At 39.7% G+C, this 72,089-nt stretch overlaps 1 non-coding gene across 1 annotated transcript; it reads left to right on the top strand.

Annotated features, from left to right (window-relative positions):
- Positions 1-45,784: 45,784 nt before the first annotated feature.
- Positions 45,785-45,914, top strand: LOC120100445 (small nucleolar RNA SNORA17). Its single transcript, XR_005500198.1, has one exon. It is a non-coding gene; the product is annotated as a small nucleolar RNA SNORA17 (small nucleolar RNA).
- The last annotated feature ends 26,175 nt before the right edge of the window (positions 45,915-72,089 follow it).

A 72,089-nucleotide genomic window follows, 5' to 3' on the forward strand; every position in this document is an offset into this window, starting at 1 on the left:
TTTGTGGGACTCCAAATTGTGGGTTCAGGTGTATCTCTGACTCTTCCTGCCCTTGAGACTCTTATTGTTGGGTTGCCTTGTTCAGTGCCATAGTGTGAGGGCACTTGCCTGGCCTTTTGTTTTTTCATACATTCTGGTGTCTCTTGAAGGCCTGATGCTTTCTGATGGGAGATGGAGGGAGATTGGATCTGGGGGAGAAGTGAAGTGGGGAGGAGGTAGGAAGAGTGGAGGGAGGAAAAACTGTGGTCTGGATGGATTGTATGAGAGAAGAATTTTTATTTTTAATAATAAAAATTTAAATATAAATATTTTCCAGTGGGAAAAGGGTGAGTAGGTAAAGACATGTTATATATTATTTAATGCATATTATTCAGAACAATTTTAAAAAGGAAACCTAGCCATTTCTAACGACAGGATGACACTTGTTACTGTGGATAGTGAAATAAGCCAGGGAGAAGATGACAACTACTATTTGGCAGTACTTGGAAATAGAACACATAGAAACAGCGAGCAGAATGATGGTTTCAGGTCTTGAGACAGATGGAGAGAACGAATATACTGGTACAGGTGCATGAACTTTCTTCTGTAAAAGGAATCCGTCAACTTACAGCACGCTGACTGTAATTAATAACATACTTGCATCTTTATAAGAAAGCAGATCTTGTAAAATTAAATAACAAAATAATTTCAACAGGCGATGATGTGTTAACTTGACTGTGATATTCTGTGATGTTTATGTATATCAGATGGCATCCTTTAAATTTAAGCAATTTTGTCTATCAGTTATTCTGGCTAGCTCAATAAAACGATAATGTACGATACAAGTATTTGATTGATTTCGGTCTCAAAGGTGTGAAGAAAACTCATGACAGTTCCTTTCTATAAATACTTACAATCCAGCTGATAATTCATTGTCTACAAGAGAAAATGGATGAAGAAAACCTGGAGGAAAATGCTATGGTGGGGCCTCTTTGACAAAGGGATTTTGACAGTCCCTTGGGAAGCTAACATTTCCTTTCTTGACTGGTAGAGCTTCTTTCTCCAATGAGGAGGTTGAACGGTGGAAGAACACAACTTCTGAACAAATATTTGTCAGAGGAGTAGCATTCCTTGTATGCCCATGATGTGCTCGGGTAGGACATGGTTGTCATAGCATCTGCTCACATCCTGGCCCAGGGTTCTTCACTGTGGGATGTGGGTGATTCTTACTGCTCCTTCAACTCTTTCCCTATCTATATCTTTCCTTGAAAGGGGTTCTGGCGTTTTCCCTCAGAGAACTGTTTGTTGTTACTATGAGCCCTATATAGAGAGCACATCCTTAGGACATTTCTGTGCAAAATTAGGTTTCCTATGTGTAAGAGAAACAAGTGTTTAAGGGGGACCTCAATGATCAATTTGTCTGCTTTTTCTCTTTCCATTTTTATTTACGGTGGGGTCTACTAATTGTCTGAGTATTTTCACCAGCTGGGGTTTATTATTTTCCAAGAAAGTGGGTCATTACAAGGCAGTATACATATATACATATACATATATATATATGTGTGTATGCATATGCATCTATGTACAAGTATGTATGTACATGTATATATGTATATGTAGCATTTATAATTTTTAAAAGTTTATTTCCTTTTATTGGATATTTTCTTAATTTATATTTCAAATGTTATCCCCTTTCCCAGTTTCCCCTCCAAAAACTCCCCTATCCAATTCCCCACTGGGTTTAGTGACTGCATGTGGGATGGATCCCCAGGAGGGGCAGGCTCTGAATGGCCTTTCCTTCAGTCTCTGCTCTACACTTTGTCTCCATATTTCCTCCTGTGAGTATTTTGTTCCCCCTTCTAAGAAGGACTGAGGAATCCACACTTTGGTCTTTCTTCTTCTTCAGCTTCATGTAGTCTGTAAATTGTATCTAGGGTATTCCCAGCTCTTGAACTAATATCTACTTATCAGCGAGTACATATCGTGTGTGTTCTTTTGTAACTGGGTTACCTCACTCAGGATGATATTTCCTAGTTCCATCCATTTACCTAAGAATTTCATGCAGTCATTGTTTTTAATATCTGAGTAGTGCTCCATTGGGTAGATGTACCACATTTTCTGCATCCATTTCTCTGTTGAGGGACTGGCTCAACAGCTTCTGGCTATTATAAATAAGACTGCTACGAATGTAGTGGAATATGTGTCTTTGTTATATGTTGGAGCATTTGATGTATGCCTAGGAGAGGTATAGCTGGATCCTCAGATAATGGAATGTCCAATTTTCTGAGGAACCACCAGACTGATTTCCAGAATGGTTGTACCAGCTTGCAATCCCACCAATAATGGAGGAGTATTCTTCTTTCTCCACATCCTTGCCAGCATCTGCTCTCACCTGAATTTTAGATCTTAGTCATTCTGACTGGGTGTGATCTCAGAGTTGTTTTGATTTGCATTTCCCTGATGACTAAGGATGTTGAACATTTCTTTAGTTGCTTCAAGGCCATTCAATATTCCTCAGTTGAGAATTCGTTTAGCTCTGTAAGCCATTTTTAATAGGGTTATTTGATTGTCTGGAGGCTAACTTCTTGAGTTCTTCATATATAATGGATATTGATTAGCCTTGTATTGGATGTAGGATTGGTAAAGATCTTTTTCCAATCTGTTGGTTGAAGTTTCATCTCTTTCTGTTTTGACAGATACAAGTTTATTAATTTGAGCATGATGGAACATGCCCATAATCTCAACACTTGGAAAATATGGGGCAGGAGCAGAAGTTCACAGTCATCCTTGGCTACATAGGGAGCTGAAAGCTACCTTGAGATGCACAAGCTTGGAAATTGATAAGGAAGGGGAAAAAAAAATGAAAGCAAGCAAGAAAAAAAATGCAAGTGAAAGAACAAAAATCCTCCTGAGTAAAACATATTCTTGTTTTCCTCGATTTACAAATAACTTCCTTGGTTTTAATTTGATTTTTAAATTGTTTTATTTTATTTTTGAGATTGTAACATAATTATATCATCTCCCCTTCCCTTCCTCTAAACCCCCTAGCTTATTTTATACATACATATTTTAATAGTAGCTTTTTACTTCACAAATTTCCAGAGCGTCAAAGCTATGTTTATTGACAAGAACAAAAATGCTGACAATTTGATTAGCAACCAACCTGCCATCTCAGCTGGAGAAAATAAAAAGCCAACTTTCAAATGAGACCCTTTATACAGAATAGGTGCTCTTACATTTCTACATTTAGGGATTTTAAAGAATTTACCAGGAAGTATTTACTGGGTGACTAATGCTTGCGTAGACAAGTAGTGTTGGGATAAGAGATGAGAGATGTGACCTCACAGCTAAAGGAGCTTGCCGTCCACCTAGGAAGTGAAGGATGCTTTTGAAAGGAGTACAGGTACTACATGACAACCTAAATAATATACAGTGGTTGTTTTTTTTCACTGAAGCAATCTTCTCAGCAGTTTCCATTGGGTGTATGGTTCAGATGCAAACAGAGGAACATTCACTGACTTTTGTTTTCTGTTTATTAACCCAATGAGTTTCAATAATTATTTTAGTTTTAATTATATATGTATGTATCTGTGTGGGTATACGCACATGTGAGTGCAAGTGCCTGTGGACTCCAAGAAACTATATGTGTAGCATTCAGCATTCTACTGGCCATATAAAATGAAATCACCACAATTAATTGTGTACAGTTTAACCCATTATATTTTAAATACTGTCATTTGATGCCTGGGGCCAGTCCAGACAGGGTCTTCTTTCTTGTCGGGTCTTCTTGAGGCAGGGGAGTTAAAGAGCATCCGCAGAAGGGAAGACTTTGTCTTAGGAGATATTTAGGGTTTTTTGTGTCATAATAAAAAGTTTACTTATCTAAGTCTAAGTTACCTTGCTACTGTAGCTGACCTGCCTTCTGTCATCCTCTTGAGTCCAGAAACTGCAGTTTCTGGCACTTAGTACCTCTTCTTAAAACAACAAAGAATTAAGTAAATAGCCTTTGTACTGTCTCAGTAGGAACTACAAGGCTTTAACTTTCAGCCTGCTACTTGGAAGACACAGGAAGAAAGAAGGAGTAAGAAAGAGCAATTTGCAAATTCATTTGGAATAACAAAAAGAAACCCAGGATAGCTAAACAATTTTCAACAACAAAAGAACTTCCAGAGGACTCATCATCCCAGGCTTCAAGCTGTTTTACAGAGCCATAGTGATAAAAATTACATGGTATTGGTACAGAGACAGGCAAGTAGATCAATGAAATAGAATTGAAAACCCAGAAATGAACCCACACACCTTTGGTTACTTGATCTTTGACAAAGAAGTTAAAACCATCCAGTGGAAAAAATGCAGTATTTTCAAAAAAAATGATGCTGGTTTAACTGGAGGTCAGCATTTAGAAGAATGCAAATTGACCCATTCTTTTTTTTTTTGGTTCTTTTTTTTCCGGAGCTGGGGACTGAACCCAGGGCCTTGCGCTTCCTAGGTAAGCGCTCTACCACTGAGCTAAATCCCCAGCCCCCTAATTGACCCATTCTTATCCCCTTGTACAATGCTCAAGTCCAAGCAGATCAAGGACCTCCATATAAAACCAGATACACTGAAACTAATAGAAGAAAAAGTGGGGAAGAGTCTCAAACACATGGGCACAGGGGAAGATTAAGACTCGACAAATGGGACCTCATAAAATTGCAAAGCTTCTATAAGGCAAAGGACACTGTCAATAGGACAAAACAGCAACCAACAGATTGGGAAAAGATCTTTACCAATTCTACATCAGATAGAGGACTAATATCCAATATATACAAAGAATTCAAGAAGTTAGACTCCAGAAAATCAAATAACCCTATTAAAAATGGGGTACAGAGCTATAAAGGAATTCTCAACTGAGGAATATCAAATGGCCGTAAAGCATCTAAAGAAATGTTCAACATCCTTAGTAATCAGGGAAATACAAATTATGAAAACCCTGGGATTCATTCATCAGTCTGAATGTCTAAGATCAAGAACCCAGGTGACAGCAGATGCTGGTGAAGATGTAAGGAAAGGAACACTCTTCCATTGTTGGTAGGATTGCAAGCTGATACAACCACTGTGGAAATCAGCCTGGCGGGTCCTCAGAAAACTGGACATAGTACTACCTGAGGACTCAGCTATACCACTCCTGGGCATAAACCCAAAAGATGCTCCAACATATAACAAGAATCCATCCTCCACTATGTTCATAGCAGCCTTATTTATAATGGCCAGAAACTAGAAAGAACCCAGATGGAACAGAGGAATGGATACAGAAAACGTGGTACATTTACACAATGGAGTACTATTCAGCTATTAAAAAGAATGACTTCATGAAATTCTTAGGCAAATGGATGAAATTAGAAAATGTCATCCTGAGTGAGGTAACCCAGTCACAAAAGAACACACGTGGTATGCACTCACTGATAAGTGGATATTAGCTCAAATGCTCGGATTAACCAAGATACAATTTACAGACCATATGAAGCTCAAGAAGAAGGAAGATCAAAGCATGGGTGTTTCAGTTCTTCTTAGAAGAGGGAACAAAATTAGAAGACAGAACGTGGAACAGAGACTGAAGGAAAGGTCATCCAGAGACTGCCCCACCTGGGGATCCATCCCATATACAGACACCAAACCTAGACACTATTGCAGATGCCAAGATGTGTTTGCTGACAAGAACCTAATATAGCTGTCTCCTGAGGGGCTCTCTTGGAGTCTGACAAACACAGAGGCAGGGGCTCACCACCAACCATTGGACTGAGCATGGAGTCCCCAATGGAGGAGTAGAGACAGTACTAAAGGAGCTGACTGGGTTTGCAACCCATAGGAAGAACAACTATATCAATCAACCAGACCCCCCCCAGAGTTCCCACAGACTAAACAACCAACCAAAGACTACACATGGAGGAACCCATGGCTCCAACCACATATGTAGCAGAGGATGATGGCCTTGTTGGCCGTCAATGGGAGGAGAGGCCCTTAAGGCTCGATGCCCTAGTGAAGGGAAATGCCAAGGCAGGGAGGTAGGAGTAGGTGGGTGGGTGGGGGAACAGCCTCATAAAAGCAGGGGGAGGGGGATTGGATAGGGGGTTTTTGGAGGGGAAACTGGGAAAGGGGATAACATTTGAAAGATAAACAAAATATTCAATGAAAAGAAAACATTCAAATGAAAATAAAAAATGATTATAGCTAGTGTCTATCACTATGTTGTAAAAAGTTTCCTATGAAAGATATCTAAGGGGAAAAGTAGAAAGCTCCTAAACAGAGAAAGGAAAAATTCTCAGCTTTTTCTGTTTATTCTAAAATGTGTTCTGTCCAAAAAATAGTTCTCCTCAGCTCAGTTCCTCTCTCAGCTCGGTTCTTCTCAGCTCAGTTCTGACCCTTCCCTTTGTCTTCAGCATTTAAAACATCTTTCAGAATACTTGATTACATGTTCAAAAGTTCATCACAAGTTCACACATAAAATCAAATCATAAATTGAAATTTAAGTTTACAACAGAGAATGTTTACATACATATCCATTAGGAGTAATTATCTGGCTAAACATCCATCACCTGTCACAGCTGCAAAGGTTCACTGAAGGTTTAAAACCTTAACTACATTATTAGTGCTGTTTTGTATAGATAAAACCAGCCAATATTTTATCTTCTGTCTTAGCACCTATAACAAATTGTTAGTTCTCTTTTTATGACCTTTGGTTAATTCTTGTATAACCTCTTAGAATATGCTCTGAGTAGTAGAAAGTCTGATTACCATCTAAGAACAATTAACTGGTGACACATGGGAGACTGAAAGAGTTTTCATTGCAACTTTGACTATCAGAAAAGGACCTAATAGCAGTCCCACTGTACAAAAGCCTAATAATCACTGATATAATTTTAGGAATTCTTATAGGATCATCATTAAGACTTAAGAAGTCATCTATTTGTCTATATAACATCACTACAAGACAGTACAGCTCCATAAATCTGCAGAGATCTGCTTAAAATGAGTGGGCTAATACCTAGTGATTGTTGTATATATTTAACAATAACAGGAAAAGCATATTAATAGTAGGAATCTTTCCTAAAATGAATTCTCTTAGGTCTTGCATATAAAAGCAAATCTGTGGTGGATTAATCTAAAACAGGCCATTTCAGGAAGATCACCTGCTAGTTATTAGCTTGTCCTTTTATGGCTCCTGACAATTTGACTATATTGTTCACCAGAAAAATGTTGAAATATTTTAATTCTTTTGTATAGTAGATCTTCAAAATAGGTTGTACATAGTACATTGACAGTATGTCTCAGTGTGGATGATATACCCAGATGCACGCATGTATGTCTTTGTACCATATGTATGCTCTTGGACATCAGAAGAGGGCATCAGATCCCCTGGGACTGGAATTACAGACAATTGTGAACTGCCACATGGGTGCTGGGAATTAAACCCAGATTCTCCCGAAGAACAGTTAGTGCTCTTGACCATGGAGATACCTCTTTAGCCCCAGGAGATAAACTAATATGAGTGTAATCGTAAATCATTAGGAGTTGGTTTAAAATTATGTCCACTTAATAAAATAACAGTAGTAGATTCTCCTCTAGGACCTGTGACCTATGTCCTCACAGGTTCATGACCCCAATAATGGCACTATATGTGGGCTTCAGTTTGTGGAGTAGGCCATACATCTAACCATGACCTTGTTGTTATTCCTTTGCATCCATGCTTCTAGTGTATCAGTGGGTATGTCTTGCCAGGCCAGTTGTTTTTGGAGCTTACATCTGTGTAAGACTGAAAATTGCTTTCTCTTATGGCAACATACATAGCACCTTCCAGAACAATGATAGCTAACCAGTGGGGATGAAGTTTCCTTGATTATACTGTGTCCTAGACTGAAGAACGTCATCCATTCAGTAGTAAGGTCTTACCATTACCTTCTGGAGGGTAACAAAGAGCATTTGTAAAAGGTTGAAATGTCTGGAGTTCTGTGGGACCTCACTGGCCACAATGGCAAAAGAGATGACCCCTTCCTGACACTGGACTTCTTATTTATGTCTAGTAGGGACATCATTGCCTCATTACAGTGTAACTACATTAAAACTACAGTTTTTACATATGTGTATGGATATATTTTAGGAATATTCCACAAGAAGTTCTTATATGATTTTTTTGAAATGCCTTTAGTGTTAGTTTTCAACTTCATTTTTCTCTCATCTGAGTATTTACTTATCTTGGATCTCATTATTTTTTCCCTTAACTACATAGTCCAATATCCTGTTAAGTCTCAACCAATTTCTCAATGCCCATTATTAATTATTATATGTGCTATCCTAAAGTTTTTTATTTGAATTACAATTTCTATGGTTCTCTTACTTCTTTCTCTTATCTTATATATCTTCAAGCACGATAAACAAAATCCTATGTCAGAGAGCTGTTTTCTGGGTGACTTATGGCTTTATTTTTTGTTGTCTTGATTTCAGTTCAGTATTTCTTGTTGGTTCTCTCTCTCTCTCTCTCTCTCTCTCTCTCTCTCTCTCTCTCTCTCTCTCTGTAGTGAGCCATATTGGATTTGGGCCTAGCCGCTTTGTGACTGCATAGCTCAAGGTGGCTACTTGACTCTGGGCTGCATGGCCACAGAGGTTTAACCTTGAAATGACTGCCATACAGACTTGAGATTGTTGAACTAAGAGCCTCTCCCAGGAAGACCCTGGGAGCAATGACAGGATGTTTCAGCCTGAGCAAAACACTGGATGTCCCTGAGCAGATTCCTGAGAAGGGTTCGACCTTTTCAAAGAACATGTCCCTGGAAGACTGTTGCCTCTTTGTTATAGGAGGATATCTTACAGTGTAGTGATTCACCTTATATCCTTGGGCACTTCCCAAACTCCCCCACCCTAAGCTTCAGTTCCCGCTTCTATTCCTGCCTCAGAGCTTTAAATGCTGTACATTTCTCTCAATAAACGAGACCTTGACAACAGAATCTTGCTTGGTCTCCTTCTTCTCTCGCCCCCCATTTAGGCCCAAGGGTAGCGCCCCTTCGGGACCCTGAATAACTGGGTCCCCGCTGGCGGGGACATCTCTCTCTCTCTCTCTCTCTCTCTCTCTCTCTCTCTCTCTCACACACACACACACACACACACACACACATTCTACATATAAAATTGGTAGAAGTGTGTAAGGCTTGGAAGCTCATGTTTGACTGAAGAGGGCTCAGTTTGGGTAGGTAAATGTAGTAGATATAATAACCTTTGTTAGGGAGTGATAAACTGTCTAGAGTTGGGTTTCAGACATTTTGAAGGGTGACATATTTTCTCTTTTCTTCAACTCCTGGACTAGAGTCTTGGGAGTTTCAAAGAAAAGAGTGTAATCCTGAATAAAGTCTCAGCTTCTTGGTGGACTCTCAGCTCCAACTCCAGCCTATGAGATTTTATGGATGTCTGCTCAGTTTTCAAATTGTTCAACCTGCCCTTTGGGGTTTAGGTTTTTTAAAAATCATTTGCTTCTTTCATTCTTTTCCTCCTAAAGCATTTGCTTGTACAAACCTAGGTTTGTTCCTCAGCACTACAAGGGAAAGAGGTTAAGACACATTAAAAACCAGACTGATTGACAAACATTTTTGTGCTAAGGGATTAAAACTGTCTCCAAGCAATGGAAAGCCAAAGGACACACAGATCACAGCTTCCTTCTCAAATTAGGGCAATTAACCGCAGTGACAAGGCTGTACCTTTGAGACAGTGTGTTCATCTTCTAGGAACCAGCTCCCCCCTCAGTGATGACAGTGATAATGACCAAGCACCTGGCAGATCCCACACTGAGATAATAACCAGCCACATAACACTTTGACTAAAACCACTTAATTATGCACACCTCTTCTCCCCACTCTACCTAACTTTAAGAATTATGTCAATGTCCTGAAAGGTGACTTGGGGTCAGTGTATCCCTTTATCTGTACTTCTCAATCTGACCACATTTAATGAAATCTATTTTCTTTTTTTAGACTTTTGCTATTATTCCTCCCTAGTTGACTCTCAGGGATGACAGAGCCAAGTTTATTGGGATTCTTGGAGTAGAGGTTTTTTTAGCCTATGACTTTGGTATCGATGCCACTGGGCCACTACAAGATTTTTCTCAGATTTTGAAGGCTTTTTAACTGTTCCCCTTGAACCTGAAAGTGCTTTGATAGAAAAAAAATGTTGCCAGGTCTCCAGTTCACCTCTGAACTTCCTTCTGTAGAAAACTCCAAGAAATTATGGACTTGGTAGTTCAGAAATGCTTTTAGTAGGTTAAGAAAAAACAAGCAACCAAAAACCACCCCCCTGCCCCAGTTGTCGTAAAGGTCCACAGTGAAGAGGGTTGATCCGAAACAGGTTAGCAAAGCATTGCATTGCCCAGTTTGAAACCCTTTCTTTATGTTTGCCCCACCCTTCCTCGCTGTCTTCCCTCCTGTCTTTGTCTTGTATTTCTTCATGCTCTTCACGCACCCTTCTGCCTGTGATCCAGTCATTCTAAGCTAGCACCTTCTGTGCTAACAAGCATTTCTCTGTGCCCAGAGTATTTTTCTCTTCGTTCACTCCCCTTGCTTTGTAAATATATGTCTAGCTTGAAAATCAATACTGAAAATCAGCCCCTCAAAGGAGGTGTCCTACTCCCCAGACTCTTTCACTAGCTCACTTTTATTTACTTAGTCATCTACACACTTATCACAATTGAATTAAATCATTATGTAATTAGGAGTTTAATTCTTCCCAGTTTATTAGTTTCCTAAGGCTGCTGTAACGAATGATTATAAGCTTAGTGGCTGAAGATAGCAGATTTATCCTCTTACGGTTTTGAAGTCTGAAATCCATCTTACTGGGCTAACAGCAAGGTGCTGACAGAGTTTGCTCCTCCCAGTTAAAGGTAACATTCACTCTCTTGCCTTTTCTATCTTCTGCAGACCACCTGCCTCCTTTGGCTTCCTACCCTTCCTTCCATCATCCCATAGAAGTTTTACTCTTCTATTTTTATATTTTCTGTCTTTTCTTCTAAGGATCTTTGTCATTACATGGGCTCTCTAAGATAAGTGAGGACTCTCCTGATCCAAATAGCCATAATTTAATTACATCGGAAAAGAACCTTTTCCCATTTAAAGTAATTAATTCAGGAAATGAAGATATGAACATCTTCAGGGGGACAGGTATTATTCAGTCTGTCATGGACATGTAAACTTCAGAGGGCTTGGATTCTTTCTTCATACTGTCTCTTCAGTGTGCAGTCTGCAGTAGACACTTGAGTAGTTGCAAAATGAGCTCTTACTGACAGTCAATGAGACTCTCTGCTCACATTGTCATAAACCAAGCACTTGCAGCGGACCTGGCAGGAGCCGGGAATTCAAAGTTATGCTATATTTTATGTCATGAAGACCATTTTGTGAGCTAAGAAACCGAGGCCCAGAGAAAATATAGGACACTACCACAAGTTCATATAACCTCTCCCATGAAGAGAGAGAACTTAGGTGCAGTGATATCTCAGTTCAAGGCCTTTGTCTTTCATTGTTTCAGGTCAACAAACTGAAGGGTTGGCATGACAGAGCTTCTATCATGGGTGCTTATCTCATGTATTCCAAGCGACGCATTATTATTTGAACCCAGAATTCATTCATGGTATTTTCAAAGGAATATTAGGTTATATATATTTTTTTTCAAAGTCAGAAAGGACAGCCTTTATTTCCGGTCCTTTCTGTTTCCAAGTTTTTAAATATGCATGAGTATAGTCCTGATTTGAGAAAGCTTTTTACCAAAATAACTAAGAGTAGTTAATCCTCCCTGTCAAATGGTGTTCTTTAAGCAGAAGTGTCCCTGGTGTGTTGAATTTGTAAAAACTAAAACTTATCTTTGCAAAGACCTGCAAAGAATCCCTGAACAACAGATGGTAGGAGCCTCACCCTCTACCCTCGTCTTGTAGGAACAGTGACAACGTGCCATCTGCCTGCCCGACAGCCACAACTCAGTGTGTGTTGCCTCTGGTATTGCTACTTATTTGGTCAAGAACAAATAAAAATCCCTCTCTGCCACCCACAGAAAAATGGGGTGTGCCAAAAACAGCCCTTGACAATTTTATTTTAAAAGTCTCAATTAAAAAAGAGAATGTTCCCTGACTATAAGACCACCATGTTTTTGGAGCTTAGATCCAGAATATCTCCAAAAAGATCAGTTTCATAATTCTAGTTTTGGTCTCATATTGTGCTATTGGTGGATGGAAGGTTCTTTAAGATGTGGGCCAGCATGGAGGCCTTCAAGTCAATTAGATGTGATCTTTAGAGGATAGTAGGACTCCAACATTTTATTCTCCTCCTTCATCAGTTCTTTGTGGTAATTTTGTCAGAGCAACAAGAAAAGTAACTAATGCTAACTGACCCAAATATGCTCCTGATGAGAATGTTAACTACAGCTCAGTTGCAAATTCCAGAAATAATGTTGGTTGGTAATATTCCGGTAAGTATACTTCTGAACATTCTTGTTTATATATAGAAGCACACCAAGCTATGAATCCAGGTAAAACCAAGAGATAAGACAAAATCATATAAGGACAGTTGTCTGAGGGTTAGAACAGAGAGGTGAGAAATTCCCATAATGGGCCTGGGGTGTGGGGTAAGGAGGGACTATATTGTACTGTATTGTAAGAGCATGCCCAGAAGTATAGAAGAAAATCAGTGTGGAGTCACGAAGGTAAGACAAAGCACTTTGGCTTTGGCTCTAATGAATACAGAACTCCTCACTCCTCAGGAATAAAGGAAAGGCAAGAGAGAAGAGAGTCCTTTGACATGCTAAATGATGATGAAGAGGAAGGAAGCTCAACTCTGGCTATAGAGTAATTTCTTTGGGGAAGATTCCATTTTCGCATATTGTTCACTTGTTTTTTGTTTCTTTTTTTGGGGGGGTTTGTTGTTGTTCGTGGTGGTGGTAGTGATGGTGTTTCTGTTTTTAAGAAAGGAGACAAACAAGTTTAGAAGTTGAAGGAAGTGATGCATTGAAACAGGAAAGAAGTTGAAAATTGGAAAGATCTCAATCATGTACATGGAGTTCCGGTGAAATGGCTATGGGACAACCCATTTTCTATTGATGTGATAAAATACTTAAGACAATCAACTCATAAAAACAAATTATTGTTTTGGTCCATAAAGTAGCCTGTCTTTCTTCTACCTTGTATTTTCTTTTTTCTTTCACGATTCTCTACCCTTTTTCTTCTACTCTTTAAAACCCTTACCACTAGATAGGAGAGAAAAAAATGATAGAGGTAAAGGGGGTGACATTATTATTAGACTACTTCCTGCTGATTGGGGCATGGAGTTCCTTGGGACAAGGTTGATCTTCTCTGTCAGGATATCTAATTTCTTTTTGTTGTTTCTTCTTTGCACATGACTACTTAACAAAACCACAACCAACAGCAACCAACCGACAACCCAGACAACTTCTTGGGGCCCTAGCATTTATATACCCTCTGAAAAGTTTCCAGAATTTCAAATGTCACACAATCACAGAACTATCTGCAACTGGCAAAACCATGCCTCTGCTAGAGCATGAGGCAAATCATAGTCAGTTGCTGCAGACAATTTGAAGAAATTCTACTGTAATAGCTTGACTACAATCTAGAATTGGAGGGCTCACCTGTGATCCAGATCTTGAGGCAGGAAGACACAAGTTTCTGACCCGGATCTTGACATGGAGATCTTGAGGCATAGTGGCCTTGAAAAACTTAGGCATGGTAGGACATGGTTTTAATCCCAAAAGACAAAGTCAAACAGATCTCCGAGTGCAAGACCAGCCTGGGACAGAGCAGGTTCTTAGTAAAGAAAAGCTTAAATGCTGGTATGGGATATGGTCAAACACACCTTTAATCCCAACATTACAGGAGATAAAGCCACCTAGATCTCTGAGTTCAAGGTCAATCTATAGAAAAAGTTCCAGGAAAGCCAAGTTTAGGCAGTGAGGGAGTTGGAAATCAGAAAGCGAATAATAGAATAAGGGGGGCATGTTCAAGCCCCAGCTAACAGTAGAGCACAGCAGCTTCAGCCATGTGGCAGTGACTTTAAAGTGAAAAATAGAAGGGCCTACTGGAACAATTGATGTTGGTATGGAGCAAAGAAATTAGCTGTGATTAAGAAGAGACCAGCATCACCGAGGTAAAATCTTCTGGGAAGTGTTTTCTGAAAGCACAAAGAAACTGTGTTCCAGAGATAGCAAAGGTTGTACCTTGTGCTGCAGCTATACTTGGTAATGTGTAGGAGTCACCCAGGTGGTACTGGTTTTGAAAGCATGAAGGAGTCATGAAGAGCTGCTGAGTCTTGATACTGTGAGAGGCCATGGAAGGATGTTAGGAAAGGTGCAGCCTTAGTTGCAGTTGATGGTCCATACTGAAGATGCCATGCAAAGAAGTTGAGGCTTGACATCATGAAGAGAGCCTATGATAAGCTATTGGTGAAGCCCAGTTGCAGCAGAAGGCCCTAGTGTATTGGAGATGCCAGTACCATGGGATATTCACTAAGAACAGCAACAGCAGTGAAATAGGTCAACCTAAGCTTAGAGTGCTTCGGGGAACAGAGCTGGAGAAGTGATGCCAGCCCTTTGGAAGAGCCCAGAAGATTGTGTGTGGATCCCAGACATTGAAACAAGAAGCTGTAACATTGAAATTGCCTTGTAGACCCCAAGATGTTCTTGTTGCCAGAGTTGTGGGCTATCTGAGGAAAGCTGCGAAGAGGGAGTAGAACCAACCCAGAAGAGAGAAGTTTGTTGCAGTCAACAAAGATGAAAAGGGAGTTGGAAATCTGAAGACCACTCTGAAGACATGAAGATGCAGTTTGCTTTGGAGTTTGCTTTGGGAATTACAGTTAATTGAATGGATGAATCTCAGAAGAGACTTTGAACTTTGGACTTTTGACATTGTTGATACTGCTATAGACTGTGTGAACTTTGGAAGTTAGACTAAATGTACTTTTAAATTATGCTACAGCTAGATATGGCTCCCATAAACTCATGTGTTTGAACAAGCCTATGGAGGCCAGGGAGTGGCACTCTTTTGAGGTGTGGCCTTGTTGAAGTAGGTGTGGCCTTGTGGGTAAGGCTTAATACCCTTGTCCTAGCTGCCTGGGAGACAGTATTCTGCTAACAGACTTCAGATGGAGATGTAGAACTCTCGACTCCTCCTGTACAATGCCTGCCTGGATGTTGCCGTGTTTTCACATTGATGATAATGGACTGAAGCTCTGAACCTGTAAGCCAGCCCCAACTAAATGTTGTTCTTTATAAACTTGACTTGGTCATGCTGTCTGTTCACAGCAGTAAAACCTTAACTAAGACATCCACACATAGAATTGAAATGAAATCCTTTTCTTATAATATTTCTGAATTTTTCTAAAGAAACCCAAATTCTCACAGTGCTGTCGCATTAGATATTTCAGTGCAGTCTCTTGACCCTATTGCATTGGGTCTTAAGCAAGGCTGAGCATTGTAGATGGGAGCGCTTGTCACAGGAAAGCTACTTACCTCACAGGAAGCAAAAAGAGTTCATTTTCATAACAAAGCCTCATTTCATTAAGCATTCAATTCAAATCCAATGAATGGATTACTCAGTCAGAGAGGTCAGAACTATTATGATGCAGTAACTTTCGAAAGGCTCCATCTTAAAACAACGTTGCACAAGTGCTAAGACTTCAACCTATGCATTTTGGGGGCACTTAAAAATGCAGATCATAACAGGTTAGAAAGATCAAAGTCGGCACCTGTGTGAGGCTGGCTATGTAGAGGTGGGTCACTTTTGGTAGACTTCTAAGGATAACATGGGGAAAATAGTTCTGGCACACAGGAGTTTATTGCATGGATTTAACAGAGGTTTTGTTTGTTAGTTTGCTTTCTAAGAGAAATAAGAGATGTAAGCATGTTAGCAGCTTAAGGAAAATAAAGGAAAGAAAACTGGAGGAGTAATAAAGAACACACCAGAGTTATAGGAAAGTACAGCATGTCAGTTTGAAGATGGCCGTCATGCATTTATTAGTGAAACCAATGGTACCTATCATGTACCATCATTGTGTGGCATTTTTCTTGTAAGGATTAGCTTTGGGAATGTGAGTTTGAAGATAATAGCTCAATTTATTGAGGGCGAGATATTTTGTCAGGAAAGAATAACACAATGAGTAAAAGACTTTAGGGTATTAGTAAGAGTTTTATTAAAATGATTTATAGATGGCTCAGGGCTCAGCAACCAGTTCAGTGGGTAAAGTGTTTCTCTAACATGCATGATGGGCACAGCGATATACAACTCTGTTCCAGAACTTGGCAAGTGGAATAAGCGGACCAGAAATCCACTGTTGGCTACACAGCAAGTTCAAGGCCAGTCTGGGGTACATGGAAACTTGTTTAAAAAACAACAGTAAAGGGTAGATAACTGACTGAAAGTTGAATGAAAAGGAAAACAAATTATAGTGGCAAATTGGGAGAAATAAGAGGTGTCCATAGGCTGAAGGTTACAGAATTCAAAGAACAATTGAAGTGGGGGTTGTCAATAAAGTAAAAGTGTACAAACAATTAATGATTGGATATAAAATAACTTCTATGGTAACAAAGTTGCACAGTCTCAAGACTGAATATCTGAGGTTTGAAAAAGGGCCTTGGAAATGAGATAAAAGAGACAGAGGTTTGCATAGATGATTATTAGGGTGAGTAGTACAGTCGATCAATTCTCTGAAGGTCTTGCTTTTGGAAAGAGGAGCCTGACCCAGATTCGTGTTGTTATAGATCACTGGACATTATGGGGATTCAGTTATTATGAGGGAAATGTCCAAATGCTATACTTCGTAAAGTTTGCTTGACACCGAGATAGAACCATTTTGCTCATGTTGTGGAATTGTGATTTGAAAGGGAAAACTATATTGTTGCTCATCTGAGGGAGGCGGTGTGGTATCAGAAACAATTGAGTTCGAATAGAGTCGGGACTGGGCTTGAATAATGATGGCATTTGGTAATTTAGCTTACCCTTTTAAGCCTGAGTTTTCAATAGACTAAAATGTGATTTCTAGTTCCCACTTTATGGAGTTGCTGTCAGGATGAGGCCAGATAAAGGACTATCCCTGGCAGACAGTCTGTCACTCTGTAATTTCTTTCCCCATGAAGAGCAGTATCCAGTGAAATACCAGGTTGGGGGTAAAGGGCTTGAGTGTTGCCCTACTGGGTTTAGGTAGAAAAATAGTTTTCTGAATTATAATTTTGTGCACAATCACAAGCAAATGAAGAGCTTACTAAAAAGGCATGATGCTTTATCCCCTAAATTCCTTTAGAATATGAAAATCTAATTCCATTCTCTGATTACAGTTTAGTCTGTGAAAGTAATTATAGCTAATTGTGATCTTATTATGAATAACTTTATAGAGACAGCTGCAGCTAAACAATGTTATTGATCACCTGAGGGTTACAACATGCCGAGAGATGAGAAAAGTAGGCCAGAGTCCTTTATTGAATATGGATTAGTGAATGAAGGCCAGAATTGTCACAACCTGATTCAGAAGATGTATGTTACTTCTAGTTCAAATGAGGCTACAAGGGGACAGACAAACTAGTGACAACCCTAATGTACTAAGAGGCACAAGCACAAGATATTGGCTCTCTTAGCCCAAAATTCCACCATATACAGGGGAGGAGCTTATGAATTGGACCCCTAGCTGAGGCACAATTGGTGACTGATGGCTGTGGGGGAGGGAGAGGGTCTGTTTTCATCCATGTTGAGGCCCTGGTAGATTGCCCACTTCCAGTGGATGGTCCCATTCTCACCAATTGGACTCATTTGGCTTTAAAAGTAGTGTGCGAAGTTGGGAGGGGAAAGTGATGGTCGCATATGGGAGGAATTAGATGAGGGAGGTGGCTTTGATCAAAATTAAATTATAGTATATGCATGTACAGATTTCTCAGTGAACTAAAAATATTAGTTGTAGTAGTTAGGAAAGCTTGTGTGCTTTATTGACTATTTATTCTGCAGCCAAGATCTTTCCAAGCCACGGTTAAGTCTTGCAGTCACTGATACTCAATCTCTACAAGAGGAAGCTGAGACTGAGAGGGATGACGGTATGTGTCTAGAGCTAACTGCAGAGGAAGCGTGCCTTTAAAGTCTAGATCTGTGTCTTTTGTCATTCCATCTCCAGGAAGAGCTCCTGAAACCATAGATTTTGAACTGTTCTAAAAGGAACATGACCAATACAAATCCTTAGAAGCCTGCATTAGTTAAGATTTTACAGGGAAACAGCCTATAAGACATACATTTATAGAAAGACATATTCTAAGTTATTAAATATTCACTTAAATAATAAATATTTAAACAAACAAACAAACAAATAAATAAACAAATAAAGGGCCCATTTAAAGGGCTCTCCAAGAAGGCACTAATGTAATTTCCTATTTAGCAGGTAGTAGAGCCATCTTAATGGCTGACCGGAAGTTATATGGAATAGGTGGTGTTATGATGCTTCAAGAGTAAACAGTCTATAGCTCACAGCAAGCAACACTCTACTATAAAATTACAGCCTTTTAGAGTTACTTTGAAAGGATAGTACTTGAGGAATGGGAAGAGTTTCTTTAGTGTATCTTTTGCAATAATAATACTATTAATAAAATTGAAAATGCCTATTTCAAACTGTCTGAAAACTCAAATGCGTATTATATTTAGGTAGTTCTGTTCCTCTTTCCATAGATATTTGCAGGAAAATCACTGAAAGGAGTATTGTCAACTTTCAGTTTTTTAAGTATTGTAGCTTTCAAAACAGCTTTAGTGGTATAACTTTTATGTAACAATAATGTTTAGCTAACATAGTACACAAGAACAGTGATAATAAGAATGTTTATTGCTGGGTTCTTCTGTTCTGAGTGCACTTTGCTGCTTTGCTTGTCTGTTTGAGGCACATTTTTTCCTTTGCAGCCCAGTTTGATTTGGAACTCAAAATCCTCCTGTCTCAGCCTTTCAAATGCTGGAATTTCCACGGCATGCCTCCACATCCACATCCAGGTCTCCTGTGTTTGAGCACTAGGAAGAAGGTCTCGTCCTCCTTTCTTCCTTCTTCTTTTGAGACAGTGTCACACTGCATCTCAGGTTTGCTTGTAAATCTCTGTGTAGTCCAGGCTAGCCTCTCAAACAGAATGGCAATTCTTCCTCAGCTAGGTGCTCATAAATTCAGTGTGCGCAACTACACTTGGTCTTCTGTGTTATTGAAACATTAAGAATATCTCCTCCCACTGCCATTCTTTCTTCTGAGATAGTGTTTCACAATGGAGGTGAGGCTGGCCTGAACTCATCAGGTAGCCCAGGATAGCTTCTCAAGTTAGTAGAAATCCTAACCTCTACTTCTAAGTACTAGATTGTAGTTGTTGAGCCATTCTCGACATTTCTCTGGGTTCTAGGGTCTGAACTCCAGCTATCTTGCTTGCACAGTAAATGCCTTAATGTGGAGTTGTTTCCCACACCCCACTTCTTGCATGACAAACCATTTTAGCCATCCATAAGGAGGAAGTGGACCAGCAACTAAGGACTGGGAAGATCTGGAGGAATCTTACACTCATGTGGAACTTACTAGGACTCATCATGTGAAATAAAGCATAGTAAACTAGCTATAATTTGATGGGCATTCCCAAGCTGTAGAATCTGAGGCTTCAGGCACACTAACTGTTTTACCATCTTCCTTATATCCAATTAAAATGTGAGCTTTCTGAAGGCAGGGCCTGATTTTCCTCGTCATGGATGGATTTCTAGTCCCTGAAAGCACATAGAGAGTGCCCAGGGCATCTTCAAAACCAATCAATGACCCAGCAGCATAGTCTGATAGTTCTTTACTTTTGATCTGCTAATACCGTCTCAGCAGATGAAACCGTGTGGTTTTAGGCATGATCTTAAAAGAGAGAATATGGTTTTTGGATTTGGATAAGTCTGAATTCCATCCCACACTGGCTATTTATTCACAATGTGAACAAAATCACTTCACTTTGAAGTTATGATTTTCTATTCTGATTCTGAAACGATTGCAAAAAGCCACAGATAACCTATTCTAGCTGTGAACAGAAAGGTCAAATAGAGTTCAAAATAAGCAATCCAAGGAGAGATTTCAATAAAATAGTGACACGCTGTCACCACAAGACCCAAAGACAAAGGGAGGAATAATCCCCACCACCTCACTTGCATCAGTACCTGTGTGGGTACAGATAGATGGCAGACATTGAAACAGGGTACTACAGAACATTGCATTACCTTGTGGACTGAGCCCCTAGCTCCATCCCCAGAAACACAAATAGAAATGATCAAACACTCCAAAATGATGTGCAAAATAGCTGCTGAGCCCAGGAGTATTGCCCGGTCTGGAAACGGATGTACGAATTGGACGACATTTCAGCATTAACTTTGCATATCGCTTTTTCTCCTATATTGTTTTCTACTTCTGCCTTAACAGAATACCCTGCACTGCGCTTTTGGAAACAGCACTTACTTATTATTTCACACTTTTGGACCTTAAGAGCCAACACATTCTCTCTAGGCTCAAGGCATTCGTAGGGTATGTTCCTCTTTTGGAGGTTCTGGAGAACCAACTCCCTCATTTTTTCACATCCTACATTCAGGACCCTCTTCCTTCCCAAGGCCATATTAGGAGTCTCAGTTTTTCTAATACCACACCATCACTCCATTGGTACTTCCTCTTCTGCTGCCCAGTCTCCTTTGACTACTCCCTGGACTCTTACGTCTCCTGGTGTTTGTAATAGTCCTACGTGGACAATCTTCGATAATCTCTTCGTGATCCCAAATGTGATCATCAAGTTGTAAAAATGTGATAAGTATTTCTGCATTTGTTTAAGCACCAACACATATACAAAGACAACCTACAGCATCCGTTTTCATTGTGAGGACCACTCTGCATTGAACAACCAATATGGAGGCTCATCCTTGGGAGGAGTTCATCCTCCTTATCCCAGCAGTCAGTGTTTGCCTGTAGTTCTTTGTCCAGAGGTGGGACCCTGCAGAAATTTCCCTTCCCATGTTAACCTATCCACTGGTATTACCATTATTCCACTCTCACTTATGCAGCCCTTTCTAAGAGAGCCTGTTTTTCAGTAGATTTCTTTGTATTCTGGTTCTTTTTTTTTTTTCATGATGAAATACAGTTTATTATCCTTTATTCTCTTCTAAGCACGAGGCTTGCAGACAATAAATAAAAGTCAAGGAATCCACCACTTAGCAGAGTGGGAATAAAATCAAACAGATGTTAAGTGGGATTATTTTTTTTTTATTAACTTGAGTATTTCTTATATACATTTCAAGTGTTATTCCCTTTCCCGGTTTCCGGGCAAACATCCCCCTCCCCCCTCCCCTTCCTTATGGGTGTTCTCCTCCCAACCCTCCCCCCATTGCCGCCCTCCCCCCATAGTCTAGTTCACTGGGGGTTCAGTCTTAGCAGGACCCAGGGCTTCCCCTTCCACTGGTGCTCTTACTAGGATATTCATTGCTACCTATGGGGTCAGAGTCCAGGGTCAGTCCATGTATAGTATTTAGGTAGTGGCTTAGTCCCTGGAAGCTCTGGTTGCTTGGCATTGTTGTACTTTTGGGGTCTCGAGCCCCTTCAAGCTCTTCCAGTTCTTTCTCTGATTCCTTCAACGGGGGACCTATTCTCAGTTCAGTGGTTTGCTGCTGGCATTCGCCTCTGTATTTGCTGTATTCTGGCTGTGTCTCTCAGGAGCGATCTACATCCGGCTCCTGTCGATCTGCACTTCTTTGCTTCATCCATCTTGTCTAATTGGGTGGCTGTATATGTATGGGCCACATGTGGGGCAGGCTCTGAATGGGTGTTCCTTCAGTCTCTGTTTTAATCTTTGCCTCTCCCTTCCCTGCCAAGGGTATTCTTTTTCCTCATTTAAAGAACGAGTGAAGCATTCACATTTTGATCATCCATCTTGAGTTTCGTTTGTTCTAGGGATCTAGGGTAATTCAAGCATTTGGGCTAATAGGCACTTATCAATGAGTGCATACCATGTATGTCTTTCTGTGATTGGGTTAGCTCACTCAGGATGATATTTTCCAGTTCCAACCATTTGCCTACGAATTTCATAAACTCGTTGTTTTTGATAGCTGAGTAATATTCCATTGTGTAGATGTACCACATTTTCTGTATCCATTCCTCTGTTGAAGGGCATCTGGGTTCTTTCCAGTTTCTGGCTATTATAAATAAGGCTGCGATGAACATAGTGGAGCACGTGTCTCTTTTATATGTTGAGGCATCTTTTGGGTATATGCCCAAGATAGGTATAGCTGGATCCTCAGGCAGTTCAATGTCCAATTTTCTGAGGAACCTCCAGACTGATTTCCAGAATGGTTGTAGCAGTCTGCAATCCCACCAACAATGGAGGAGTGTTCCTCTGTCTCCACATCCTCGCCAGCATCTGCTGTCACCTGAGTTTTTGATCTTAGCCATTCTCATTGGTGTGAGGTGAAATCTCAGGGTTGTTTTGATTTGCATTTCCCTTATGACTAAAGATGTTGAACATTTCTTTAGGTGTTTCTCAGCCATTCGGCATTCCTCAGCTGTGAATTCTTTGTTTAGCTCTGAACCCCATTTTTTAATAGGGTTATTTGTTTCCCTGCGGTCTAACTTCTTGAGTTCTTTGTATATTTTGGATATAAGGCCTCTATCTGTTGTAGGATTGGTAAAGATCTTTTCCCAATCTGTTGGTTGCCGTTTTGTCCTAACCACAGTGTCCTTTGCCTTACAGAAGCTTTGCAGTTTTATGAGATCCCATTTGTCGATTCTTGATCTTAGAGCATAAGCCATTGGTGTTTTGTTCAGGAAATTTTTTCCAGTGCCTATGTGTTCCAGATGCTTCCCTAGTTTTTCTTCTATTAGTTTGAGTGTGTCTGGTTTGATGTGGAGGTCCTTGATCCACTTGGACTTAAGCTTTGTACAGGTTGATAAGCATGGATCGATCTGCATTCTTCTACATGTTGCCCTCCAGTTGAACCAGCACCATTTGCTGAAAATGCTATCTTTTTTCCATTGGATGGTTTTGACTCCTTTGTCAAAAATCAAGTGACCATAGGTGTGTGGGTTCATTTCTGGGTCTTCAATTCTATTCCATTGGTCTATCTGTCTGTCTCTGTACCAATACCATGCAGTTTTTATCACTATTGCTCTGTAATACTGCTTGAGTCCAGGGATAGTGATTCCCCCTGAAGTCCTTTTATTGTTGAGGATAGCTTTAGCTATCCTGGGTTTTTTGTTATTCCAGATGAATTTGCAAATTGTTCTGTCTAACTCTTTGAAGAATTGGATTGGTATTTTGATGGGGATTGCATTGAATCTGTAGATTGCTTTTGGTAAAATGGCCATTTTTACTATATTAATCCTGCCAATCCATGAGCATGGGAGATCTTTCCATCTTCTGAGGTCTTCTTCAATTTCTTTCCTCAGTGTCTTGAAGTTCTTATTGTACAGATCTTTTACTTGCTTGGTTAAAGTCACACCGAGGTACTTTATATTATTTGGGTCTATTATGAAGGGTGTCGTTTCCCTAATTTCTTTCTCGGCTTGTTTCTCTTTTGTATAGAGGAAGGCAACTGATTTATTTGAGTTAATTTTATACCCAGCCACTTTGCTGAAGTTGTTTATCAGCTTTAGTAGTTCACTGGTGGAACTTTTGGGATCACTTAAATATACTATCATGTCATCTGCAAATAGTGATATTTTGAACTCTTCTTTTCCGATCTGTATCCCCTTGATCTCCTTTTGTTGTCTGATTGCTCTGGCTAGAACTTCAAGAACTATATTGAATAAGTAGGGAGAGAGTGGGCAGCCTTGTCTAGTCCCTGATTTTAGTGGGATTGCTTCAAGTTTCTCTCCATTTAGTTTAATGTTAGCAACTGGTTTGCTGTATATGGCTTTTACTATGTTTAGGTATGGGCCTTGAATTCCTATTCTTTCCAGGATTTTTATCATGAAGGGGTGTTGAATTTTGTCAAATGCTTTCTCAGCGTCTAATGAAATGATCATGTGGTTCTGTTCTCTCAGTTTGTTTATATAATGGATCACGTTGATGGTTTTCCGTATATTAAACCATCCCTGCATGCCTGGGATGAAGCCTACTTGGTCATAGTGGATGATTGTTTTGATGTGCTCTTGAATTCGGTTTGCCAGAATTTTATGAGTATTTTTGCGTCGATATTCATAAGGGAAATTGGTCTGAAGTTCTCTTTCTTTGTTGGGTCTTTGTGTGGTTTAGGTATAAGAGTAATTGTGGCTTCGTAGAAGGAATTCGGTAGTGCTCCATCTGTTTCAATTTTGTGGAATAGTTTGGATAATATTGGTATGAGGTCTTCTATGAAGGTTTGATAGAATTCTGCACTAAACCCGTCTGGACCTGGGCTCTTTTTGGTTGGGAGACCTTTAATGACTGCTTCTATTTCCTTAGGAGTTATGGGGTTGTTTAACTGGTTTATCTGTTCCTGATTTAACTTCGATACCTGGTATCTGTCTAGGAAATTGTCCATTTCCTGCAGATTTTCAAGTTTTGTTGAATATAGGTTTTTATAGTAAGATCTGATGATTTTTTGAATTTCCTCTGAATCTGTAGTTATGTCTCACTTTTCATTTCTGATTTTGTTAATTTGGACGCACTCTCTGTGTCCTCTCGTTAGTCTGGCTAAGGGTTTATCTATCTTGTTGATTTTCTCAAAAAACCAACTTTTGGTTCTGTTGATTCTTTCTATGGTCCTTTTTGTTTCTACTTGGTTGATTTCAGCTCTTAGTTTGATTATTTCCTGCCTTCTACTCCTCCTGGGTGTATTTGCTTCTTTTTGTTCTAGAGCTTTTAGGTGTGTTGTCAAGCTGCTGACATATGCTCTTTCCTGTTTCTTTCTGCAGGCACTCAGCGCTATGAGTTTTCCTCTTAGCACAGCTTTCATTGTGTCCCATAAGTTTGGGTATGTTGTATCTTCATTTTCATTAAATTCTAAAAAGTTTTTAATTTCTTTCTTTATTTCTTCCTTGACCAGGTTATCATTGAGTAGAGCATTGTTCAATTTCCACGTATATGTGGGCATTCTTCCCTTATTGTTATTGAAAACCAGTTTTAGGCCGTGGTGGTCCGATAGCACGCATGGGATTATTTCTATCTTTCTGTACCTGTTGAGGCCCGTTTTTTGACCAATTATATGGTCAATTTTGGAGAAAGTACCATGAGGAGCTGAGAAGAAGGTATATCCTTTTGCTTTAGGATAGAATGTTCTATAAATATCCGTTAAGTCCATTTGGCTCATGACTTCTCTTAGTCTGTCGACATCACTGTTTAATTTCTGTTTCCATGATCTGTCCATTGATGAGAGTGGTGTGTTGGAATCTCCCACTATTATTGTGTGAGGTGCAATGTGTGCTTTGAGCTTTAGTAAGGTTTCTTTTACGTATGTAGGTGCCCTTGTATTTGGGGCATAGATATTTAGGATTGAGAGTTCATCTTGGTGGATTTTTCCTTTGATGAATATGAAGTGTCCTTCCTTATCTTTTTTGATGACTTTTAGTTGGAAATTGATTTTATTTGATATTAGAATGGCTACTCCAGCTTGCTTCTTCTGACCATTTGGTTGGAAAATTGTTTTCCAGCCTTTCACTCTCAGGTAGTGTCTGTCTTTGTCTCTGAGGTGTGTTTCCTGTAGGCAGCAGAATGCAGGGTCCTCGTTGTGTATCCAGTTTGTTAATCTATGTCTTTTTATTGGGGAGTTGAGGCCATTGATATTGAGAGATATTAAGGAATCGTGATTATTGCTTCCCGTTATATTCATATTTGGATGTGAGGTTATGTTTGTGTGCTTTCATTCTCTTTGTTTTGTTGCCAAGACGATTAGTTTCTTGCTTCTTCTAGGGTATAGCTTGCCTCCTTATGTTGGGCTTTACCATTTATTATCCTTTGTTGTGCTGGATTTGTGGAAAGATATTGTGTAAATTTGGTTTTGTCATGGAATATCTTGGTTTCTCCATCAATGTTAATTGAGAGTTTTGCTGGATACAGTAACCTGGGCTGGCATTTGTGTTCTCTTAGGGTCTGTATAACATCAGTCCAGGATCTTCTGGCCTTCATAGTTTCTGGCGAGAAGTCTGGTGTGATTCTGATAGGTCTGCCTTTATATGTTACTTGACCTTTTTCCCTTACTGCTTTTAATATTCTTTCTTTATTTTGTGCATTTGGTGTTTTGACTATTATGTGACGGGAGGTGTTTCTTTTCTGGTCCAATCTATTTGGAGTTCTGTAGGCTTCTTGTATGCCTATGGGTATCTCTTTTTTTAGATTAGGGAAGTTTTCTTCTATGATTTTGTTGAAGATATTTACTGGTCCTTTGAGCTGGGAGTTTTCACTCTCTTCTATACCTATTATCCTTAGGTTTGATCTTCTCATTGAGTCCTGGATTTCCTGTATGTTTTGGACCAGTAGCTTTTTCCGCTTTACATTATCTTTGACAGTTGAGTCAATGATTTCTATGGAATCTTCTGCTCCTGAGATTCTCTCTTCCATCTCTTGTATTCTGTTGGTGAAGCTTGTATCTACAGCTCCTTGTCTCTTCTTTTGGTTTTCTATATCCAGGGTTGTTTCCGTGTGTTCTTTCTTGATTGCTTCTATTTCCATTTTTAATTCCTTCAACTGTTTGATTGTGTTTTCCTGGAATTCTTTCAGGGATTTTTGTGTCTCCTCTCTATGGGCTTCTACTTGTTTATTTATGTTTTCCTGTAATTCTTTCAGGGATTTTTGTGATTCTTTCAGGCATTTTTGCGATTCCTCTCTGTAGGCTTCTACTTGTTCTCTAAGGGAGTTCTTCACGTCTTTCTTGAAGTCCTCCAGCATCATGATCAAAAATGATTTTGGAACTAGATCTTGCTTTTCTGGTGTGTTTGGATATTCCATGTTTGTTTTGATGGGAGAATTGGGCCTGATGGTCCCATGTAGTCTTGGTTTCTGTTGCTTGGGTTCCTGCGCTTGCCTCTCGCCATCAGATTATCTCTAGTGTTACTTTGTTCTGCTATTTCTGACAGTGGCTAAACTGTCCTATAATCCTGTGTGTCAGGAGTGCTGTAGACCTGTTTTCCTGTCTTTCAGTCAGTTATGGGGACAGAGTGTTCTGCTTTCTGGCGTGTGGTTTTTCCTCTCTACAGGTCTTCAGCTGTTCCTGTGGGCCTGTGTCTTGAGTTCACCAGGCAGCTTTCTTGCAGCAGAAAAGTTGGTCTTACCTGTGGTCCCGAGGCTCAAGTTCGCTCGTGGGGTGCTACCCACGGGCTCTCTGCAGCGGCAGCAACCAGGAAGACCTGTGCCGCCCTTTCCGGGAGCTTCAGTGCACCAGGTTCCAGATGGTCTTTGGCTTTTTCCTCTGGCGTCCGAGATGTGTGTGCAGAGAGCAGTCTTCTGGTTTCCCAGGCTTGTCTGCCTCTCTGAAGGTTTAGCTCTCCCTCCCACGGGATTTGGGTGCAGAGAACTGTTTATCCGGTCTGTTTCCTTCTGGTTCTGGTGGTGTCTCAGGCACAGGGGTCCTGCTGCTCCTGGGCCCTCCCCCACGGGAGCCCAGAGGCCTTATACAGTTTCCTCTTGGGCCAGGGATGTGGGCAGGGGTGAGCAGTGTTGGTGGTCTCTTCCGCTCTGCAGCCTCAGGAGTGCCCACCTGACCAGGCGGTTGGGTCTCTCTCTCACAGGGTCTGAGGGCAGAGAGCTGCTGCGGGCCGGGATCCGCGTGTGTGGGACTTCTGTATTCTGGTTCTTACAATCTTTCTCCTCTCTCTTTTATGATTCTCCCTGAGACACAGCACAGCTGTCGGAGTTGTGATAAAGATGTGTTCACTGGGGCGTGGCCTTCCCCTATCTGGTCGGGTCTGCATTAGTACTAGTCCTTTCCTAGGAGAGCGATACTTATCTGTGGCATAAAGATAAAATTTAGTGTATAGTAAGAAATTACACTGGCTAGCAAAGTGGAAATAGTAGATTCTTTTCTAAGATCCACGACATCACTAGTCAAAGGAAGCTACTGGCATGTCCAGTACCAGATGCGATTTCTGTCTTACTGATGAGCCTCAAGTCCTATTAGACAGCTGTTAGTTGCCACTGGCATGTGAGTGCCACATATTATTGTACCTTGATGTAGGTGTTGCCATGCTGGTAATTGTCATGATTCATAGATTTTGCCATTAGGTGGGGCTGTTTAATTGCCTCCTTCCCTTAGTAGCTTCTAGAACCATGGAAGCTAGATTACAGAAAAGGAACTTTCAGGTCTGATCCAAGTCCTATGTCCTAAGTGTTTGGTGTCTGCAGAAATAGGGACCTTCAACCCCTAAGGGGCAACCAAGGGTTATATAGAGAATATGAATAGTTTTGGGTGTCACTTGAAGTACCCTGTCCAACTGTCCTGAAGAAGCATCTCCTGCCTGGTAGTGGTGCTTTTGCTAGTTTGTGATTGTTGTGAGGGGTCCTGTCAGTTCAAGTGACTTAACTTCCTTAGATACATACTTATATGTACTATTATATGCACTTAATCAATATTATTTTGTGTATATAATGTACAATAATAGGTACTGCATATAATTTTAGGTAAATATAAAATAAAATGATTCCTTAAGGTTTTATCAAACTCCCTTGGGATTACTTGTCCCTTGTTCCTCCTCCTTTTGTATAGATCTCCATCTCTCCTCCCCAGCTGGAGCTCCTTCTAATTATTCTGTTTATCACTTCATATCTCCTGTATCCTGCTGTTTTCCCCCAAAGCCTCCTCTACCTACAGTTCCTTTATATTCTCCTGGTTTCTGTGTATTTAGTATTTCATGTTGAAAACATCTGAGGAGCTAGAGCCAGGAACAAGAGAGGAAAGCAAGGAAGTGACATTTCTTTCTGGGTCTGGAAGAATTTTTTATAGGTTCACCCATTCACCTGAAATTTCAGTTTTCATTACAGCTGAATACATTCCATAGTGCACATGTACCAGCTGTTCATTATCCATTTCATCTGTTGAAAAACATTTACATTTACATCGTTTCCATTTTCTGGCCATCATGGACAATTCTGCTATGAATGTTGCAGAGTCCTTTATAAAAACATGAAGTAATGTTCATGTAAGTCCAGAGATTAGAATGTAGCTATTTGGTGGGGGAACTTATTTATATTCTTGTTCCTGTTGCTATGATAAAAGTACTCTGATAAAAGCAATTTTGGGGGATAAAATTTGTTTTGACTCATGGTTCCAGGTTACAGCCTAGCATAGCAAGGGAGGTTCAGTAGCAGGATTTTGGGAGAGCTAGTCAGTCACATGGTATCCGGAGTCAGGAAGTAGGGAGCAGTGAATGATGACTTTCCAGGTGACTGGAGATTCTGTCACAGCAACATTATTGACCATTGTAAGGACTTTACAGAGTTATCTTAAAACCATTTCCTAACACAATGTAGTGCTAGGCTTTCTTCTAGTGAGTATCTGTAAATGGCATCCTTGTGTCTTTTTAAAATTAATGATTAATTAATTAATCAATTAATTAACATCACAAATGCTGCCCCCTACCTGTTGCTCCTTCATAGAGTTCCTCCCCCTTCCCCTTTTCCTATGAGAGGGTGGGGCCCCTGATATCTGCCCCCCCTCCCAGCACATCAAGTCTCTTCAGGGTTAGGCATATCCTCTCTGTTGTGGAATGGATTCCACAGTAAAGCTACAGCTGTAGAAACATCCTCCTTTCTAGTTGTTGGGGGACCCACATGAAGACAGAACTTCATGTCTACTACATATGTGTTGGGAACCTCAGGCCAGCCTGTGTCTGTTCTTTGGTTCCTGGTAGTTTCAGAGGTCCCAGGGGTTCAGGTTAGTTAACTCTGTTGTTCTTTCTGTAGAGTTCCTATGCCTTTCAGGGCCTTCATAGATTGGAACAGAAAAGTCTCCCACCACATAATAATCAAAACACTAAATGTACAGAGGAAAGAAAGAATATTAAAAGCTCCAAGAAAAAAAAGGCCAAGTAACATATAAAGGCCAACCTATCAAAATTACACCTGACTTCTCAACAGAGACTCTAAAAGCCAGAAGATCCTGTCTTGTAGAACCTAAGAGACCACAGACGCCAGCCCAGATTATTATACCCAACAAAGCTCTCAATCACCATAGATAGAGGAACCAAGACATTCCACGACAAAACCAAATTTAAACACTATCCTTATCCAACCCTACAGAGGATTTTAGAAGGAAAATTTCAACACAAAAAGGTCAACTACACCCAAGGAAGCACAATAAATTAATCATCTCACAGCAAAACCAAAAGAAGATAATTACACATACTCAGTAACAACTTCAACATCAAAATAACAGGAAAATCATTCGTCATTAATATTGCTCAACATCAATGAACTCAATTTCCCAATAAAAAGACACAGGCTAACAGATTGGATATGTAAACAGGATTCATAATCCTGCTGCATACAGGAAACACACCTCAGCAACAAAGATAAGCCCTATCTCAAAGTAAAGGGCTGGAAAAATGTTTTCCAAGCAAACAGACCCCAGAAACAAGCGGGAGTAGCCATTCTAATCGCTAATAAAATAGACTTTCAACCGTAATCAGCAGTAATCAAAAGAGATGGGGAAGGACACTTCATACATATCAAAGGAAAAATATACCAAGATGACATCTCAATTCTGAACATCGATTCTCCCCAAAAAGGGCACCCACATTCATAAAAGACTGAAGCCCATACATTAATAGTGGGTATCTTTAACACCCACTCTCACTGATGGACAGGTCACAGAAACAGAAACTAAACAGAGAAACAATGAAACTAATAGATGTTATGAACAAAATGCATCTAACAGATATCTCTAGAACCTTTCACCCCAAACCAAAAGAATATATTGCCTTCTCAGCACCTCATGGAATCTTCAAAATTGGCCATAATTCAGCACAGAGCAAGCCTCAACAGATACAAGAAGATTGAAGTAATCCCTTGGAATTAATCAGATCACCATGGACTAAGGCTGGACATGAACAGCAACAGAAACAACAGAAAGCCCACAAACTCATGGAAACATCTACTCAATGATACCCTCATGTCTTAGTGATTTGTTTCCTGGTGGATTAAAGATGATGCTACTTAAAAGACAAGCTCTTGCTCTGTGTTCTCAGTCTGGGATGATGCTGGTCAACTTCAGTATAATTAGAGCCAATTATTAGCTTTAGTTTTTTGATAGCCATACCAAAACAAAAAGGAAAAAGAGGCAATAAGGTTAAAACCTGTGTTTTATATACTCCAGTATGTAAAAATATCATTTTGAATAATATTTAATTATTATATAAATTAATAAGATCTGCAAAGATTTTATTTGGCTGAAATCTTTGTATTTTCACACACAGCATTTTTCCATCAGGATGGTCATAGTTCAAAGGCTCAGTCAGTGCTGACTGGTAGCTCACCAGTGTGGCTGGTGGCTACAACATTGGACAACACAGATCTAGCCTACTGCCTGGCAGAGCAACACTTTGTAGTTTGTGTAATAACGATTAGAGTACTCAATCCCAGAAGGGAAGAGTGCCAGCATGCATACGTGTTCACGGCTTAAGCTTCATTAGACTTTGCATAAACATCAAAAACAAAATCTAGCATCTCCTGAAAAAAAAATCTATTTCAGTTTCTAGTTTGGCAATCTGAACCACTCGGAGTAGGCACAGTCAGCTTCCTGTAAGGAGGGCGCATTCACCTCAGTAAACATTTACAGGGACCTCTTTTAGGGCTCCTGTGAGTGGGAGGCAATTAACTTGCGGGGCAAAAAAATACTCCATATTTTCAAACATTTCCAAACGTCTGCTTCTGTTTTCATGTCTAGTTCTTTTCTAATATTATCCCTCAACTGCAATTTCAAAACTGACTCTGTTAACCTTGGCATCCCTGGTCACTTTGAAGCCAGTCAATAGTTTGAACACAAATCATTTCAGTTTTGTGGCAGGAAAATAAGCCCACATCCCTCCTACAGGAACACCCCAACCTCTGAGCACCAGAGAGGGATCTCCCAAACAAAGGCAGCTGGCTGGTGCCCAGGGACTTCAGCTTTCTCAGGATTACCTTAGGATTGTTTTCCTTTTGGTATTCTGGTCCCCTTTCCACAAGGCACCCCAACCTCCTTAACATATGCACACATTTCCTTGCAAACATTGTTCATGCAAAAGTTGTCTGAATTAGGCTTACAAAGAGAACACTGATCAGGCAGGACATTAAACTATAATCAGAACCAAATAGTTCTTTTTCATATCAGTAGATGGACTATAGAAGGAGAAAAATTATGTATTGACATTACCTTTTATTGTTTATTCACTGTACGAATACCCAACAGGTAGGCAGAGGGCCAGGCATGGATTCAGTTGCTAAACAGACTGGCAGAGGAAATCACAGGATGAAACTACTGCTGGTCATTGCTCTTTCAAAGGGACATGTTTATATCAAGTTTATATAGAATAAACCCCACACGCTTCCATAGAGTTCATTATAAAAGAGAAGAGAAAGAAAAAAGCTCTGAGAGTTTAGGCTGCAGGATTTTCTATCAACAAAATGAAAGTAAGTCTATGGTAAATTTGCCCTTCCTAGAAGATGAAGACCAAATTGTGTTCCCCTGAGTGAGCTCCATTGTTTGGTTGCAGCTGAAGGCAGAGAAGGCTACTAAGACTGGGCCAGCCCCTGCTAAGCCATTAAGAAAGCGGCTTATGTTAGCAGTTGTTAGCAGCTTCTGTTGCTTCCTTTTAGCTTCCCTGAAAAGTTCAATTTGTCCAAGCATCCTTTAACACACTATACTTACAGAACACAAAAGAATCTCATTTCTGTGAGCCATTGAAAGGGAAAAACATGGGCATGGTAACAATGTCTTCATTCTACTAGCACCGAACCACGGTAGAATGCACTTATGGTCTGAGCATTGTTCCTCTTACAAAGATGTAAGTTATAATAGTTACAACACTGACGGTTGCTGCGGAAGAGTGTATACTCATCTTTCCCACCTTAGGAGAGGAGTATTGCTCTAAGAGTACAGCCTAGATAGCATGTGTGCAACTGTGAGTGTGGAAATCACGCCATCCTCCCAGGAATATCTACCATAACCCCAGCCTCTCCCTGTCTTACTTCTTAGAGGATGTGGCTTTGACAGAGATGTAGGCATACCTGCGCATGTGTGCATGCAGGTGCGTTATTTATTTATATATTTATTTATTATTATTTTTGGATTATTTCATCTTAAGCCCAGACAGATTGTTATTACTACATTGAAAGAAACATACCAGTGTCTAAATTCTGAATCAATACATATCTGCCCTTGATTCATTTCTTTCTTTTTTTTCCTCTCTTATCTCATTTGAACAGGGAGGTTTGTATACCCAGTCTCAGATGCATCACCATTACGTCCTATTTAGTTTTATTAAAGAAACGTAACTCAGATACATATGCTTATCATTTTATCATGTATTGAAAACTTACCCCATCATATATATGTACACACACACACACACATACATATACATACATACAAGTAAACACTGCACATGTGTATATTATAAATAAGTGAATGGTAATGCAGCCTGTTAAGGCCAGGTAATAACAGTAAAGTATTTAAAGTCAAGCTTTGGGGTAGAGAGTGGGTGATATACAGTATTGTTTGCAAGATTGTTCTAAGTAGAACTCTGAACTGTGTGGGTATTCCGAAGTACAGGTCAGATTCTGAGCCTTAGTTTTTCTATGTAACCACAGAAAATAATAGGTTATAAATAGATTTTAATTAAGCCTAAAGAAGAGTATATCCAGAAAGCTAATTCTAGGAAAATTTCCCTAGAACTAATGAAGATGAGTAGAGACATTTGGGACAAAAGAAAGGATTAGACCCACAGAGTCAAGTTTTCCCTCCTCCTGATTGGTTCATCTATGACACGTTGGCATAGAGATATTCTCATGGACAATGACATCCTCAAAATCGAATGAGAATGATTATTAGTAATCCTTCCCTTACGAAGAAAGCAGATTTGCCAAAATTTTATACATTATAACCACAAAAGGACTGGAATCCTGTCTACTACTTGAAAATATTCAAACTTTTGGTAGAAAATTAAAAGTTCGGATTAGTGAAATGAGGCTGGCATTTAAAATATTTAAATAAGCCATTTATGATGCCTGCAGCCCTGAGATGATATGAGCTTGTTCAGTGTTGTGCTTGGCTGTAGTGTTCACATCACAACCACTGCCAGAGCACATTTCAGTGTGTGATTCAGAATGCCACACAGCTCTTGTCATGTGCTAAGTGAATATAAATGAGGAAATTTGCCAGCATGGCAGACAGGGACAGACAGAGAAATATTGGCCACCTTTCTGGGTCGCTTGTGGCACTTCTTGTTGTCGTGGAGACTGGCACTAGCAGATTCTCAGCAAATGACACTGTATTCATTTGCTTTTCATGGTTGCATTTTTTCCTTTTAAATCAAGCTTCAGCTGAAAACGTTTCATCACTCATAATTCTGACTGTACAAAATGCTAGCTTTCGTTCACAAGTATTTTTATTTTTATTGACATTTTTGCCAATCTTTCCCCAATATAGGCATGTTTTCTTATGTTATTTTTATGTATTCGTATGTATTTATGTATATATATATATGTATTATGTATATATATATATCTGAATGTTTTTCCTTTGCATATTAAAAAAAGTTTACCTGGTCTTTCATTTAACTATATATACATATATGTATATACACACATACACACATATATACACATATATGCAAATAAATAAGTGAGAATGCAGCTATTTTAAAGCTGACAGATTGTCTTTTGAATTGGATGGCTCAGTATAATTCTCTTCATCTTGATTCTGAGTGGCATCAGGGTTCATTTGTGGCACTGGAGTAGGAATGGAGGCTGGATCACAAAGGGACACACAGCCCTGGTTTGGTCTTCTTGGATTCATTATTCAATGGATGCCTCTTTGGACATAGGCATTCTCAGAAGATAGTTAACTTGGAACCATGGAACATAGTTAAAATTAGCAGATGAAGATTTGTCAAAGCATGAAATCTTAGCCTTCAGCCGCCTCTCTACAAAATACTGAGTAGTGCAAAGGGAGAAATCAGAACTTTATCAAAGAGGATCCTGACACATAGGGGCTTCGCTGTGCAACCAAAGTTAATATTGCCAGGAAGGCATCAACACTGTACATCCTGACACATTACTTCTGCAGGATTCTTCCCCTAAAGTGCATGACCTGACTAGCTAACTATAGTCAGGATGCAACGGTAAACTACTAAAGCGCACACTTATAACGCTGGGACTGTCACGATTCTAAAAATCCAAACCAAACAAAACCAAAACCAAAACAACAGAATCAAAGACAGAGCAGGAATTCTTTAGGTTTAAAACAACACTAGCGAATGCTGTAGATTAGATAGAATCTGGTGTATAAATTGGTCCTTGAGCCTTGGCTTTCTAAGAGAATGCGTTTACCTGTCTGCATCTTGCTCCTAAACACTCAAGAAAGTAATGTGTATAAATAATGTATATAAAGTAGAAGGGCTTACTGGCTAATAGCCAGGAGGCTTATACAAAATGCATATGGAAGTTCTTTGTTTCATTTGAACCTTCCTTTATAAGTGTGCTTTTTCAGAGTAACGAACAAAGCATTAAAAAAAATCGTAAGTAAAGATGCCATTGGAATCTACTTATCGACCTCAATCGGAATTAGTAACAAAAATTAATTTTGATGGGAAAACATGGTTAGACTAATGTATTAGACAGTATTGCATGGTTTTATAACAGCAAGGATTTTACATCTATTGATAAATTTATCATAAACTATATATAAGGCAATATAATGTAAGAAGTTATTATGAAAGGGTAGAGAAGAGGAAATATAATAATATTATAACCACAAAACGTTAACACAGTGGAAAAGTAGAAAATTTGACAAATTGAAACACCAGGCAGACTTACAATACATATGTTCAGAGTAACATAATTAGTATGCATTATTTAATAGCTATAACATAGAGAGTATAACATGGAGTAGGAATGGAGGCTGGATCACAAAGGGACACACAGAAAACTCACATTTCTTTTAGCAATTGTGAACTCATTCTTTTTTTTTTTTTTTGGTTCTTTTTTTTTTTTCGGAGCTGGGGACCGAACCCAGGGCCTTGCGCTTCCTAGGTAAGCGCTCTACCGCTGAGCTAAATCCCCAGCCCCCTCATTCTTTTTTTTTAAAAAAGATTTATTTATTTTATTTATATGAGTACACTGTCGCTGTCTTCAGACACACCAGGAGAGGGCACCAGATCACATTACAGATGGCTGTGAGCCACCATGTGGTTGCTGGGATTTGAACTCAGGACCTCTGGAAGAGCGATCAGTGCTCTTAACCACTGAGCCACCTCTCCAGCCCTGTGAAGCTCATTCTTAAAAATTGACAACATTCTAAGCAATATAAAAACTTCAAAAATTCCAAGGAATATTGCAACAATCACATAATAAAATCTACATAGTAAAATCTACTACAGTAAGTCAGAAATACATTTTAAAAATAACCTTCTTTTCCTGTACACGAAATTGGAAAAGGAGGGATATAATTCTAAATACTTGATATGTTAAAAAAATGTATGTAATATTTAACATTGACTTGAAATAAAAACACAGCTCAAATAAAAACACAGCTAAAAGGGTGTTTGGGGGGAATTATAGATTTAAAAACGTATTTTTGGAAACAAGGAATATTGAAAATTAATGAAATGAACTGCAACCCACAAAGACTGAAAATAACAATACAATACCCTCAGAAAGTAAGACAGAAAAGTGCAAGACAAAACCCAAAAGTCTTTGGAGGATAGGGTCAACTTCAGTTGTGAAAATGGGACTCAGCCATGTCTAGCCATACTGATGGACGAGAATGAGCATTCCAACAGGCATGGATTCATTTCAATAATGAATTCTTTACATACTGGATTAGAGACTGGCTTTGTGGCAAGGCTGTTAAAGCTCTCTCCTTAGCAAAACTTTAGATTGGACTTTAGGTGCCACATCTATAGCAGAAGCTTCTGGAGGCTCACTTTTTTTTTTTATTATTATTATTATTAACTTGAGTATTTCTTATATACATTTCAAGTGTTATTCCCTTTCCCGGTTTCCGGGCAAACATACCCCTCCCCCCTCCCCTTCCTTATGGGTGTTCCCCTCCCAACCCTCCCCCCATTGCCGCCCTCCCCCCATAGTCTAGTTCACTGGGGGTTCAGTCTTAGCAGGACCCAGGGCTTCCCCTTCCACTGGTGCTCTTACTAGGATATTTATTGCTACCTATGGGGTCAGAGTCCAGGGTCAGTCCATGTATAGTATTTAGGTAGTGGCTTAGTCCCTGGAAGCTCTGGTTGCTTGACATTGTTGTACTTTTGGGGTCTCGAGCCCCTTCAAGCTCTTCCAGTTCTTTCTCTGATTCCTTCAACGGGGGACCTATTCTCAGTTCAGTGGTTTGCTGCTGGCATTCGCCTCTGTATTTGCTGTATTCTGGCTGTGTCTCTCAAGAGCGATCTACATCCGGCTCCTGTCGGTCTGCACTTCTTTGCTTCATCCATCTTGTCTAATTGGGTGGCTGTATATGTATGGGCCACATGTGGGGCAGGCTCTGAATGGGTGTTCCTTCAGTCTCTGTTTTAATCTTTGCCTCTCCCTTCCCTGCCAAGGGTATTCTTTTTCCTCATTTAAAGAAGGAGTGAAGCATTCACATTTTGATCATCCGTCTTGAGTTTCGTTTGTTCTAGGGATCTAGGGTAATTCAAGCATTTGGGCTAATAGCCACTTATCAATGAGTGCATACCATGTATGTCTTTCTGTGATTGGGTTAGCTCACTCAGGATGATATTTTCCAGTTCCAACCATTTGCCTACGAAATTCATAAACTCGTTGTTTTTGATAGCTGAGTAATATTCCATTGTGTAGATGTACCACATTTTCTGTATCCATTCCTCTGTTGAAGGGCATCTGGGTTCTTTCCATTTTCTGGCTATTATAAATAAGGCTGCGATGAACATAGTGGAGCGCATGTCTCTTTTATATGTTGAAGCATCTTTTGGGTATATGCCCAAGAGAGGTATAGCTGGATCCTCAGGCAGTTCAATGTCCAATTTTCTGAGGAACCTCCAGACTGATTTCCAGAATGGTTTTACCAGTCTGCAATCCCACCAACAATGGAGGAGTGTTCCTCTTTCTCCACATCCTCACCAGCATCTGCTGTCACCTGAGTTTTTGATCTTAGCCATTCTCACTGGTGTGAGGTGAAATCTCAGGGTTGTTTTGATTTGCATTTCCCTTATGACTAAAGATGTTGAACATTTCTTTAGGTGTTTCTCAGCCATTCGGCATTCCTCAGCTGTGAATTCTTTGTTTAGCTCTGAACCCCATTTTTTAATAGGGTTATTTGTTTCCCTGCGGTCTAACTTCTTGAGTTCTTTGTATATTTTGGATATAAGGCCTCTATCTGTTGTAGGATTGGTAAAGATCTTTTCCCAATCTCTTGGTTGCCGTTTTGTCCTAACCACCGTGTCCTTTGCCTTACAGAAGCTTTGCAGTTTTATGAGATCCCATTTGTCGATTCTTGATCTTAGAGCATAAGCCATTGGTGTTTTGTTCAGGAAATTTTTTCCAGTGCCCATGTGTTCCAGATGCTTCCCTAGTTTTTCTTCTATTAGTTTGAGTGTGTCTGGTTTGATGTGGAGGTCCTTGATCCACTTGGACTTAAGCTTTGTACAGGGTGATAAGCATGGATCGATCTGCATTCTTCTACATGTTGCCCTCCAGTTGAACCAGCACCATTTGCTGAAAATGCTATCTTTTTTCCATTGGATGGTTTTGGCTCCTTTGTCAAAAATCAAGTGACCATAGGTGTGTGGGTTCATTTCTGGGTCTTCAATTCTATTCCATTGGTCTATCTGTCTGTCTCTGTACCAATACCATGCAGTTTTTATCACTATTGCTCTGTAATACTGCTTGAGTTCAGGGATAGTGATTCCCCCTGAAGTCCTTTTATTGTTGAGGATAGCTTTAGCTATCCTGGGTTTTTTGTTATTCCAGATGAATTTCAAATTGTTCTGTCTAACTCTTTGAAGAATTGGATTGGTATTTTGATGGGGATTGCATTGAATCTGTAGATTGCTTTTGGTAAAATGGCCATTTTTACTATATTAATCCTGCCAATCCATGAGCATGGGAGATCTTTCCATCTTCTGAGGTCTTCTTCAATTTCCTTCTTCAGTGTCTTGAAGTTCTTATTGTACAGATCTTTTACTTGCTTGGTTAAAGTCACACCGAGGTACTTTATATTATTTGGGTCTATTATGAAGGGTGTCGTTTCTCTAATTTCTTTCTCGGCTTGTTTCTCTTTTGTATAGAGGAAGGCAACTGATTTATTTGAGTTAATTTTATACCCAGCCACTTTGCTGAAGTTGTTTATCAGCTTTAGTAGTTCTCTGGTGGAACTTTTGGGATCACTTAAATATACTATCATGTCATCTGCAAATAGTGATATTTTGACCTCTTCTTTTCCGATCTGTATCCCCTTGATCTCCTTTTGTTGTCTGATTGCTCTGGCTAGAACTTCAAGAACTATATTGAATAAGTAGGGAGAGAGTGGGCAGCCTTGTCTAGTCCCTGATTTTAGTGGGATTGCTTCAAGTTTCTCTCCATTTAGTTTAATGTTAGCAACTGGTTTGCTGTATATGGCTTTTACTATGTTTAGGTATGGGCCTTGAATTCCTATTCTTTCCAGGACTTTTATCATGAAGGGGTGTTGAATTTTGTCAAATGCTTTCTCAGCATCTAATGAAATGATCATGTGGTTCTGTTCTTTCAGTTTGTTTATATAATGGATTACGTTGATGGTTTTCCGTATATTAAACCATCCCTGCATCCCTGGGATGAAGCCTCCTTGATCATGGTGGATGATTGTTTTGATGTGCTCTTGAATTCAGTTTGCCGGAATTTTATTGAGTATTTTTGCGTCGATATTCATAAGGGAAATTGGTCTGAAGTTCTCTTTCTTTGTTGTGTCTTTGTGTGGTTTAGGTATAAGAGTAATTGTGGCTTCGTAGAAGGAATTCGGTAGTGCTCCATCTGTTTCAATTTTGTGGAATAGTTTGGATAATATTGGTATGAGGTCTTCTATGAAGGTTTGATAGAATTGTGCACTAAACCCGTCTGGACCTGGGCTCTTTTTGGTTGGGAGACCTTTAATGACTGCTTCTATTTCCTTAGGAGTTATGGGGTTGTTTAACTGGTTTATCTGTTCCTGATTTAACTTCGATATCTGGTATCTGTCTAGGAAATTGTCCATTTCCTGCAGATTTTCAAGTTTTGTTGAATATAGGTTTTTATAGTAAGATCTGATGATTTTTTGAATTTCCTCTGAATCTGTTGTTATGTCTCCCTTTTCATTTCTGATTTTGTTAATTTGGACGCACTCTCTGTGTCCTCTCGTTAGTCTGGCTAAGGGTTTATCTATCTTGTTGATTTTCTCAAAGAACCAACTTTTGGTTCTGTTGATTCTTTCTATGGTCCTTTTTGTTTCTACTTGGTTGATTTCAGCTCTGAGTTTGATTATTTCCTGCCTTCTACTCCTCCTGTGTGTATTTGCTTCTTTTTGTTCTAGAGCTTTTAGGTGTGCTGTCAAGCTGCTGACATATGCTCTTTCCTGTTTCTTTCTGCAGGCACTCAGCGCTATGAGTTTTCCTCTTAGCACAGCTTTCATTGTGTCCCATAAGTTTGGGTATGTTGTATCTTCATTTTCATTAAATTCTAAAAAGTTTTTAATTTATTTCTTTATTTCTTCCTTGACCAGGTTATCATTGAGTAGAGCATTGTTCAATTTCCACGTATATGTGGGCATTCTTCCCTTATTGTTATTGAAGACCAGTTTTAGGCCGTGGTGGTCTGATAGCACGCATGGGATTATGTCTATCTTTCTGTACCTGTTGAGGCCCGTTTTTTGACCAATTATATGGTCAATTTTGGAGAAAGTACCATGAGGTGCTGAGAAGAAGGTATATCCTTTTGCTTTAGGATAGAATGTTCTATAAATATCCGTTAAGTCCATTTGGCTTATGACTTCGCTTAGTCTGTCAACATCACTGTTTAATTTCTGTTTCCATGATCTGTCCATTGATGAGAGTGGGGTGTTGAAATCTCCCACTATTATTGTGTGAGGTGCAATGTGTGTTTTGAGCTTTAGTAAGGTTTCTTTTACGTATGTAGGTGCCCTTGTATTTGGGGCATAGATATTTAGGATTGAGAGTTCATCTTGGTGGATTTTTCCTTTGATGAATATGAAGTGTCCTTCCTTATCTTTTTTGTGACTTTTAGTTGGAAATTGATTTTATTTGATATTAGAATGGCTTCTCCAGCTTGCTTCTTCTAACCATTTGCTTGGAAAGTTGTTTTCCAGCCTTTCACTCTGAGGTAGTGTCTGTCTTTGTCTCTGAGGTGTGTTTCCTGTAGGCAGCAGAATGCAGGGTCCTCGTTGCGTATCCAGTTTGTTAATCTATGTCTTTTTATTGGGGAGTTAAGGCCATTGATATTGAGAGATATTAAGGAATAGTGGTTATTGCTTCCCGTTATATTCATATTTGGATGTGAGGTTATGTTTGTGTGCTTTCATTCTCTTTGTTTTGTTGCCAAGACGATTAGTTTCTTGCTTCTTCTAGGGTATAGCTTGCCTCCTTATGTTGGGCTTTACCACTTATTATCGTTTGTAGGGCTGGATTTGTAGAAAGATATTGTGTAAATTTGGTTTTGTCATGGAATATCTTGGTTTCTCCATCAATGTTAATTGAGAGTTTTGCTGGATACAGTAACCTGGGCTGGCATTTGTGTTCTCTTAGGGTCTGTATGACATCAGTCCAGGATCTTCTGGCCTTCATAGTTTCTGGCGAGAAGTCTGGTGTGATTCTGATAGGTCTCCCTTTATATGTTACTTGACCTTTTTCCCTTACTGCTTTTAATATTCTTTCTTTATTTTGTGCATTTGGTGTTTTGACAATTATGTGACGGGAGGTGTTTCTTTTCTGGTCCAATCTATTTGGAGTTCTGTAGGCTTCTTGTATGTCTATGGGTATCTCTTTTTTTAGGTTAGGGAAGTTTTCTTCTATGATTTTGTTGAAGATATTTACTGGTCCTTTGAGCTGGGAGTCTTCACTCTCTTCTATACCTATTATCCTTAGGTTTGATCTTCTCATTGAGTCCTGGATTTCCTGTATGTTTTGGACCAGTAGCTTTTTCCACTTTACATTATCTTTGACAGTTGAGTCAATGATTTCTATGGAATCTTCTGCTCCTGAGATTCTCTCTTCCATCTCTTGTATTCTGTTGGTGAAGCTTGTATCCACAGCTCCTTGTCTCTTCTTTTGGTTTTCTATATCCAGGGTTGTTTCCATGTGTTCTTTCTTGATTGCTTCTATTTCCATTTTTAATTCCTTCAACTGTTTGTTTGTGTTTTCCTGGAATTCTTTCAGGGATTTTTTTGTCTCCTCTCTATGTGCTTCTACTTGTTTATTTATGTTTTCCTGGAATTCTTTCAGGGATTTTTGTGTCTCCTCTCTATGGGCTTCTATTTGCTTATTTATGTTTTCCTGGAATTCTTTCAGGGATTTTTGCGATTCTTTCAGGCATTTTTGCGATTCCTCTCTGTAGGCTTCTACTTGTTCTCTAAGGGAGTTCTTCACGTCTTTCTTGAAGTCCTCCAGCATCATGATCAAAAATGATTTTGAAACTAGATCTTGCTTTTCTGGTGTGTTTGGATATTCCATGTTTGTTTTGATGGGAGAATTGGGCTCCGATGGTGCCATGTAGTCTTGGTTTCTGTTGCTTGGGTTCCTGCGCTTGCCTCTCGCCATCAGATTATCTCTAGTGTTACTTTGTTCTGCTATTTCTGACAGTGGCTAGACTGTCCTATAAGCCTGTGTGTCAGGAGTGCTGTAGACCTGTTTTCCTTTCTTTCAGTCAGTTATGGGGACAGAGTGTTCTGCTTTCCGGCGTGTGGTTTTTCCTCTCTACAGGTCTTCAGCTGTTCCTGTGGGCCTGTGTCTTGAGTTCACCAGGCAGCTTTCTTGCAGCAGAAAAGTTGGTCTTACCTGTCGTCCCGAGGCTCAAGTTCACTCGTGGGGTGCTGCTCATGGGCTCTCTGCAGCGGCAGCAACCAGGAAGACTTGTGCCGCCGTTTCCGGGAGCTTCAGTGCACCAGGGTTCCAGATGGTCTTTGGCTTTTTCCTCTGGCGTCCGAGATGTGTGTGCAGAGAGCAGTCTCTTCTGGTTTCCCAGGCTTGTCTGCCTCTCTGAAGGTTCAGCTCTCCCTCCCCCGCGATTTGGGTGCAGAGAACTGTTTATCCGGTCTGTTTCCTTCAGGTTCCAGCGGTGTCTCAGGCAGGGGTCCTGCCGCTCCTGAGCCCTCCCCCACGGGAGCCCAGAGGCCTTATACAGTTTCCTCTTGGGCCAGGGATGTGGGCAGGGGTGAGCAGTGTTGGTGGTCTCTTCCGCTCTGCAGCCTCAGGAGTGCCCACCTGACCAGGCGGTTGGGTCTCTCTCTCACAGGGTCTGGGGGCAGAGCTGGAGGCTCACTTCTTACCCGCTGCTTCCACACTTTTGCTAGAATAATTCTATTTATCATTGGCAAATATTTCCTGTGTGTGTCTCGATTCTGGAGTATAGTGCAATGACAATTCCTTATCGTTTTTCTCACTTTTCAGATAATTTAATAATAATTAAACATTAAAGATTAATAATTTAATATTCTTTCCCCCCTGAATTGCTAACCATACTTCCTTGAGCAACTCTCACTTGAACCGTGTGGTTGAGTCGTTGCCTCTGTGCTTTTTATTATGTGTGTCTGAGTCTTGGCATTTTGAATCCCAATACTTTTTATATAGTAAATATTTGGAATTATAATTCACTTTAAGTAGCTCGCTTTTTTTTTAAAGCTGAGAGCATGACTTAATAAAAGGCATTTGGTTTCCAAAAGCAAAGCTTTGCTTCAGGATTGGAGTTCACTCTAGTTTCAGTGACTGAGGGAATACACCAAACCAAATATGTTCAATTCAGCTCTAACATCACGTAGACAACTGCTCTAGTACATGAGGAATGAGTAAATCCACAAATTCTCTCTATACTTATTTCCCACGGTTATGTTTTCATCACTGTTCACACATACATTATCTCGCACCACGGCCTAACATACTCCAGTGTTTTCTGATACCGTTTAATAAAAACCAGAAGCAAGCATAATTCTGTCGCTCTGGTTTTTATTAGGAACAAGGCAGTCATTATTTGACTTGGGAAAAATAGAGGCAGCATTTCAAGTTTGGAAAAGTCCCAAACTAAAAGTATAATATTTTACAGTGTGGGAGCAGGGACACACTGCAGCTTGTTTGTACAGAAGAAGAAACGAGTTTGTCTGCAGTTAGACTTTTCTTTTTTATGTAGTCGAGTAAATGTCAGTCATGTGTCGAGGTAAAGGTAGGGACACTGAACCAATAGCAAAGTGCTATCCTTTGAAGGATCAAGGGATGAACTCGTCAAGGTCTCAGCACGGATTCACAGCTAAAGCTCTGACTTTGGACTTAGACACACCTAGATCTAAACGCATCGCTGATCTATAAAGGTATGGCTTTGCCTTTCAAGTCTCTAAAATGGGAGCGATCATTGTGTTTGTGTGATGAGTTGCTTCCCAAGAGAGACAAATGTAGCTATGTCCAAAGCGGAACTGTCCTTATTTTCAAAGATACAACTGGCGTTGAAAAATAAAAATGACTCAATCCAGGCATGGCATGACATATATGTAAAATTAGCCTTCAACAGGCAGGAGGCTGGCACAAGGTGGAGGGCATCCTGGGCCATGCAATTAGATCAGGTCTCAAGTAATATACAATGAAATAAAAGTCTGTTAAAAACCACAAATGAAATAAGATGTAGAACTGTTCCACAGTTCCCTTGAGGCATCCAGGCAATAGAAATAAGATAGGGAGTCCTGGAAATAGAGCATTTAGTCTGTCAAATAATGTGATTGTTGAAGGAACCAGTTGAGGGGGATGAGACTCTAGTCAGTATAACAAAGTTTGCCAGCTACTACGGCCTGACAGCCATTGTTGTGAAGAACACTGTATCTCTAAGCTAAGCCCACTCCTCACTCCTCTTAAGATCCAGTGTAGCTGACAAACCCTGACTAGTACATGTATGACACAACCAAATTTGTGTGCAGTTTTCTATCACACCCTTTTGAATGATCATGTTTTCTGAATTCTGTGACTTTGTTTCTTTTTGTCCATCAGGTTGTTTTTTATCCTTTCTTCTCAATGATCTTCAAATCTCCAATCTTCCTCTCTGCTCCCTTTACAATCTACTCTCCTTTCCACATCAATAATACAATGATTATCAATAACCAATAATAACAATAATATTTAATGTGAACCTCTTTTGAGTTTGTTCAGCACTACCTGGCATTTTGTTTATGACAGCTACATGGTTCGCTTTAGACTATAGCTGTTGCAATGATCTTGTTGCTTTGAACTTTAGCAAGCCATTGAGGAAAGGTTGCCCAATTTGTCATTATTTCTCCCATGGTACTACTCTCAACACGACAGATAGATACTAGATTCATAGTAACTGATAGGAACGTTACATCACAAATGTATTTCTGAGTGAGGACGAATGTGATCTATCAAGATGGTTTTTTTAGGATTACACAATGCTAATAGCCCCATTAAATTTTTATTTAGCTGCCCATAGAGGCATTGCTGGAGTGGCTTCTCTGTCACATGTGTATCAATACATGGTAGAGGAGAGATGATATATCTAAGCTTAGTGTTATGACTTATGAACATCTGAATGATTAGAAGCCTAACATTCCCCAAAAGTCTGCCTGAGATGACCACAAGTCCTGCACTGCATAAGTCTGGATGGACTCTGAGGGTGGGGAGCCAGCTTTAGATGAGATAAACCCTTTCTGGAACTATGCAGCCTGTTGGACAAGAGGAGACTAGAAGTACCACACCCAGGACCTTGGGCCGCAGGAACAAGCAAGCATGATATAGACAACTCCTGTGTGGGCCCACATAGTCAGGCCCTGATAAAGAATGAGCACCAGATGACCACCAGCCTGGCGTCATGGGGTCTGGTCAGGGAGTTAGCCTGAGATGATCAATCTTGTGTTGTGTAATCCTGGAGGGGCAGACCATGCCCAAGATGCCCCCTGCCCAGTGCCATAATGCACAAGCAAGGCATAGCACTGCCAAGACCACTCCTGAGATGACCCCTGACAGTCAGAGACCCTAACGTACCACTCAGAGGAACAATTAATTGGTGGAGAAATGGAAGAGAAAGAGAAACAGAAGGATGTGGGCACAATGGAGAGAGGTAGAACTGAAGACTTAAGGGTAGTGAGGAATAGCTGATGTGAGTATCTGATGATGCCAACTAGCACCATGGTGGGGTCTGGTCTGTGCTGTCTCAGGGGTCACATCTGGATCCATGGCACTGCAGTGGCAGGGGTCTGTAAGCACCAAGTGTGGGTAGACATCCATGATCTGGGCTGCCTGGGGGTATGTTGATGTCTATAGGCTGTGTAGAACAGGCCTCAGCCCTCGCCTGGATCTGAGAGATGGCCCTGAGGTTATGAGAAGAGGAGAGCTGATCCTGCCCCTTGCCAGCTGTAGTACTCAAGAGAGCAGGCCAGAATATCATCCAGGAAGCAAAGTAGAGCTGGCCCTTGTTTGCTGGAGTTGTGGGTGAGTTGTCCCCAACGTTATGCGCGTGGGAGTCCTGGCCTTGCCACTCATATCCTGTGCAATGGCATGGAAAAAGGAGAGACACCTTTTCCCCCTCTTGCCCCTGCCACCTGTGGCAGGAGGGAGAACTGGCCCTGGGGTCAGGAGAGCAAGTGAGCTGCCCCTGCCCATCACCAGCTGTAGCACTTGCCAGAGCAGGTTGCGTAGCTCACCTGGGCAGCAGAATAGAGCTGTCCCTGGTGGCAAGGTTATGAACATGGGGAAGCCTGCCTTGCTTCTTGTCTGCTGTGTGGTGGCATCAGTAAGGGAGAAAGAGAACCCCTCTCCTCCCTCTTGCCCTTACCACCTCCCTCAGGAGGGAGAGCTGGCCCAACACGGTCATGAGAGGAGGAGAAATAATCCTGTCCCTCACTTGCTACAGCACTTGGGAGAAAGGGCGGCTCTGCATCTCATCTGGGGAGCACAATAGAATGACTCTGATGGCATTGGCACAAGCGAGCCAGCCCTGAGGGTATGAGTGTGGGAGAGCTAGCCCCACAACTTGTGTGTTAAGTCATGACATGCCCTCCCCCTCTCCTTGCCCTTTGAGGCCTAAGAGAGGCAGGAGAGCTGGCCCTGGGGTTGTGAGCACAGGAGAGCTGTCCTAGCCACTCACCTGCTGTAGCACTTGGGAAAACAGGCCCTGTACCTCATCTGGGCAGTTCAGTAGAAATGGCTCTAGACATGGAGACTGCAGATGAACAGGCACCGAAGGCTTGAGTGCCAGGAAGCTGACCCTGACTATTTCCTGTTGCAAGTCACACAGACAAGTAAAACATGCCCTCCTCTTTGTTGAGGAACCTTGTTGTTAAGGTAGCAGTTCCTATGATCGATGGCTTTCTGAGTTCAACACAAAATGAGGGACTCCCTTTCTCAGCCATACTTTCAGGTCTCTGCCTGTCTTTTTCTGGAGAATGTTCCTGAACACAAGCAGCTGGCCTTGTCTGAAGAGTGATTGTATAGAGTTCTCTGCAAGGTTGCACAACTCAGCACACAAATCCCATGCTGACTTCCTGCCCACATGATAATTAGGTGCTGTCCTATAACCAATCAGTCCTTTTTGCTCACTTGATACCACAGCCGACCCCTAAAAAAGTCCGTATGTATCCTATCCCTGAAATATCATGTAGATTCGTCTCATTGTAGCAGTCTGGAGGTCATTCTGTCCATAACCACAGCCAACTGAATCCTGCTCTCCTACTCTGCTTCCTTTCTCCCCTCAGGCTGGTGGTCTCGCCTCCGTTATCACTTGCCACCTTCCTTAGGTGGGAGAGCTTGCCCCACTGAGGTCATGAGAGGATGAGAGATGGTTCTGCCCCTCACTTCAGAGAGCAGGCTCTGCATATTGCAGGGGTTGTTGATGAGCGGTCCTGATGGTGTGGGTGCAGGAGAGCTGGCAAACTGAACATCTCAGGTAACTTGCAGGCCCAGATCTGGGACTTTGAATTGGCCCACCTCATCCTCTACCCCATTGATGAACTACTGGAGTACATGAAGAGGCCAGTTCTACAGATCCACAACTGTGGGATCTCCATGACGTAGGACAGAAACAGGATATTGGAGAGGAGTCCCAGTGGGGTTCCAATATTGATAGTGTAAAGAAGCCGGAGGCCTCTTAGCAGACCATTGCAATATTTACAAGCATTGCAGTGTGGACAAAAGGTAGGACACACTGTGTCACACTACAGCTTCCACAACAAAACTTCCCAGTTTTGAAAGTCCTGTGTATGTTACCTATGGAACTGTCAGGCTACAACACACCATAGGGACCACAGGAACCGCTCTAGGCTCTGGAGGACAGATGCTGCCTATAAATTCATGTTTGGTAATAAAGGAGGCAGGCTGGGAAGTCAGACTCATTAGCTGGCTGAAGCAATGCACTAATGCAGAATAAAACATTCTACGGCCTGCCATTTATTACCCCCTGGGCTGGCATAAAGCTATTGTTGAGTTACTGGCTGCAGCATGGATGCTGAAGAAACAACGTAGCATAATGTATATTATATACCAAGGCAGGCTTATGCGCCCTGAGTCTGAAGACAGCTGCCTCCATTCCACTCATTCCTTTCACTTAACCTGGTGTTAGGAATAGGGCATAAAGTCTAATAAATCATTTGAATCTCTTCAGTTTCTTTAGAGTGGTGCAATCTCTTTGGCTTAAAATCACTTTGATTACTCTCAGTACAGCCTGGGTGGGGGTGCGAAACTCCAAAACACTTAGCCCAATATTCCTTCATTCTCTTGAGATTCATCTTTGTAAAAGTAGGTGTCGTAAAAACTTGACTTTAAATAATATAATGATACCTCAGGATTTTAATATTTAATCGCAATAGTTCCTGTAAACAAGGAAAGAATGTTGGACTGTGAACAATAATGGCCATTCGAATTTTCTTTCCATTTTACCTGAATTTACATCATCAGCATGGAAAGATTTGGAACATTTTCTGGGAACATAAGATTTCTTTTTGCAGTTTTTGCAGCTAAAGTGCAAACCTGACTCATAGCGACTCCCATCCTGGGAGTTGTAGGGATATCAGAAGAAAACCACTGAACTCCCCAGAGTCAGCCTAAAACCACAGAACCATTGCAAACGATTTGATCTACTTTATCTACACTGTTTATGTGCTTTCTGATTGTACATTACAGAATCTCTCAGAAGCTCAGTTTACCAATCTTTAGCATGTGAATAGAATGGTGAAGATTTTAAAGGTGCTAATGGAAAGAGTGCCTAACGTAAAGTCTGATACTCATTAAGTTATCAACAAGTGATAGTGGCTAACTGCTCATCTCATCTTTGTCACCCTCACCTCTACCTGCACCTAAGGGAGTATATGGAGAATGTGCATAGTCATCAAGAGGGAGAGCACACTTCAGTGGTCAACGTCTGATTACTACAAGATAATCAGCTCAGGATTGTTTGTTTGTTTCCTTGTAAGAAACACAAATCCAGTTCAATTTACTTGAGGCAAAACCAGGATGCTTCTGGAAAGAGAAAGCATAGCTCACATGAAGCACTATAGAGAGAGCATGTACACCAGGTAATCAAACAGAGGGCTTGAAGGTCACCAAATCCATCTGCCTGTCTCTCATCTCTGCCTGATGGTCTCATTTTCTCCTGTTATCAGGTAACCTTTACTTTGCAGCATATATCACGGCTACTGGCATTTATGAGGGATTTAGTCTAATAACTTAAAAACAAATGAGAAAACAGAATTTTTCTCTCAGTTTCTCCTCCAATTGTCTGTGTAGGACTTGGCCTGAGTCAGATACTCTCTCGGGCCAATAACCATGAACACAGACTCTACTATTACCCTATCTTGGGCTATGTATCCATTTGTGTGGCCTGAAGCAGGCATGTCATATGGGTTCGGGGTACAGGAAGGGTTAAGAGTGGGATTTCTACAGCTCATGTTGACCTTTTGGGTAAGCAGAGAGGCAATTGTTTGAGTACCACAGAAAAGAGCGTTACCCAAAGTCAGCTAGCCACTGTTTGAAATTAGCTGGTGATAACCCTCATGATGAGATATTTGTTAAGCTTGTTTAAAAGCTTAATCTCATCTATTTATTGTAAAATAAACTTAGACAAAAGGGTTCGAATACCATTTTATTAAATGGCCACCATCATCTGGGAGGGAGTATCCTTATTAGAAGCTTTGCTTGAAGAAGAGGGTGCAATAAAAGACAAGGAGAGGCATGGAGATTGCTCTGGGACTGGATTCTCTCCCGAAGAAAAACTGTGTGACCATAAAGATTTTATGTACACATGAGAGGTATTGACCACTGTAGTAATTCTAAGAATGGCTAAGTGGAACCTGAGAAAAACTTTAATACGTGTTCTTAAACACTTCATCCTCTCTTCTTCATCACCCAACAAGGGTAGTAGAAAAGAAAGGTGAATAGGAAGCAGTGGTCATGGACCTGTTTAGAAATAATTCTATAGGGCTATTCCAATCTTCATTGCCAGCAGTCCAGCCTACTCGGCCGCCACCACTCAGGAATCAGCAAGAACAGTTTGATCCAGAAGAAATCGCAACTCATCCAAAGCAGTGGAAGCAGCAAGAAGCTGCCAGAATATCACAAGAAGTTCTTTGGCGAGTTACTCTTTACCAAGTCACAAGGAGCAAAAATCAGTAGCATCATGTAAGGTGAACCAATGCCAAAGCCTTGTTAGTGAAGACTAGAAAAGTGGAACAAGGTGAACCCAAGCCAGAGTCTCCTCTCACTGTCTGTGACGTCATACTCATATTCTGTCTAAACAGTGTATGCTCTCAGGTTTCTGCTTTAGCAAAGCTCTTTCACCTGTCTGCCCCAGAAAAACATGACATAACTGAGTTTCCAAAGAAATCAGAAATTTCCACTTCACTTGGTGGTTTGCTTAAGGAGGGCTTCCACTGTTTTCTTTGATTAGGGGTAATTTAAATAGAAAGTTTGAGAAGCTCCAGGGAGTATTTTTGCCTGGACTGCAGTTATATCGTCTATAGGAGACAACACCACAGTCTTCAGTTATTCAGCTAATTTATAAGGTGAGAAGGAACCTGGCCCTCAGGACTTTTCAGGCCATTTCCCTTAGTTTTCTAGGAATTCTAGAAAAAATGTAACTTTTTATGTTTTAAAATTTAATATATATTGTATATATATAATATATATTCATTTTTAGGATTTCTATTTCTGCACAAAATATCATGACCAAGAAGCAAGTTGGGGAGGAAAGGGTTTATTCCGCTTACGCTTCCACATTGCTGTTCATCACCAAAGGAAATCAGGACTGGAACTCATGCAGGCCAGGAAGCAGGAGCTGATGCAGAGGCCATGGAGAGATGTCACTTACTGGCTTGCTTCCCCTGGCTTGCTCAGCTTGCTTTCTTATAGAACCCAGGACGACCAGCCCAGGGATAGTACCACCCACAAGAGCCCCTCCCACCATTGATTACTAATTGAGAAAATGCCTTACAACTGGGTCTCATGGAGGCATTTCCTCAAGGGAGGCTCCTTTCTCTGTGATAACTCCAGCTTGTGTCAAGTTGACACACAAAACTAACTAGGAGATATATATGTGTGTATATCATATCTATATCTCTATCTCTATCTCTATCTCTATCTCTATCTCTCTATCTCTATATCTATATCATCTATATCTATATCTATATCTATATCTATATCTATATCTATATCTATATCTATATCTATATCTATATCTATATCTATACCTATACCTATATCTTGTTTTATTCCTTTATATGTTTTTTTTGGTATTCTTGTTCCCCTTTTAAAGAAGGAGTGAAGCATTCACATTTTGATCATCCGTCTTGAGTTTCATGTGTTCTATGCATCTAGGGTAATTCAAGCATTTGGGCTAATATCCACTTATCAGTGAGTGCATACCATGTGTGTTTTTCTGTGATTGGGTTACCTCACTCAGGATGATATTTTCCAGTTCCAACCATTTGCCTACGAATTTCATAAAGCCATTGTTTTTGATAGCTGAGTAATATTCCATTGTGTAGATGTACCACATTTTCTGTATCCATTCCTCTGTTGAAGGGCATCTGGGTTCTTTCCAGCTTCTGGCTATTATAAATAAGGCTGCCATGAACATAGTGGAGCATGTGTCTTTTTTATTATATGTTCTTTTTGCTTTTCCATTTTTCAATTCTCTTGAGATAGATTCTTACAATATAGCCTAGGGTAGACTTGAACTCATGATACCCCTGCCCTAGCCTCCTGAGTACCAAGATTATAGACAGGTACCACAACACCTGACTTCTTTAATGTATTCTTTTAAAATATTTATGGTCGGGAAGAGGTAGCTCAGTTAGGAAGTGTATGCTGTGCAAGTATGAAGACACAAGTTCACATCCCAGGAACTCATGTATAAGATTTGAGTATGACAACATGTGCTGGAATGTTCAGTATTGGGGGGGCAGAGATGGGAGACTTCCTCAGGAACACTGGTCAGGCAGTCTTGTCATTCAGTGAACTCCAGCTTTAGTGAGACATTTTGCCTCAAAAATTATGCAATAGAGTGGTGTGAAATCCACCTGATATTAGCATCTGGCCTCCACGCACAGTTGGACGCATGCATGCATACACACACACACACACACACACACACACACACACACATACACACACACACACACACACACACATACACACACACAATTTCAGCCACACATAATAAAACCATCCCAAATTTATATAAATTACTTACTCTATTTAATACTGAAACTTATTTTAAGCTGTCGGAAAGTATTTTTTATAGAGGATTTACTCCTATTTATACATAAAAACATGATTAATTTATTCCTAGTTGGTCATATTATTTTATATTTTTATACAACATAACCATATGCTTATATATACTCAATGAGATTTTTGTTATATAAATTACTTTTTCTCATTTCCATTATATATACCTAAAGTGCATATTTTACTTATGTTTATTATTGCTAGGTGAGTATCTCTAGTTCATAAGACCTTGAGTTATCCATATGATATTTAAATACTATCTCTTGGTTTCCTAACATGACCCATATTAAGTTATTATTTCTTCCTCCTTTCTTCTTTTCTGCTCACTGATTTCTTATTGGACTATTAGATATTTATTATCTGCAATGAACATCTCTTATTTGATTTCTCATTTTCAAGTGATATTATTTCATTATTTCCCAGGAAACTGCAACCTTACTCTATTTTGTATTTTCCATTCTTCATTGACAGTCAATTTAATGACATCTATGCTATAACAACATATGATATTTATTCATAATTTTGTCAAACCATATATTTAAATATATATTTATATATAGGTTTTATATATATTATATATATTTATAAGGTTTTATTATATATATGTGTGTGTGTGTGTATGTGGGTGTGTGTTTGTGTGTGTTAATGTTTTCCTTAAAAAAACCCAAATACATTTGAGATATTATCTTGCCAAATAGACCAGACTGGTTTCAAACTCACAGAGATCCATTTGCCTCTCTATTCTGAATGCTGGAATTAAATGCTTGTGCCACCAGGCCCAGAAAAACACTTAATAGTTTTAAATACCTTGTGAGACTAGCCCAAATAGATTATTGATACTATTGTATGGCCATGAACATTTTCCATCCCATAAACTTGGAAATAAATCAAGGAAAGACTGTTCCTTGCTATAGATGATCAATCTCAGGTCCTTCAGCAAGGGCTTCTCCTTAGAAACGTGCTCTATGCTTTGGGGAGGAAGTAAGTTTGGATTTTTTTCCACCTTACACACTTGTTAGCTTTTTGTTTACACTTTTTTCTGTTTGGGTTTTGGAAAGAGTTTCAGTGACATAATAAAATAGAACTAGATACATGAAAACATTACCAGCCACTACAATCTAGATTTTTAAAAAGGCGTTCAATATTGTTAACTCAAAGCATCAGATATTGGATCTGTCAACCTTGTGGAGTATGAGTGGCATATGAATTCCCACTCTTCCCCAAGGATCTGTAGCCATTAATGGTTACTAGAAGAGGAAAAAATGTCAGTGGTGTAGCCATTGGTAAAGTACGTATTGTACTGTAGATAACCCTCATCTATGCTCTGTAAGCAAACCTAATGGAATTCACTGGGTCACAAAATCTTGAAAGTAGAAGGAAGATTCTTGGAGAAAGGAAAGGAGCCAGCGGGAGAAGGAGGGGAATAAAAGAAGGCAAGAGGTAAATATGGTCAAAATACACTATGCAGGTATGAAAATACAATACAGAAACAATACGTATACATGCATAGTTTAAAAGGCATTATGCATCCACACTTCATTTAAGTGAAGAAGTAAAGTTTTTTCAAATAATATCAAATTATCTTTCCATAGTAGAAATATATATACCTCACAAAAGGCATAGAAGCTTCAGATCTGCCCTCTTCACACCTACCTACCTACCTACCTACCTACCTACCTACCTACCTACCTACCTACCTTCCTACTTACCTACCCTATCAATCTGTCAATCACCTGTCATCCATCTATCTTCAATACTTTAAGGATTATTTCTTAGAGCTTATGTATACAAATGTGTCGCCATGTTTAGCATCATGATTAGTAATCAGAATTTCCATATACTGAGTCTGTAATTATATTGTTCATTTTCCATTTCACTACACTCAATAAAAACATAGTTTCCATGCTGTACTCCTACAGCATCCTGTACTATTCATTTTTGACACTTATCACAAAATATAATTATAACTAATTTGTGTGCAGAATTAGTTTCCTAGGGCTGTAGGAACAAAGGACCTGGAAACTTAAATTCATTCTCTCAGAATCCTGGAGTTGAGAAGATTGAAAGCAGTGTGTGTTGGGGCCACACTCCCTCTGGAGTCGTTGTGGAGCTGTTCTTTACTTCACTTCATTTCTGATGGCTCTAATATTTATTCTGTGGCTGTGGTTTTCATATGGCTCCATCGTGAGTGTGTGCCGTGCAGACCTGTATGAATGCTTGGTTGTCTGTGTGTGGATGCATGTTTGGTTGTGTACATGCATGTGGAGGACAGAGGGTGACACTGTGAGTCTTACTGGAATAATCTCCACCTTATGCAGGGGCACAGGATTGTTCAGTTGCTTTCAGACTCCCCCATAGTGGCTAGTTTAGGTAGCCAACCTGGTCTAGGGAGCTATTGTCTCTACCTTCCTAGTACTGGAGCTACTTGGGGGACACCCCACCCTCCTATCTGGCTTTTATTTGAATTGTATGTTATTACATCCCAAACTCTTGTGCTCATGTTTTCGTGGCAGGAACTTAACCTGCCAAGCCATCTTTCCTGCCCGATTCGGCTCCATTTTGACACGTCCTTCTCCCTGTTTCTTAACCTAATCTCAAGCTGACCTCTCTTTTTGCTATGTAAGCGATGCACTCAGGACCAATCCCAATTATTCAGAATAAGTGCTTCCTCTCAAGATCCTTACCCTGATATACTTTTCTTGCTACAAAATGTAGTGTTTTACAACTTATTGGAGTTAAGAAACAGACATAGTTTGGAGGTGACCATTTGGCCCACTACACACGCTATTTTTTTCCCACCACATACCTAACTCCTTTGTTAGTTTTTTTAAATCTATGAGGTCATGAATCTATCCTTTTCTTTTTTTAAGAAAAATTATATATTTATTTGTTTATTTTTATTTTATGTACATTGTACATGTGTGAGAAAGTCTGATCCCATGGAAAAGGAGCTACAGGCAATTGTGAGCTACTATGTGGGTGCTGGGAATTGAACCCAGACCTCTGAAAGAACAGCCAGTCAATACTCTTAACTTCTGAGCTTTCACTCCAGCTTCTGTTCTTTTCTCTCTTAATCTATGTTTATTCAAACCAGTTCCCATTTCATAGTAAAATAAGCCCTTTATACCTGTGGATAATGCATCCTCATATTTGACTAACTTTGCATTGAAAATAGATGGAATATATATATATATTCATACAAGACTTGTATCATAATATCATAATATAGAGATCATTTAAAATATAGAGAATCTGTCTGTCTGTCTGTCTATCTATCTATCTATCCGTCTGTCTGTCTGTCTATCTGCCAATAGCAACACATTTCTTGTAGGGAATGAAATTCATTCCAGAGACTTTGGAATCCATCACCTGGATCTCTTTTGAACCAATCCTTTGTGGATTCCAAGAAACAATACTTAAAATTCATTGGGAACATAAATAATACTAAAAATCATGGGGAACTGAGTTGTTAGGTTTAAGCTTAGTATGAGGCTTTGGACTGAAATTATATGTGCTACCACTGAATGATACAATGGAAATTCTTTAAATATTAGTTTCATACAATAAAATATCAATAATATTTCTGTCCAAATCAAAATTCTAGCACTGAGAAGAGAAAGTGGACATACAGTTCCAACTAAAAGCAATAAGTTATTTGCAATTGATATCTGCTTAGAAGGGAGAAATCATTTTTTTCCAGTAGTGTGACATTGGGTCTATCCACCACAGTCCAACCAAGCTGTATGCCCAGAAGTAGCTTCTGAACACAAAATGCACTTCATTTTTTTGTTGAGCCTTTTGTTTCACCCTGTTTAGTTTTGGAAAAGACAAGTTGTAAACATCCAGACCAGCATTTACGTAAAGAGATACTATGAAGGCAATCCTTCCTGAATTGCTTCAAATGTCTAAACTTCTCCAGTTTATCATAGTTGAGTATGACCATATATTAACTTTCCACATGACCTATGGTAATCATGTGCATTTCTGTTGCGATTCTTCTTTTATTCAAGCTCCATGACGTTGCAATATGATCAGAGCTGCTCCAGGGTTGGTAGATCATTGCCCAGTAACCAGCCCTTTCTACTACTCTGTTCACAAGTTCCTTAAAAATTATTGTGTTTCCTTCCCACTCCCAGTGCCAATTTGAAATAAGTTTCATAAATAATCTCTGAATAAACAAGGCAGCAACAGCTGTTTTTTTATCTTAAATTAAATAAAAAGGAACGATAGATGAGTAGTTGTATGTACAATGGAATAATTATTGTAATCATGCTCTAAGTTAACTGTTGACATTATTGATATTTGAAAATGAAAGACACATTCATTAAATTTTTTCCTCCATTTTTATTAACTTGGGTATTTCTTATTTACATTTCAATTGTTATTCCCTTTTCTGGTTTCTCAGCAAACATCCCCCTCCACTTGTATATGGGCGATCCCCTCCCCATCCTTCCCCCATTACCGCCCTCCCTCAACAATCATGTTTACTGGGGATTCAATCTTGGCAGAACCAAGGGCTTCCACTTCCACTGGTGCTCTTACTAGGCTATTCATTGTTACATATGCAGTTGGAGTCCAGGGTCAGTCCATATATAGTCTTTGGCTAGTGGCTTAGTCCCTGGAAGCTCTGGTTGGTTGGCATTGTTGTTCATATGGGGTCTCAAACCCCTTCAAGCTTTCTTCAGTCCTTTCTCTGATTCTTTCAATGGGGGTCACATTCTCAGTACAGTGGTTTAATAATGGCATTCGCCTATGTATTTGCTGTATTCTGGCTGTGATTCTCAGGAGAGATCTACATCTGGTTCCTGTCAGCCTGCACTTCTTTGTTTCATCCATTTATATAGTTTGGTGGCTGTATATGTATGGGCCACATGTGGGGCAGGCTCTGAATGGGTGTTCCTTCAGCCTCTGTTCTAAACTTTGCCTCCCTATTTCTACCAAGGGTATTCTTGTTCCTTTTTAAAGAAGGAATGAAGCATTCGCATTTTGGTAATCCTTCTTGAGTTTCACGTGTTCTGTGCATCTAGGGTAATTCGAGCATTTGGGCTAATATCCACTTATCAATGAGTGCATAACATGTGTTTTCTTGTGACTGGGTTACCTCACTCAGGATGATATTTTCCAGTTCCCTCCAGTTGCCTATGAATTTCATAAAGTCATTGTTTTTGATAGCTGAGTAGTATTCCATTGTGTAGATGTACTACATTTTCTGTATCCATTCCTCTGTTGAAGGGCACCTGGGTTCTTTCCAGCTTCTGGATATTATAAATAAGGCTGCGATGAACATAGTGGAGCATGTGTCTTTGTTATACATTGGGGCATCTTTTGGGTATATGCGCAAGAGAGGTATAGCTGGGTCCTCAGGTAGTTCAATGTCCAATTTTCTGAGGATCCTCCAGACTGATTTCCAGAATGGTTGTATCAGTCTGCAATACCACCAACAATAGAGGAATGTTCCTCTTTCTCCACATCCTCACCAGCATCTGCTGTCACCTGAGTTTTTGATCTTAGCCATTTTAACTAGTGTGAGGTGGAATCTCAGGGTTGTTTTGATTTGCATTTCCCTTATGACTAAAGATGTTGAACATTTCTTTAGGTGTTTCTCAGCCATTCGGCATTCCTCAGCTGTGAATTCTTTGTTTAGCTCTGAACCCCATTTTTAATAGGGTTATTTGTCTCCCTGCAGTATAACTTTGTGAGGTTTTTTTTTTTTTTTTGTATATTTTTGGATATAAGGCCACTATCTGTTGTAGGATTGGTAAAGATCTTTTCCCAATCTGTTGGTTGCCATTTTGTCCTAACAAAAGTGTCCTTTGCCTTACAGAAGCTTTGCAGTTTTATAAGATCGCATTTGTCGATTCTTGATCTTAGAGCATAAGTCATTGGTGTTTTGTTCAGGAAATTGTCTCCAGTGCCCATGTGTTCAAGATTCTTCCCCACTTTTTCTTCTATTAGTTTGAGTTTTTCTGGTTTGATGTGGAGGTCTTTGATCCACTTGGACTTAAGCTTTGTACAGGGTGATAAGCGTGGATCGATCTGCATTCTTCTACATGCTGACCTCCAGTTGAATGAGCACCATTTGCTGAAAATGCTATCTTTTTTCCATTGGATGGTTTTGGTCCCTTTGTCAAAAATCAAGTGCCCATAGGTGTGTGGGTTCATTTCTGGGTCTTCAGTTCTGTTCCACTGTTCTATCTGTCTGTCTCTGTACCAATACCTTGCAGGTTTTATCACTATTGCTCTGTAATACTGCTTGAGTTCAGGGAGAGTCATTCCTGAAGAAGTCTTTTTATTGTTAAGGATAGTTTTAGCTATCCTGGGTTTTTTGTTATTCCAGATGAATTTGCAAATTGTTCTGTCTAACTCTGTGAAGAATTGGGTTGGTATTTTGATGGAGATTGCATTGAATCTGTAGATAGCTTTTGGTAAAATGGCCATTTTTACTATATTAATCCTGCCAATCCATGAGCATGGGAGATCTTTCCAACTTCTGAGATCTTCTTCAATTTCTTTCCTCAGAGGCTTGAAGTTCTTATCATATAGATCTTTTTCGTGCTTGGTTAAAGTCACACCAAGGTATTTTATATTATTTGGGACTATTATGAAAGGTGTCATTTCCCTAATTTCTTTCTCGGCTAGTTTCTCCTTTGTGTAGACAAAGGCTACTGATTTATTTGAGTTAATTTTATACCCAGCCACTTTGCTGAAGGTGTTTATCAGGTTTAATAGTTCTCTGGTCAAACTTTTGGAATCATTTAAGTATACAATCATACCATCTGCAAATAGTGATATTTTGACTTCGTCCTTTCCAATCTGTATCCCTTTGATCACCTTTTGTTGTCTGATTGCTCTGGCTAGGTCTTAGAGAACTATATTGAATAAGTAGGGAGAGAGTGGGCAGCCTTGTCTAGTCCCTGATTTTAGTGGGATTGCTTCAACTTTCTCTCCATTTACTTTAATATTAGCTACTTGTTTGCTGTATATGGCTTTTATTATGTTTAGGTATGGGCCTTGAATTCCTATTCTTTCCAGGACTTTTATCATGAAGGGGTGTTGAATTTTGTCAAATGCTTTCTCAGCATTTAATGAAATGATCATGTGGTTTTTAAGTTTGTTTATATAGTGAATTACGTTGATGGTTTTCCATATGTAAAACTATCTCTGCATCCCTGCAATGAAGCCTACTTGATCATGATGGATGATTGTTTTGATGTGCTCTTGGATTTGGACTGCAAGAATTTTATTGAGTATCTTTGTGTTGATAGGGAAATAGGTCTGAAGTTCTCTTTCTTTCTTGGGTCTTTGTGTGGTTTAGGTATAAAAGTAATTGTGGCTTCATAGAAGGAATTCAGTAGCACTCCATCTGTTTCAATATTGTGGAATAGTTTGGATAGTATTGGTATGAGGTCTTCTATGAAGGTCTGATAGAATTCTGCACTGAACCCACCTTGACCTGGGCTCTTTTTGGTTGGGAGACTTTTAATGACTGCTTCTTTTCTTTAGGAGTTATGGGGTTGTTTAAAAGTTTTATGTTTTATTTGTTCCGGATTTAACTTCGGTACCTGGTATCTGTCTAGGAAATTATCCATTTTCTCCAGATTTTCAAGTTTTGTTGAATGTAGGCTTTTATAGTAAGATCTGATGATTTTTTGAACTTCCTCTGAATCTGTAGTTATGTCTCCCTTTTCATTTCTGATTTTGTTAATTTGGACACATTCTCTGTGTCCTCTCGTTAGTCTGGCTAAGGGTTTATCTATCTTGTTGATTTTCTCAAAGAACCAACTTTTGTTTCTGTTGATTCTTTCTGTGGTCCTTTTTGTTTCTACTTGATTGATTTCAGCTCTGTGTTTGATTATTTCCTGCCTTTTACTCCTCCTCGGTGTATTTTGCTTCTTTTTGTTCTAGAGCTTTTAGGTGTGCTGTCAACTGGTGACACATGCTCTCTCCTGTGTCTTTCTGCAGGCACTCAGAGCTATGAGCTTTCCTCTTAGCACAGCTTTCATTGTGTCCTATAAGTTTGGGTATATTGTACCTTCATTTTCATCAAGTTCTAAGAAGTCTTTAATTTCTTTCTTTATTTCTTCCTTTGCCAGGTTATCATTGAGTAGAGCATTGTTCAACTTCCATGTATATGTGGGCGTTCTTTCCTTATTGTTTTTGAAGACCAGCTTTAGCCTGCAGTGGTCTGATAGGACGCATGGGATTATTTCTATATTTCTGTATCTGTTGAGGCCTGTTTTATGACCGATTTTATGGTCAGTTTTGGTGAAAGTACCATGAGGTGGTGAGAAGGTATATCCTTTGGTTTTAGGTTAGAATATTCTATAAATATCTGTTAAATCCATTTGGTTCATGACTTCTCTTAGTCTGTCTATGTCTCTGTTTATTTTTTTTCCATGATCTGTCCATTGATGAGAGTGGGGTGTTGAAATCTTCTACTATTATTGTGTGAGGTGCAATGTGTACTTTGAGCTTTAATAAGGTTTCTTTTATATTTGTAGGTGCCCTTGTATTTGGAGAATAGATATTTAGGATTGAGAGTTCATCTTTGTGGATTTTTCCTTTGATGAATATGAAGTGTCCTTCCTTATCTTTTTTGATGACTTTTGGTTGAAAATCAATTTTATTCGATATTAGAATGGCTACTCCAGCTTGCTTCTTCAGACCATTTGCTTGGAAAGTTGTTTTCCAGCCTTTTACTCTGAGGTAGTGTCTGACTTTGTCTCTCAGTTGTGTTTCCTGTAGGCAGCAGAATGCAGGGTCCTCATTGCATATCCAGTTAATCTATGTCTTTTAATTGGGAAATTGAGTCCATTGATGTTGTGAGAGATTAAGGAATAGTGATTGTTGCTTCATGTTATATTCATATTTGGATGTGAGATTATGTTTGTGCTTGTCTTCTCTTTGTTTTGTTGTAAAATGATTAATTTCTTGCATTGTCTAGGGTGAAGATTGCTTCCTTGTGTTGGGCTTTACCACTTATTATCGTTTGTAGGGCTGGATTTGTAGAAAGATATTGTGTAAATTTGATTTTGTCATGGATATCTTGGTTTCTCCATCTATGTTAATTGAGAGTTTTGCTGGATACAGTAACCTGGGCTGGCATTTGTGTTCTCTTAGGGTCTGTATGACATCTGTCCAGGATCTTCTGGCCTTCATAGTCTCTGGCGAGAAGTCTGGTGTGATTCTGATAGGTCTGCCTTTATATGTTACTTGACCTTTTTCCCTTACTGCTTTTAATATTCTTTCTGTGTTTTGTCCATTTGGTGTTTTGACTTTTATGTGACAGGAGGAGTTTCTTTTCTGATCCAATCTATTTGGAGTTCTGTAGGCTTCTTGTACATTTATGGGCATCTCTTTCTTTAGGTTAGGGAAGTTTTCTTCTATGATTTTGTTGAAGATATTTACTGGTCCTTTGAGTTGGGAGTCTTCACTCTCTCCTATACCTATTATTCTTAGGTTTGATTTTCTCATTGTGCCCTGGATTTCCTGTATGTTTTGGGCCAGTATCTTTTTCCCTTTTACATTGTGTTTGACAGTTGGGTCGATGATTTTTATGGAATCTTCTGCTCCTGAGATTCTCTCTTCTATCTCTTGCATCCTGTTGGTGATGCTAGTATCTACAGCTCCTTGTCTCTTCCTTTGGTTTTCTATATCCAGGGTTGTCTCCCTTTGTGCTTTCTTTATTGCTTCTATTTCCATTTTTAATTCCTTCAACTGTTTGATTGTGTTTTCCTGGAATTCTTTCAGGGTTTTTTCATTTCCTCTCTATAGTCTTCTGCTTGTTTATTTGTGTCTTCCTGCATTTTTCTAAGGGAGTTCTTTATGTCTTTCTTGCAGTTCTCTATCATCATGATCAAATGTGATTTCAAATCAAGATCTTGCTTTTCTGGTGTGTTTGGATATCCAGTGGAGTTTTTTTGTTGTTGTTGTTTTTTTTTTTTTTTTTTTTTTGTGGGAGAATTGGACTCCAATGATGCCATGTAGTCTTGGTTTTTGTTGCTTGGGTTCCTGCGCTTGCCTCTTGCCATCATGTTGTCTCTGGTGTTACCTTGTTCTGCTATTTCTGACAGTGGTTGGACTGTCCTATAGACCTGTGTGTCAGGAGTGCTGTAGACCTGTTTTCCTGTTCTCTTTCAGCCAGTTATGGGAACAGAGTGTTCTGCTTTCCAGCGAGTAGTCATTCCTGTCTACTGGTCTTCAGGTGTTCCTGTGGGCATGTGTCCTGAGTCTACCAGGCAGGTCACTCGGAGCAGAAAAGTTGGTCTTTCCTCTGATCTCAGGTCTGGAGTCGCTTCTCAGATCCAGGTTTCAACTCTCAGTGAGGTCAACTACCAGAAGGTCCTGCCCTGTGTTTGCTCAAGACCCTGTGCACAGGGGGCCCAGATGGCGCTTGGGGTTTTCCTCTAGAGTCAGAAATGTGGGCAGAGAGTATTCTCCTCTGGCTTCCCAGGCGTGTCTGCCCCTCTGAAGGTCTAGCTCTCCCTCCCACGGGATTTGGGTGCAGGGATATGTTTGACTAAAATAGTTTACTATTTTAATTTACTATATTAAAATAAAAAATCTACTATATTTACTATTAAAATACTTTAGTTGCAAAGTATCATAGATCGCTAATCAAGTCTGAAATCTCTTCCCACTCCACCTTCTTTTCTCTTTCTGTGGTTATCATAGCTGTAACGTTCTCTATGGTGTCATTGCAATATATGGACATTATTGAGAATGGAAAAAAATGGTAGTAGCAGGATAGATTTTGCAAAACTACTTCGCTCCTAAGTAATATCACTTAAATAATAAGATTTATTTTTTAAAGTTGAATACTCATCCCACCATTGATAGGACTCATTAACCTGCAGCAAAATGCCCCCAAGCTTGGCACATTGTTGGCCTATGCCATTAGACTGTCTAATGAAACAAGCACATTTAAACTTGTTCCAGTCTTGTTTCTGCTGCTTTGATAAAAATGAGTTTCTAGACCTAAAAGGAGAAGGAGATATGTGTCCCCACCCCTTAACCCAGAAGGTATCTTCAATTGATAACCACTTGCAGATGAAAATTTAGTTTTCTCCAGAGAGTCTCATTGTGGAAACAAACTACTCTTAAGAGTATGCTGTGTGCCCAGCAGGAGTTGTCAACAGAAAATGAACCCAACAGTATCTTTGGAGTTTCCTTATCTCATAATGTCTTGTTGGAGCTTTAATTTTTAAAAATGTTAACTCATCTATCTATGTGCATATATATACACACAAAATATATACATTATATAAGTATATTAATGTCTATACTATAATTATATTACATGTAATATATATTACATATACAATATGTATTGCATATGTGATATATGTAATGTACATAATATAATATATTATATATAATCTACAAATATTACATTATGTATGTATTTTATATATCAAATTTCTTCCACTTTTTCCCCTATAGGCCCTGAGTGTGCATAGAATGGGGTTCTGTGTATATCTGTTTCTTGTTTCTTTTCTTGAACACTTTGTCTTCTGTTTGTTTTGTCCTATTATGTGTTAGTTTTTATATTATTGTTTTATTTTATTATTTTATTTTTATTATAGTAATAAATAATATATTTATATTTAACAACATTTATATTTATCATTTTATTTTACTTTTATACCTTAGATGTCTGTTTTCTAATGAGAAAACAGTAAGTGAGTGGATTCTGATGGGAGGTGAGTTAAGGAGATCTGGGTGCAACAGGGGGCAGAGAAAATATAATCAGAATATATGAAATGAGAAAATCTATTTTCAATAAAAGGAACACATAAAATAAAAAGAAAAACAAACAAAAATCAACATAGGGGAGAAAGGATTTTAGTTTAGTTTATAGTTCCTCATCATGGAAAGTCAGGGTAGAAGGTTCATGCAGCTAGTCATGTCATATTTACAGCCAAGAGCAGAGAGAAATAAAAGCACCCATGCTCACTTGCTCGAACTCAGCTCTATTTCCTGTCACTCCTATATACTTTGGGATTTCCAGCCTAGGGAATTGTCCCACCACAGTGATGTCCACATCAATTAATGAAATTAAGACAATCTCCCCCAGGCCAACCTAATGTAGACAATCCCTCACTGAGATTCTCTTCCCAAGGGTTCTAGATTTTGTCAAGTTGGAAACTAAACCACGGAACAGCTAGATGTTAGTGTGTGTATATGTGTGTACACAGATGTATACCTTTTCCTGCTATTTTACTTAGCTTATAGAAATCAATGATTGGGCATAAATCCACACTTCTCTCTGTTCTCATAAGTTTCTTTACACTTAACACAAACTTTTCCCTTTTCCTCTGTCAGCCAGAAGAGATATCCTAAAATCAATCCCTTCCTTTTGGAAAGGATCTTGTTCTTTTGGATCTCATAACGAGGCCAAGTTCATGGCCCTTCTATTCCCTTTCTTGAGTGAATGGCACCTTCAAGCATGTGGTCTAGATATAGAGACTAGAAGTGCTGCTTACCTGACTGGCTTCGTTCTTGCTGGTGACCTCAGTGTGTCTATCCCTGTTGCAGCCACTCTTACCCTTTGGTCACACGGTAGCTTCTTTGGCTGGTCAGTGCGAAATGAAGACCAGCAACTCTCCAGGATCTTCCATTACTACATTACAATTGCTGAGATAACTGCCTACAAAGCTGAGCAGCTCCTAGAGTCTGTCTCTGTAGTATACAGATGCCCAGCTCCTATTGTCTAAATTAGCCTAGAAAGTTCTCTTTCACAACATTACACACGACACACAAACACAAACTCTATTGATTCTGTTCCTGTAGCTCAGAATGTTGAAACTCTAATGTTGAAATTCTTTAATACAATTCCTTAGATTGGGGTGACCCCCAGCCATAAAATTAGGTTTGTTGTTACTTTATAATTTTGCTAGTTTTATGAATCATAATGGAAACATTTTTGGAGACATAGGTTTGCTTAAGGAGTTGCAACTAACAAGTTGACAAACACTGCTCTCGAGAACCTTATTTAAAACAGTATTCAAGGGCACAACTCTAGTGATCTAACTTTCTTTAACTAGGCCCCACAACTTAAAAGTTTTGTTGTCTTTCAATACTGAAATGAGTCGGAAGCCAACGAATTAGCCCATGGCGTTTTTGGAGAATGTGTCAAAGTCATATTATAGAATGACAGCCTGCTCAAAAGATGTGGCCGGCCTATGGCCACTTTGTACCTGGAGGGTGCAGAATGCAGCAACAATAATAAATGTGTGATTTACATATGTCATAAGATTAAATGCAAGCGATTCTGCTAAAGGTACAAAGTCTACCTTGATGCAGGAAATGATACTTAAACCTGTGTACCAACTAGGTAGGGTGTTTCCCCAATTGCTGTCCCTTGGAATACTGCAATCTACATTGTTCCATGTTCAAATGAGGTTGAGAAAGACTATCATGTTCTTTTTGAAGTATTGTCATAGTTTATAGACAGTGTGAAACACTATTTACTATAGGACTACCCTGAACCTTCAATGTGTTGAGGTTAGAAATTAGTCAAAAAGCTATTTTCCTCATAAATTAGCTAGCCTGTGGTATGTCTGCATGGAAAACACCTTGCTATGTGCATGTGGTTTTTTAGAAAATGAAAGAAAGTAGAGAATTATGAAAAATTATAGCTTTGCCCTCTCTTCTCAGAGAGACAATGTGGTAGGAAAAAAAATAGAGTGTATGGGGTTTAACAGCACCGATGTTAATCTTGTCTTGCTATTTTTTTGTTTTTTTTTAACTTGATTTATTTATTTATTTATTTATTTATTTATTTATTTATTTTTTATTAACTTGAGTATTTCTTATATACATTTCGAGTGTTATTCCCTTTCCCGGTATCCGGGCAAACATTCCCCTCCCCCCTCCCCTTCCTTATGGGTGTTCCCCTCCCAACCCTCCCCACATTGCCCCCCTCCCCCCACCAGTCTAGTTCACTGGGGGTTCAGTCTTAGCAGGACACAGGGCTTCCCCTTCCACTGGTGCTCTTACAAGGATATTCATTGCTACCTGTGAGGTCAGAGTCCAGGGTCAGTCCATGTATAGTCTTTAGTTAGTGGCTTAATCCCTGGAAGCTCTGGTTGCTTGGCATTGTTGTACATATGGGGTCTCGAGCCCCTTCAAGCTCTTCCAGTTCTTTCTCTGATTCCTTCAACAGGGGACCTATTCTCAGTTCAGTGGTTTGCTGCTGGCATTCGCCTCTGTATTTGCTGTATTCTGGCTGTGTCTCTCGGGAGAGATCTACATCCGGCTCCTGTTGGCCTGCACTTCTTTGCTTCATCCATCTTGTCTAATTGGGTGGCTGTATATGTATGGGCCACATGTGGGGCAGGCTCTGAATGGGTGTTCCTTCAGTCTCTGTTTTAATCTTTGCCTCTCCCTTCCCTGCCAAGGGTATTCTTGTTCCCCTTTTAAAGAAGGAGTGAAGCATTCACATTTTGATCATCCGTCTTGAGTTTCGTTTGTTCTAGGCATCTAGGGTAATTCAAGCATTTGGGCTAATAGCCACTTATCAATGAGTGCATACCATGTGTGTTTTTCTGTGATTGGGTTACCCCACTCAGGATGATATTTTCCAGTTCCAACCATTTGCCTACGAATTTCATAAACTCGTTGTTTTTGATAGCTGAGTAATATACCATTGTGTAGATGTACCACATTTTCTGTATCCATTCCTCTGTTGAAGGGCATCTGGGTTCTTTCCAGCTTCTGGCTATTATAAATAAGGCTTCGATGAACATAGTGGAGCACGTGTCTTTTTTATATGTTGGGGCATCTTTTGGGTATATGCCCAAGAGAGGTATAGCTGGATCCTCAGGCAGTTCAATGTCCAATTTTCTGAGGATCCTCCAGACTGATTTCCAGAATGGTTGTACCAGTTTGCAATCCCACTAACAATGGAGGAGTGTTCCTCTTTCTCCACTTCCTCGCCAGCATCTGTTGTCCCCTGAGTTTTTGATCTTAGCCATTCTCACTGGTGTGAGGTGAAATCTCAGGGTTGTTTTGATTTGCATTTCCCTTATGACTAAAGATGTTGAACATTTCTTTAGGTGTTTCTCAGCAATTCGGCATTCCTCAGCTGTGAATTCTTTGTTTAGCTCTGAACCCCATTTTTTAATAGGGTTATTTGTTTCCCTGCGGTCTAACTTCTTGAGTTCTTTGTATATTTTGGATATAAGGCCTCCATCTGTTGTAGGATTGGTAAAGATTTTTCCCAATCTGTTGGTTGCCGTTTTGTCCTAACCACAGTGTCCTTTGCCTTACAGAAGCTTTGCAGTTTTATGAGATCCCATTTGTCGATTCTTGATCTTAGAGCTTAAGCCATTGGTGTTTTGTTCAGGAAATTTTTTCCAGTGCCCATGTGTTCCAGATGCTTCCCTAGTTTTTCTTCTATTAGTTTGAGTGTGTCTGGTTTGATGTGGAGGTCCTTGACCACTTGGACTTAAGCTTTGTACAGGGTGATAAGCATGGATCGATCTGCATTCTTCTACATGTTGACCTCCAGTTGAACCAGCACCATTTGCTGAAAATGCTATCTTTTTTCCATTGGATGGTTTTGGCTCCTCTGTCAAAAATCAAGTGACCATAGGTGTGTGGGTTCATTTCTGGGTCTTCAATTCTATTCCATTGGTCTATCTGTCTGTCTCTGTACCAATACCATGCAGTTTTTATCACTATTGCTCTGTAATACTGCTTGAGTTCAGGGATAGTGATTCCCCCTGAAGTCCTTTTATTGTTGAGGATAGCTTTAGCTATCCTGGGTTTTTTGTTATTCCAGATGAATTTGCAAATTGTTCTGTCTAACTCTTTGACGAATTGGATTGGTATTTGATGGGGATTGCTTTGAATCTGTAGATCGCTTTTGGTAAAATGGCCATTTTTACTATATTAATCCTGCCAATCCATGAGCATGGGAGAACTTTCCATCTTCTGAGGTCTTCTTCAATTTCCTTCTTCAGTGTCTTGAAGTTCTTATTGTACAGATCCTTTACTTGCTTGGTTAAAGTCACACCAAGGTACTTTATATTATTTGGGTCTATTATGAAGGGTGTCGCTTCCCTAATTTCTTTCTCGGCTTGTTTCTCTTTTGTATAGAGGAAGGAAACTGATTTATTTGAAGTAATTTTATACCCAGCCACTTTGCTGAAGTTGTTTATCAGCTTTAGTAGTTCTCTGGTGGAACTTTTGGGATCACTTAAATATACTATCATATCATCTGCAAATAGTGATATTTTGACTTCTTCCTTTCCGATCTGTATCACCTTGACCTCCTTTTGTTGTCTGATTGCTCTGGCTAGAACTTCAAGAACTATATTGAATAAGTAGGGAGAGAGTGGGCAGCCTTGTCTAGTCCCTGATTTTAGTGGGATTGCTTCAACTTTCTCTCCATTTAGTTTAATGTTAGCAACTGGTTTGCTGTATATGGCTTTTACTATGTTCAGGTATGGGCCTTGAATTCCTATTCTTTCCAGGACTTTTATCATGAAGGGGTGTTGAATTTTGTCAAATGCTTTCTCAGCATCTAATGAAATGATCATGTGGTTTTGTTCTTTCAGTTTGTTTATATAATGGATTACGTTGATGTTTTTCCGTATATTAAACCATCCCTGCATGCCTGGGATGAAGCCTACTTGGTCATGGTGGATGATTGTTTTGATGTGCTCTTGGATTCGGTTTGCCAGGATTTTGTTGAGTATTTTTGTATCGATATTCATAAGGGAAATTGGTCTGAAGTTCTCTTTCTTTGTTGTGTCTTTGTGTGGTTTAGGTATAAGAGTAATTGTGGCTTCGTAGAAGGTATTCGGTAGTGCTCCATCTGTTTCAATTTTGTGGAATAGTTTGGATAATATTGGTATGAGGTCTTCTATGAAGGTTTGATAGAATTCTGCACTAAACCCGTCTGGACCTGGGCTCTTTTTGGTTGGGAGACCTTTAATGACTGCTTCTATTTCCTTAGGAGTTATGGGGTTGTTTAACTGGTTTATCTGTTCCTGATTTAACTTCGGTACCTGGTATCTGTCTAGGAAACTGTCCATTTCCTGAAGATTTTCAAGTTTTGTTGAATATAGGTTTTTATAGTAAGATCTGATGATTTTTTGAATTTCCTCTGACTCTGTTGTTATGTCTCCCTTTTCATTTCTGATTTTGTTAATTTGGACGCACTCCCTGTGTCCTCTCGTTAGTCTGGCTAAGGGTTTATCTATCTTGTTGATTTTCTCAAAGAACCAACTTTTGGTTCTGTTGATTCTTTCTATGGTCCTTTTTGTTTCTACTTGGTTGATTTCAGCTCTGAGTTTGATTATTTCCTGCCTTCTACTCCTCCTGGGTGTATTTGCTTCTTTTTGTTCTAGAGCTTTTAGGTGTGCTGTCAAGCTGCTGACATATGCTCTTTCCTGTTTCTTTCTGCAGGCACTCAGCGCTATGAGTTTTCCTCTTAGCACAGCTTTCATTGTGTCCCATAAGTTTGGGTATGTTGTACCTTCATTTTCATTAAATTGTAAAAAGTCTTTAATTTCTTTCTTTATTTCTTCCTTGACCAGGTTATCATTGAGTAGAGCATTGTTCAATTTCCAAGTATATGTGGGCATTCTTCCTTGATTTTTATTGAAGACCAGTTTTAGGCCGTGGTGGTCCGATAGCACGCATGGGATTATTTCTATCTTTCTGTACCTGTTGAGGCCCATTTTTTGACCAATTATATGGTCAATTTTGGAGAAAGTACCATGAGGAGCTGAGAAGAAGGTATATCCTTTTGCTTTAGGATAGAATGTTCTATAAATATCCGTTAGGTCCATTTGGCTCATGACTTCTCTTAGTCTGTCGCCATCACTGTTTAATTTCTGTTTCCTTATCTGTCCATTGATGAGAGTGGGGTGTTGAAATCTCCCACTATTATTGTGTGAGGTGCAATGTGTGTTTTGAGCTTTAGTAAGGTTTCTTTACATATGTAGGTGCCCCTGTATTTGGGTCATAGATATTTAGGATTGAGAGTTCATCTTGGTGGATTTTTCCTTTGATGAATATGAAGTGTCCTTCCTTATCTTTTTTGATGACTTTTAGTTGAAAATTGATTTTATTTGATATTAGAATGGCTACTCCAGCTTGCTTCTTCTGACTATTTGCTTGGAAAATTGTTTTCCAGCCTTTCACTCTGAGGTAATGTCTCTCTTTGTCTCTGAGGTGTGTTTCCTGTAGGCAGCAGAATGCAGGGTCCTCGTTGCGTATCCAGTTTGTTAATCTATGTCTTTTTATTGGGGAGTTGAGGCCATTGATGTTGAGAGATATTAAGGAATATTGATTATTGCTTCCCGTTATATTCATATTTGGATGTGAGGTTATGTTTGTGTGCTTTCATTCTCTTTGTTTTGTTGCCAAGACGATTAGTTTCTTGCTTCTTCTAGGGTATAGCTTGCCTCCTTATGTTGGGCTTTACCATTTATTATCCTTTGTAGTGCTGGATTTGTAGAAAGATATTGTGTAAATTTGGTTTTGTCATGGAATATCTTGGTTTCTCCATCTATGTTAATTGAGAGTTTTGCAGGACATAGTAACCTGGGCTGGCATTTTGTTCTCTTAGGGTCTGTATGACATCAGTCCAGGATCTTCTGGCCTTCATAGTTTCTGGCGAGAAGTCTGGTGTGATTCTGATAGGTCTGCTTTTATATGTTACTTGACCTTTTTCCCTTACTGCTTTTAATATTCTTCCTTTATTTTGTGCATTTGGTGTTTTGACTATTATGTGATGGGAGGTGTTTCTATTCTGGTCCAATCTATTTGGAGTTCTGTAGGCTTCTTGTATGCCTATGGGTATCTCTTTTTTTAGGTTAGGGAAGTTTTCTTCTATGATTTTGTTGAAGATATTTACTGGTCCTTTGAGCTGGGAGTCTTCACTCTCTTCTATACCTATTATCCTTAGGTTTGATCTTCTCATTGAGTCCTGGATTTCCTGTATGTTTTGGACCAGTAGCTTTTTCCGCTTTACATTATCTTTGACAGTTG

Source organism: Rattus norvegicus, chromosome 1, assembly GCF_036323735.1.
Source record: "Rattus norvegicus strain BN/NHsdMcwi chromosome 1, GRCr8, whole genome shotgun sequence".
Taxonomy (NCBI): Eukaryota; Metazoa; Chordata; class Mammalia; order Rodentia; family Muridae; genus Rattus; species Rattus norvegicus.